Below are 69,153 nucleotides of genomic sequence, written 5' to 3'. Positions count from 1 at the left end.
TGGGTGGGTGCTACACTTCCACAACAATGGAGTTATCAGCCGGAGCCGTACGAGCGCAGTGGAGAGCGGCAGCGATTAGCTAGCCAGTGGGACTCACACACACTTGGACCAAGCCGGCAGGAAAAGCTCCTGGCTGTGAAGCAAATCCCGCACAGTGGCCAATCGGTGGAGTCCAAACGGTGGAATTTTAGTTTCTGGGTCCAATGGGTGTTACCATTGAGTCCAAAAACTACTTTATTCCATAGACTTACATTGATTGGATTTACTTTAAATAATTAGGTAAACATCCTAAACATTGGAAAAAGTACTAATAGCTAAATCTAGAGTTATTTTCCTTCCTTCGTTCTTGTGAATGAGCCCGATAACAAGGTTGGCCCAAGGAGTGGGAGGCAGGTTTGAATATGGTAAATAGGTTGAATATGTCAACAAAAGCACAGAAGCTCAGCCTACATACAACACACACAGAGGGAAAGATACCTCATTCTCTGCGTAAGTAGACGTTACTCCTTTATATCCGAACAAAAACAAAATAGTGGTTTGATGCTATATTGAAGGCATGAATTTCAAATTTCCTGTAAATTACACCAATTACTCCATTTTGATTGGTTTATTTGTTATGAAGCAATCATGTTCTCTTCTCTGATTCTCAGACGAAGTGAAGTTTAAGGATCATAATTCAGTTAACATCAAGCTAAGGGAAATTAATCATGGCCTGCGCTGCGATAAAAGACGAGACAAAATGTGTGATAATATGGGCATCCCATTTATTGAGCAAAAAAAGAAAACTGATGTTCAATCCGCATTGTTAAAATGCCAGCCACTCACACAGTGTGAATCATAGTCTCTGCACTGTGTTAGCATTTGGAGGTGTGTGGGTGTTTTCAGGGAACAGAAGGAAAGGTTAGTCGACAATAAACTGATTGAAATGAGAAAAGTGCAACTCAAATAAACTTGTGCAAAATGAAGTGTTCGGAAAATACAACTGGTTAGTCAAGATAAGGAGGGGAGGAGAAACGATGATGGAGTCCAACTGAAAACATTTCATTCGCCGAACAATTTCTACTTTCAAAAATAAGTTTGTAATTGTCTCACACACTATGAAAACTAAAAACTTTCCCTCAAAGTGCATGTCACGATCAAGTCTGGCTTTGTTGTCCTACATAGCACATAGAACAGCTGTTGATGTTGCGTACCACAGTAGCTGCCTGCTGGGCAGGAAAGGACAAATTAATGTTTATTCACACCATCATAAGGAGAAATAACACACGCGAACAATGTGCATTCATTTAATGTGTGTACATGTGCACTGAATACATACGCACATACAAAAGCACTTGAATGCTGAAGGCATTTTAATTCGGCCCATGCAAACACTAAGACCCATGCACTCCGCAAGAAAGCTAGACGATAACAAGAGTTTGATGGCCACCTCGGGATTTTAAAAGGATCGCTCACACACATGCACACAGAGTTGTACACAAACATTTCCGCCCTGCAGAGTATGTTTACACTGTGTCAGGTGCTGGGAAGAAGTGGCGCACATTTCTAATCTAAACAAGGTTTTATCCCTAATCTGCAGTAGCTGCAGCAGGAATGCAGAATGAGATTGGATAGTGAGTTAACTTTCTTGTCTGCTACGATAATCTTCTTTGGTACCAGTTGGATTAAATGTATTTTGAGTTTTGCTAACTACACAGTGGGAATGTGGATTTGACCCGCCGTCTCTGCTTTATTAAACTATGCATATTGCTTTGGCTCTATGGCACATTGGACATCTGAAGGTTTGAAGAAAGAGCTTTACATTTATAGTACATGACACATTCTGTTCACACTTAAACGAAGCATTAGTTTCATTTAAATGTCGGGATTAATGACGTCTGTGATTGGCCTTGTTCCTCCCACACACCAATTAAAGTGGACTTTCAATGAGTCATAATTCCTTCTTTTCATTCTTCCTTTTACCTGATCAAGTAGGATTACTTTAAGCCTTTGCTTGAAGATGATACTATAATAGGAATACAGTTGTGGTTTTTTCTCTTGTCAATCTTGCACATTGCGGGTCAATAAGTTATCACACTGCTTAAACAAGATCAGTTAGACTTTGTTATAAAAAGCTCTAAAGCTCTTGAAAACAACTCCACAGCTGTGTCAGGGGAGCTCTGACGGGTATGACCAGCTGCTGTAGAAATAGCTAAGACTCTCAATCGAAATATATGCAGCTGGCATCATATGTATAAGGTAAATCCAAACACCTAATATAACACCAGATATTAATTACTCGACAACACTCAATGTTTCCGATGAGAATAGTCACAGTGCGTTCCCTTCCAAACTGTTTGTTTGACAAGGTGTGTGTGTGGGGGGTGTTGTTCATATTTCAAAACAATGCATTCACTTTTCTCATGCAATGATTTACTTCTGTCAGGGGCCAGCATATGTTCAGTAATGTGTTCACTTAAACCAAGGCAAATACAAAACAAGGTAATGACATTTCAGAATAAATAATGCGGCCATTGGAAGCTTGTGCATGAACACGGTTGCAGTGTGTGTGTCTGTGTGTGTGTGTGTGTGTTGGAGAATATTTTGTGTGCATGTACTGTATACCATTAGCAGGGTAGAGAGTGCCCTTCCTAATCTGCTTTCTCCTAATTAAAAGCCTGTGACTAAATGGACCAGCACTGGAGCTGTCTGCCGGGGAAATTAAAAATCGAGAGATGATTAGAGGACAGAGGAAAGAGGGAGGTGGCAGAGCACAGAGGGATGGAGGGACAGAGGACGAAAGGCATTGATGATGGTGCGTAACAATGGGAGGGGAGGGTGAATAAGGTAACGGAGAGAGAGAGAGTGTGTGTGTGAGAGAGAGAGAGAGAGAGAGAGAGAGAGAGAGAGAGAGAGAGAGAGAGAGAAAAAAAAAAGCAGTGATAGGAGACAAAAAGGGCACATAAAGAGGAGGAAACATGGATCGAAGAAGGAGGGAAGAAGAAATCGAGGGAAGGTGTGGCGATGAAAGGATCATGTTAGATGGGTTGTGGAGTTAGGTAACGGAATAAATGAAGAAGAAACCAACATGATTAAAGAGGAAGAAGCGAGTGCTGGTCTCAAGAACAGGTGGAAGAATCGGAAACAGACACACATAAAGGGAAGGAAGTTATTTGAAGTTTAACATAATAATTTAATATTTGCTAGGTAGACAATCTAGGTTTAGCATGTTAGCATGCTGACATCAGCTATTTAGCACTAAAGTCAGAGGTTGATGCTAGAATTGATGGTGCAAATGGTTCGGGTTAGAATAGGCTAGTGGTCAGGAAGTGCATGCACAGACTCGAGCAAGCTTCCATCCGGACTATTGATTCTGCATAAATCAAAGTCAAACTGCAGCTGAAGACCATTAGAATGTCGCTATTGTTTTGCAGTTTTTGGGTTATAGATCATCTGTTGGACAATATCATCATTTGACTTGCTGATGGTTCATGTGGAAAGGTCAAAGGTTCACCAAAGTGAGTATGGAGGAGTTCAGCATGTGCACTGTCACAGAAGTGAACTCACTTTGCAGAGTCATCATTGTCATTGACCACAGCGGTAGCTTAAAGCAGTGGAGATCACATCACTGGTGAATTTGGCTGTCAGCAAAGCTGTGATTCACAATTAGTTAATTCCTCCTCAAAAGCAGAAACAGTTATGATGTGTTAAGTGATGCAAATAAGTGACTGCTTACATATTAACCTTACCTATACTGACATGACTGCTATGTGTTCACTTACTGTGTGTGCTGAAGATACAGGAAAAAAAAAAAAAACAGGGAAAAGTGAATGAACTGCATTGCCGCTGGAGACGCATCTTTAAACTAGACTGAGCAAAGCAATACGAATCAGTAAAGTAACTCAGAATTTACACTTCTTCAGTGGGATTCAACCTCCAGGGGCCCTCAATGATTGTAGAAAAACGTCACAGTAATCCGTGCATTTGTCGTCCAGGTATATCACTCTGAACCAAAAATGGCAATCTGCTGGTGGCGCCAGAGGAAAAGACAGTAGATTTGTTTGAGTCAATCCTCTAGAGACTACGAGCGTGTGTACAAGAGTTCCTGGCAATCTATCCAACAGTTCGTGTATTTCAGCCCTAACCAAAGTGGTGAACAGCCCAACTTCATCTTTTTCCCCGGTGTCGTGGTTTGGAAACCTTTCTTTAAAGAGCAGAAACTCTGTGCATCAGATTGTAAAATGGTCCAGCAGGCTGATTGGTGAGACACAACTCAGCCCAGAGTCCCTGTACGCCAGACAGCCAGAGCGCATAGCCAGCTTCATTTTAAAGGATGACACCCACCCCTTGCACAGGGAGTTTCAGCTTCTCCCCTCCAGACGGAGGTATGTTGTACCACGGTGTAGAACAAAGCGATATAAAACCAGCTTTGTTCCAGCAGCCATCACACAGGTGAACAAATTGTAATTATAACAGCCCTGACCTGGAGCTTTGAGTACTTTTATCATGTTTGTCTGGTTGTCTGTGTTAATGTATGTCAAGATGGATGCCTTGTTGTTCTTCTACTGTTTTTCTACTGTTTGTATTCCTGCAAACCCCAGGGTGAAGTTTACCCTCGGGTACCAATGAAGTAACCAAACCAAACCAAACCAAACTTTGCCGTCTTGTTTGGCTGAAAAGATTATGAATTCATCATCAATCAACAATGAGACAAGTTCTGTTTTAAAAAAGAAAAGACCGCTAGTTAAAATTAAGTCAAAGCTTTCTGTCTTCCATTTTAATATACTTCCATGTCCAAAAAAGTTAGAAAAAAAAAAACAGATGAAAATAAATGATGGAAGTACTTGATTCGGATTGGATGAACACAAAATATGCGCGTAAGGCCTCTGGAGTTGCTGCAGAGAACTTTTTCCCGGCAGCACATGAATTGGAATTCAAGGTTTGCTGTCTTATTGTCTATACTAAGCGTTGCATCCATAAAAAACAGGGATAAAAGGGATTATACAAAGGGCAGAGGGAAAGCTGGAGAAAGACTTGATTGGAAACCGCAAGAGATGAAAAGACAAAAGAGATAAAGACAGAGAATCGGTGCATGCAAGACAAGACAAGACAAGGGTGTTTGAACATCCCAGCTGAATCAGCAGTGTACTTTGGCTGAATGTAGATATACTTGATGCTCATACTCTTGAGTTTGCAACTCATTTGTATGCATCACTCTCTCTCTCCAACACATGCCCATCTTCTCCATTCTGCCTCCTCACAAAGAAAGCTAGCCAGATATGATTACTTATTCCTCTCAGTGGGAACATTTGCAGGAAAAATTATTTACCCCACGGCCTTGACTGTAAGAATAAGAAAATATACTGTAAAATGTTATACGCACTAAGTGAATGTAAGTGGGTGCTTTCATTCAGAGTGCCTGAAGGTGCAGTGAGTGAAATGACAGTAGCAGCCTGACACCAGCATTTGGACTGGCAAGCAATAGATCTCTTTTAGCTGAGTCTGGCTGCTTGCAAGAATGATGTCACAGTCTTTATTTATACTATGCATTTAATGTGTGCCAATCATATTAACAGAGAAGAATGAATAAGTAGATGATACATGATTGGAATATGAACACTATGGCAGTTAGTTTTTCAGTCTTTGGGGTGGGACACAATTCAATAATATCCATATTTTTGGAACATTCAGCAGCAGCCTGGGCATTGGCCAGGGAAACAAAGTTACTCTAAATGTTCAGTTTATGATATGTTTCCTGTTACCAGTCATTCATTTTTGTTTCCTAAATTGTCTTTGTTTACAGAAAGGATTTTGCGTTTGTATTTTCTGTTTTAATGGTGGTGAAAAGCACCTCAGTACTCAGTAAGGATTGCCTGCAACTGCTATAATGAAGAGTATTTCACACCCTGAGAGAAGCTAGAGAACCGTAATCAGAATTTAAAGCCCTTTTTTGTGATGCCATGGTGAATTTTTTTTTTTTTTTATCTATTTGGGTAGCAGTGACCTAAATGGGAGAAAAGAAGGCCTTTGTGAAGAGAATCATTGGTCTGATCCCTTGAATTGGTAAAAAAAAAAAAATGCACAGACAAAAACATGGCCTTTAACCCCCAATTGCCTCCACGGAGCTGCTCAGTGGTCAACAGTAGCTCCCTGCTGTGAATATAGAAAGTTTATGAATGTGAAGTAGGACCCTGCTGGAGAAGACTTTTCCTGGATAAATAAAGTTGTGTGGAACTAAATGCATAATAAGGTCACTGACCTGTTTCCACTGAGTCCCAACAGAGCAATACAGGATTTAAGAATTATTTTTCAGAATAATTAGAGGAGCATGGAGGGATGCAGTGTAGTCACTTTTTATGAGCATACTTTGCTCTAGATTCAGCAATTCAATCACTTGTGTGCCTATAATTAGGCAAAGCTACTCCACATATGTGTTTCATTAGTTGTAAACTGAGGGATTGTATTGTAAAAATATTGTTTCTCACGTAACATTTTCTTTTATAATTTATATAAATAAAGTGATTTTTCTAAGACATGTAGTCTTTTATGCTGGTAAAACCCAATTAATTTAGTTAGCTATTGTTGATAGGTTTTCAATGAATCCCACTAAAGATTGTAATAAAAGAGTTCATAAAGCGTTTGTGGCACATACACAATGTGCCAGCTGTGCCCTCTGGACGGATGCCGCACGTACTGCAGTTGACTGAGACTGCATTCCTTACTGTAAAACTGATTTAAAGGGTGAAGAGAATATGGCAATGCTGGAAGTGGCAGTTGATTAACATTTTTATTAACAGTTCACTCTGTAATAAATGTGATGGATGGCAGCTGGGTGTATATTCTCTTCCGTGAGAATATTTCAAACTCTTTGAGAATTAAATCAAACAAAATACGTTCTGACAGCCAGTGGCACAATTTCATCAAAAGCTACATGGTCACCTGACATTGAATGGATGCCCTTCAGGCTTGGCTGGAATTGGAAATGTAGACATCAGGGGATCAAGCGCTCCACATTACCCTGAGATGCATGTACAGTACACAGAACGTTACACAGCTTTATCGGTAACGAGAGACAGGGATAACAGAGAGATGGGAATGAGTCTGAGTCCGACTGCATGTCCTTGTCTCTGTCTGTGTGTGTATGTGTGTGTCTGTGTGTGCGTTTCAGGCTATCTTGTCACATAACATGACATTTCTCTGCAGACCACCAGTGAAGCACAGGGACTAATGGGCCATCAGCGACTACTTGACATTTGTTATGCCGATTTTTCACTACCAAACTCACCACATGAGAGGTCTGTTAGTCACGCACCGTGATTTTAAAAAAAAAAAGAGCACATGCAAACACACACATTGTACAAAAACACAGAAATACATGAAGACATTCAACATCCAAGCATCCATAAAAAGGGAGGAAGAGGAGCCACTTCATCAACCCAGTATCCTGGACAAGTGGAGCCACTGTTTAGTAGAGGTGGCACAGCATTTTTTTATGTTTTCGGCACCTGTCAGTTTTCAGTGTGCTAAAATAATATTCTCCGTGCCATATCCTTTCGAGTTTGGTTTGCTTGTCTGTTTGTCAGCAGGATAGCAGAGGAACTACTGGCCCGATGTGTTATGAAACTGGGTGGAAAGGTTTAGCATGGGCCACAGAAGAGTGGTTTAACTTAGGAGCTGATCTGAATCAAGGGGAGGATACAGGCGTCATTGTTGGGTTTGGCAAACACTGTGAGATAAGGCATTTGGCCATGACGAAGCCGTAAGCTCTCAGAGTGTCCTTCTAGTTCTGATGTCACTGCTTGACTCGTTTTAACAATGTACAGATGCATTTTGTGTACATACTGTTCATACATTTCCCTCCTCCCCCCTCGCCCCCCCTGAAACTTTCCTCAATTACCTGCACTGTGAGTGCTGCCTGCCACTCGTGCTGCTAATAGCAACATCCAGCGCCCACCTTCTCAAACACCTGATCCCCACAGGTTTTGAGTAATGATCACCAGGCTGTAGGAGCATTTTGCGGAATAATTGCATCACAATTAACCGGCAGTATGCCCAGAGGAAGTCTGCACCAAACATTTCTACCTTTGAATCATCTGTTTCTAACTAACAGAAAATAAGTGTCGGATGCAGGTTGGTCTGCAATTCAGTGGCTGACATTTGTTGGTTACTGTTTGTTTTGATTGACATTCATTCATTTTAAGTACCGTGGCTTGGCCTTTGAATATGGATTTGAATCTGAGTATAATGTTCTTGGGCCATATTGGATCACTTTTATGTTTCCCTCTTGTGTGGCCAGTTCCGTGATGAGTTGTGTTGACCGTGAGTGCTCTAATGGTAAGCCACAAAGGTTTGTGATAAAATATGATACATATTTATTCAAATGTCTGATCTTGTGCAGACAAAATAACAAGTGACGGTTAAAACAGATGATCTTATCACAGTATATGAGATTTTCGCACCATTAAAATTGAAAGGAATAACATTTGAATGCAACACAATTGTTTCTACATTCTGGCGAGCAAACTGTGTCTGTGTTTTATTGTGGTACTTAATGCTTAGGCACTAAATACAGGTTTTTTGTTTTTTTGTTCTACTAATGACCGTGAAGGGTTTAATTTTGCATTTTATGACTCTACTGTGGGCTTGATAATAAGGAGCTAAGGCAATTAGGCAAGTCTTATCAGCTCTGTCGGGGGGCACTGTGGTGTATGCTTAGTATTCTATTCGTTAACAGAAGTGGTGAATCAAAGCATGTTTTGTTCACTACTTTGTGTGTGTGAGAAAGTGTGTGTGTGTGTGTGTGAATGAATGAATGAGACAATGAGAGAATGAGAGGGTGAGTGACCTTGTCCTATCGGATTCATGTATAAACTATAAGTTTGTGTCAGTGCTATAAGTAAGTGTGTGTGTGTGTGTGTGTGTGTGTGTGTGTGTGTGTGTGTGTGTGTTTGTGTCGTTATGCATTGAGTGCATTTTAGTACATTTATTAATGTGTAAAAGGCCTACTTGTAGTCCATTCAACACTGTTGTTGTCTATAATCATGTTGCTCAAGTCTGTGTTTGTTCTGCACATTTGTCTGTTTTGGAATTTGTATCTGTGTATATAGGTACTTCCAAATATTTATGGAATTACTATGAAGGTGTTTTTTCTCTCTAAAGGAACAACATTTTGTTTCACTTTATGACATTAGATTCACCTTATCACACTAGAGAGACTAATATATATATATATATATATATATATATATATATATATATATATATATATATATATATGTATATATATATATATATATATATATATATATATATATATGTATATATGTATATATATACTCCAAAAGCTTTACCTTGTTCAGAAGCTATCCTTCCCATAAGAACACTTTAAGCGTAACATTCCGATATCGTCTTCTCACAAATGTCTGAGTTTTTTTAGTCCACTGGATCAACATTTTTATTTCATTAATAATTTGCCTAATAGTTGCCAATTTGTCAATTGTGAGAACAGTTTCATATATTATACAAACATGACCACTGTCTTTCATCGTAAATTGACTGTAGTATTATAAAGTAATATCATTTAACTGTTCAAATGGTAACAGCGGATTAGTATCCAGATCAAAAGAGAACAAACAAATGGGCAAATAACAAGTTATTGTTGTAATTGGTGAGGTTCATGCCCAATTTCATTCTTACTAGAACAAAAGATTCAAATGCATCACAGCAAATTGCCGAAAATATTTTAAATTAAAAACACACGTCAACCTGAAAATCCTGAAAATTACAAATACAAATGTACATGTTCTGTGTGTACTAACAAGCTCAACAGGGATTTGCATCACCGTTAAAGTCCAATGGTGTAGCAGTGGACTCTACGGTGTAATCTACTTCAAATATTTCCAAAGATATTAAGCGCCAACTATTGAATATCTCAGGAGGTAAAGCAGATGCTATTTATCGGATGGACCGTGGTTCAATCCCTTGTCCCTACAGTTTGCGTGTCAAAACTCCTTAGGAAAGACAGTGAACCCAAATCACTGTGAGAGTGCCTGTGAATGTGTATCACTCTTTAGAGGAGCATGAACTTCATGTAGAATCAAAGGTTTTGATTACAAAGGCAAAACTGCATTTAGTACATTAGTTCATTCATGGTGGAAAAAAAGGTTATCTATAAATATCATATCATACCTTTTATTGCCAAAAATGAAAGCTGATTTGTGTGTGAATGTTATGTGTGTTTAATGTGTGTTCACAGTGAAAATGCGTCACACACTGATGGTCACAGGGTCACATCCCTCTCGACTGCAGGATGTCATAACTCATCTGGGGTTACAGAATCTCTAATTACTGAAACCTGGGAGTGGAACACAGCGCGCACACACACACACACACACACACACACCTAAACATACACACCCACATGCACCGCAGACATGCACTCACCTCTCTTCCTCCTACAGTCACACAATTCAAGCACAGTACATGAAACCAGCCTTACAAGAACTGCACGCCTAATTGCTCATATTGTGACACACATAAATGGGTATGTGCACACACTTGAGTTGTGTGTTCACACACACACACACACACACAGATGTTAAGCTCATTAAGAGATTCCCAGAGGGTAGCCATGACATGTGGGAACCTGGAGGAATCTGACCTGAACAGACACATTCAAGACATACAGGAAATCAAACAATAGATGGAGGCAATGTGTTGCTTTATTTTGGCAACACAAATGTATATAGAATTTAAAATAAATCATGGCTTTCCATAGATCATTGAGACATAGTCTATTGTCTATCTTTCCAATTCCAACAAATCGTATCAAATTGTGTTGTTCTGCTTCTATACATGCCAAAGTGTCAAACGTACATGAAAGTACTCACACAATCTAAAATGTTTGCAGAAAAGGAAGCAATTTGTTTGAGGGTAACCCGGACGACAGCTTATAGTTTATGAATTATTCATGGATTCTGAAAAGAGTCAAAAGCTTTTTCCCTTTCATTATGGTTCTTTCCCATCACTCAAAGGAGGCTATTTGAGGTTTCCTCCATAGATCAGCCTCGGCCAAATATCTTGTAAACAAGCTGAATAATGGGGTTTGATTTCAAATCAAACCCCATTTAATTTTATATTTATTTTCTATATTATCGACCAAAGTCTTCCTCATTGTCAGTGTTTTGGTACATTTTGACATTTTGTAAAAAGAAGGGAAAAAAAACAGTTTGATGAAATCTTAGGTTAAGAGGTGAAAATGAAACATCAAAGCATGGTTTATATTTTGTGATACTTTGCACACACACACACACACACACACACACACACACACACACACACACACACACACACACACACACACACACACACACACACACACACACACACACACACACACACACCAACACTGGTCACATATCCCTCTCCCAAAGATAATCCCCCTTCATCTGACATTCAGCCAAAGGATGGAAGGATGAAGAGGAAAGCAGGGGAAGAGATGAGGAAGACAAAACAAGAAACAGGCAGAGAAATAAAAAAAGAAAAGAGGAGATCTTTGCACTCTTCACCTTTGACTTGTGATGTCCGGGCTATTAGTGGTGAAGCACGTCTGACGTCAAGTGTCTGCCGACAGATGTGGCATTTTAAGGAGAGGAAATCTCTACATTTTAAAAGGCAAGATGTAATTGTTAATTTGAACTTTTACCCTCACAGATGCATTTTAAAAAAAACATTTTCAAAACCCAGTCACAAAGACACTTTTCTACACCTACACTGCATTGGTGAGTCATTTCCGTGCAAAACAAAACTGAGGTTGACGAATTTGTGCAAACGTATACGCAAGCAAAAGCCCACACAGGCATGCATGAATGCAAGTGACTCAAACACAGACACATTAGAAAGTAATACACATGTGGCATCAAAAGCAATACATTATGATGCATTTCTCTCTCTCTCTGAATCAAGTCCGTAAGTTCCATTTCTCTTCCGCCTCTGTCCTCTCTTTCTCCCAAAAGAACAGTCAGCCCTCATTTTGCTATCGCATGCGTTTGATTCCCAAATATACATCTTTCCCCATCTTTCCATCCGTTGTCTGATTATTTATCTCATCCTCCCCTTTTCATCCCTTCACCCTCTTTTTGCCAAAGTCTTCATATCATTGATGGATCAGATACTGGCCTCAAACTCACCACCTGAGGAGGTATATTATTCACACACGCACACGCACGCACGCACACACACACACACACACACACACACACACACACACACACGTTCTGTGTACTGTACATGCATCTCAGGGTAATATGGAGCGCTTGATCCCCTGATGTGTACATTTCTCATTCCAGCCAAGCCTGAAGGGCATCCATTCAATGTGAGGTGACCATGAAGCTTTTGATGAAAATTGAAACAATGAAACATTAAAAAGCCAATTAACCTAAATAACTAAAAGGAAATTGCTATAGTGACATAATGCAAAACATATGTCAAATATAGCTTTGATTTTGATGCAAAACAATTAATTTAAATATTTTATTTAAAGAAATCAACAACAAAGACCTCACTGTAAACAGGTTTAATGAGCCCGAAAGATAAAAAATAATAAGGTTGTCACATACAAATACATTTCAATACTGTGCAGTTGTGTGTTAGCCACATTATAGATGAAGTAAAAAAAAAAAAAAGGTTGTTAAACCTTTTAGAAGAAGCAGCAAAAATCACTTATCAAAAGCGTAAAGCCAGCGGGTCACAATGGATACGTGTGCCCAGATGAGAATGAAAGAAAAGCGTTCTTTCTTACGGTCTTTGTTTACGCCATGTTTGGATCTTGCAAGGCAGCAATGATCCATCGGTATTTCCCTCCCCACTCATCCCAGCACCGGCAATCATATTGGTTTGTTTTATTTTTGGCTAGATGTCAACAATAGATAGTTTGATTTCCCTCTGTGTATGTTTTACTTCAACAACGTCATAGCTTTTCTTCAAAGTGATGTGTCACTACTGCAACACTGCACGTCACACCACAGCTATGTGTAGCTCTTTGTCAAACTACTGTACATTGTATACTGTATATTTTACGTTGGGCTGTCTGTGGGTCACACCAAAATGCCCACTGATCAACATCTCATGTTGTATGAAGCTACAACCAAGCAAAACTTGGATTCAGGCAAATTTTGGACACAAGGGCATTTGGGAAAACTAATCTGTGCAACGTTAAAATTGTAGCCAGTCACAGATCACACACCTACCATTGCTTACCAAAAATATAGGCAACTGCAACCAACAGAGGAATCTGTTACAGCAACAACTCAAGAAACGGGTGACATGTAAACAAGTAGCATGGTTTTAAAGTAAGATTTAAAAAGTCCTTTTGATTGCTTTTTATTAAATCTTGGTTGCAATACTGCTATTTAATACTTGCTAGCATCTTTGCATCAAACAAAGTAATGGGCTGAACTCTGCTCAAGGGAACTTCAGCAATTACAGCAGGTCCATCAGTGATGGGGATTAAATCAGCGCCTTTTAATTTAGTGCTTGACGTGTCAGCCTTGAGGCAAGCCGGCCGCCCCGGCACATGAGACAGGAAGGTTACTCTACAGTCGCCATGTCTATTCACTGTGAAGTCTCTTCAGGGAAGACAAGACTAATGCCAGATCATTCAAGCAGACACATGCTGCGGACACACACACACACACACGCACACGCACGCACGCAAGCACGCAAGCAAGCACACACACACAAAGACAGAAGGAATGGAAAATACAATTAAAGAAATAGTATATTTTCTGCAGAAACTGCACTGTGCTCCACTGAATAATACTGCTAATCTCTAACTTCATACTGAAACATCCTTAAAAGCTGTATTTATAACATTGTGTCATGGCCCGTCGTCCGTGCAATGGGTGGAACATTCAAATGTCTCAGTGTGTGTGTGTGTGTGTGTGTGTGTGTGTGTGTGTGTGTGTGTGTGTGTGTGTGCGGATGAGAAAGTGAGGCGTACGATACATCTTTGCCCACCAGCGATCTTTATGTGTACTTAGAAATTCACTCCCCGGGTGCATTGTGCCTTTGAAGCTCAGCAGGGTGGTCTAATAGCTTTTAATTTTAATTAATTTCCCCTCTCTATTAATAACCTATATCATTCCCTAAGTGGTTCCAAGTTTTAAAGGTGCTGCATTACTCATTAGCCGATTGCTGGATAATGGGAGGGCATTGTGCTGAGTCAGCAAAAACCTTAAGTTGGCAAGTTCATCCCATAAAGTCTAAATAACTCTTAAACTGAGACCTGGTGGTGAATGGGGTGGTAATTGTGAGTAAGGAAGTGGCTGAAAAATAAATGTAGAAGGGGTGATGGATAAACCTTACCTATGATGGTGCAAGTGGAAGTCTTGCGGGCATTGCTTTGTTTTGCTGCAAATACGGCATGTAGCACCTTGACATTTTACAGCGATGGAGGAATCATTCTGAAATGTACTCGCTGATATCACCTGGGCTCCGCCTTTGGCTTGCACGCACAAAGCTGCCTATTGAAAGAGTTCTGGCAATCCATTAGCCGGATTTACCTATTACGCTCCTCAACAAGTGCAATCATGTCATCTGTGTTATGTTAGATGAGTTGTGCAAGCTTATTTCAAACCGATATAGATCTGAAGAGAAGTATACGGCAGAGTGAGGGAACAGATGGACGGATGGCATCATAATTACTTGTTAATATATATATATATATATATATATATATATATATATATATATATATATATATATATATATATATATATATATATACACATATAGAGACAGAGAGAGAGAGAGAGAGAGAGAGAGAGAGAGAGAGAGAGAGAGAGAGAGAGAGAGAGAGGGGGGGGGGGGCTTTTTTTTTTAAATAATTGAGGCATTTTGTTCCATGACAAGCAAATCAAGATAATTCTAAAACAAAGTCTTCCTTCTGTCATCAGATTCCTAGTTAAGTCACATCAGCTGTTTTTTTTTTATAGCTCTAATACTGATATTTAACTCCAGAGACTTCCCTCCTATTGAGCTGATGACCCTCCCTCTCTGAGGGTTTCCTGAAAAAAATGTTTTCCTAAGCACACTTCCTCATCCACTTTGAAGACAAAAGAATGCCACCACTAACATAAAGTATTAGTGCGAGATAGATAGATAGATAAATAGATACAGACAGACAGACAGACAGACAGACAGACAGACAGACAGACAGACAGACAGATGAATAAACTAAAAACTTTCTCCAATAAAGTGTCTTTTAAATAGTTTTCCTCCTCCTCCTCTTTGACCTCCCACACGAGCATCTCGCTCAGTGTCTCACACACACACGCACACACACGCACGCACACACACACACACACACACACACACACACACACGCACACACACACACACACACGCACACACACGCACACACACACAGAGTTTGACGCGCAGACGTCCACAGCACAGGCGCGTCTGATAGAAGCCAGTAAACTATGCGGGCTATGTCTCAGTGACGGGGCATAATTTATTTGCTTCGCGGTGATAAGACGTCCGGCGCCTGTCAGCTCATGTCTGACCGTGAACGAGCTATTTCAACGTTACCCTCCACCTGCACTTAATTGTTTCGGAGTTTTGCTCTCGCCGGCTGCGTGCGCGTAACTTTCAGACGAGGACAAATACTTGGAATTTGGGGCATTTTGGCGCAAGACGGGACATCGTGTGCGCCAGGCGTCAGACGTGGAAGTCAACAAGTGGCGCTCGTATTGTGGGAGAGGACATCTTATAAAAGCTTGTTGAAGTCGCCGATTGGAAAGTTAGTTTGCTCTTTCTTGGTCGCGGGGTATTTCTAGTGAATCACATTGCATTTAAGCCACTGAAAGGGGAACAGGACGAGTTATTGAAAGTTTCAAGGAGTTTCTTATTACTCACCATGAGTCCATCGGTGGTTTTCCAGATGTGGACAGTTTTGTTGTTGGGGACTTTATCGACTGCTGAGATCTCCACCGCCAAAGTACTGAGGGGCAACATCAGGAGAGACGGTAAGTCTTTATTGTAACACTCTTTACTTTCTTTGTGTTGAGTCTTTACTGCTGAAACTAACTGCTAGGATCGGCTATAGTGGCCATCTGGTAAAAGTCTAATTAATTAGCCTGTAATAATGTTCTTTATTTTTCGTTGTTATAGCGCGGGCTTTTTTTTGTCTTTTCTTAAATAAAGTTTCGATCGGGAAGTGGCTTTTTGAAATATGTATATGATCAATATGAATAACGTGTTCTTGCAATGACTGAATGACTTGTGGTGACGTCACATCAGTGTTACTTAAAATAGAGATCAGTTGTTGTTGACTGACTTTGTTGGAGTGAATTATTTGCTGACTTGTTGGGTGAGAAAGGGAGTTTGTAAAGTTAATTAATGTGCAGAGAGGCTGCAAAAGAAGAGGAAAAACAAAGTCTGTTGGCTGACAAGCTGCTTTTAATTGTTAGACTTAAATAAGGAGCGTGCTTATCCCAGACAACAGTGTGTGCTCATCAAGAGTAAATGGCATCACGCATCATTACTGCAGTGCATCCCTCCTGCACTGAAGCTGCAGTCTTCAGATTTCTTTAGCATCTTTCCCATCTAACTTCCTGCAGGTGTGCCATGCTTACTTTTCACTTGGGCCTGAGAATAAAGTCATGGTGCTACAGGGCCTTTGAACACACACACACACACACACACACACACACACACACACACACACACACACACACACACACACACACAGCTGCAGGGTTGCTTTTGGCAGCGAAACATGAAAATACCACTGTATTATATTCTGTCTAACCTGTGCGACTGCCCCTGTGGCCGGTACTGACAAAGAAATAACATGGAGGGGTCGGTCATGACTGCCCAAGTGTCCACATTTGAAAAAAGACTGCCATGCATTTTTGACATAGAGTTTAAACACACTTTGATAAGTCAATCGCTAGCAGATGTGAGATGAGTGATGGATTGCAACCTGTTAGAGAATAGATGCCGGGTCTTTTCGGCATCGTAGACACCGCAACAGAGCGACAGGTGTGCCGCAGCAGTACTGCGAGACAGAGCAGACAGACAGGAGAGAAAAGCAGCGCGAGATGACAAAGAAACAGCGTGTTACCAAATAAAAGTTGATACTGTTGACGTGACAGCTGCACTAACTCTATTTGGTCAAGGTTGAAAATACCAGCAGGATAATAATCCTCTGCTCTCTCACGGAAAAAGTAAGCAGAAAAGATCAGAAGAAAGCAGAGCTCCAACATACTTTCACCCTCCTTTAGAAATGGGAGTTTTTATTACTTGTTCCAACAAGATTTAATCAGATCTGCAACTCAGTTCTACAGAAAAGGTCCTCTGGACTTGATATGATGTCAAGATATTAGGAAAGATAATACATCAAGTGCACACTTTATTATTAGTTGTTCTTATTGACTCTTGTTGTTTCATCTCCTGCAGATTGTTATTGTTAATGTTCTATCATCACATTATAATACAAAGATACATTGCTTCTTCTCTTCCTTTAAAAAGTGCTTCATGTACTTTATTATTTGCTCATGATAATAGTATTCAATTCTATCTTTATAGCAGATGGTTGTTTGATGCTATGTTAATGATCTGAATTTTGGACTTAGTCAGAAAAGTCGAGCACTTTGTTGTTTTGGGCTAGGAGTGCTTCTTAGTATGATTCAAACCCACAATAGGCCATCTATGTTTTGTATTTCATTTCAAATACATACTTAAACTGGATTAACTTGCTGAAATTTAAATTGAAAGAAGAAAAACATATCAATGATGCTCATTTCCCTCTGGTGTCTACACGTTTTCGGGCACTTAGTGAAGGAAAAGATGGCGGTTAACATTTTAGAGCAGTTGTTCTCTTGAAGCAGTGAAAAAAAAAACACTAAGTGTTTAATCATTATATCACAAGAGTGTGACGGATGAGATGGTAGAACTTTTATTTAAAGTTGTCACTCTAAAGATCCTTCTGACGGAGTTGAGACTGAATCTGTCCCTGTGTTTACTTTTGTGTGTGTGTGTGTGTGTGTGTGTGTGTGTGTGTGTGTGTGTGTGTGTGCGCTGTGACAGAATCTCTGAGCTTACTTCGAGGAATTCCCCCTCTAGGTTTTTTCCTCCTGTGTTTGTTCAGTGTTTTGCTCGTTCTTTTCGCCCGTGATTGAAGCGTGTCTGTGTGAGCATTGAAGATCGGGAGATAAAGTGTACTTATAGAAGAGGAAACACACAAAAACACATGTAAACAAACAGAAACATTCTTTGGCCTGACTGGCCTTAACAATTTATCATCTCTGCTGGAGAGACCAGATGACCCAAATATGATAACAAATATTATGCATATATATGTTTCTCTGTGTGTGTGTGTGTGTGTGTGTGTGTGTGTGTGTGTGTGTGTGTGTGAACTCAGACGCGCACTATCATCTCGTTCACAGCTAAAACACACATTATCACATGTTTAACTGTGTTGTTGTCTCTCATAAATATAGGAGTAGTATTTTTTTAATATTAACTGTGTCCCCTGCTCATATTTATTTATTTTTTTTACAAGGAGAAGAGAGTCTTTCTTAATAGTAGTTCTGATAGTATAACATGTTTGCTATTGGCTGGTCGCTTTTATCCTTGCTTTAGTTTCAGAGCGTTGCTGGATTGTAACATTATGTCATTGTCTTCATGATCTCGTGGAAATGTACACATTTTCAGAAAGACACCAGAAATCAACAGCTATATGACTATGATTGTATTTTTTTTAAACTATAATGGTTAAAACATTTTGGGTTTTTCATTCGATGGATTAAACAATTCATTTCTCAGAGACAATTAGGAATGCTTGTACCATCGTTTATTTTAAGGTCGACTTCACAAAATGCTGTATCCATAGTCACATACTCACAAATTTTAATATTCTATTCGGACTCCCTTTTTATCCATGTAGTATATTCACATCTTTCCTTTCAATCTTTAATGCCATGGCACACATGGGCCACAGATTCACTGATGTTTTGAGCTACATCAGTTCATTGTTGCGCAACTTTGTGAGTTCAAGGGAATGTGTGAAAAACTCTGGAGATTGAAGTGCACTGTTATCATTTTTTGTATTATTATCCTGTTGACTTTAAGATAAACTGAAGTCATGCAACACTATTTACTTACAGGCACTTTACCCATGTGTGAAAGTACAAGCACCACTCACAGCTTCACTTTAAAGTATGAAATAATGCAGATGTTGCTTGTGGAGAATGAGCATGCTTTCAGTCAGTCGCATGATTAACTTTCTGAAGAAACACGCCCCACAAACATATGCTGTCTGTATCATGCAGTCATTATGGCCACTAACCAGAGAACATAACTCCTACTCAGGGACACAACCACATCATATTGTATAAAGGCTCCTGGCATCTTTCTGATTCCTCTTATTCTTCCCTCCAATAGGTCTCCTCTTATCTGTTACCTTCCTCTCTCAGTGCTGCCTTATCAGCCTCAGCCTCGCTACATATCACTCCATCTCTCCATCTCTCCAGACCCTCCTCTTTCAATCTCCCTCTTTCTCATGTCTCTCTTTATCTTTACATCTTTCCCCATCTGTTTCAGCCCTTTTTAATCAAAAGCTTTTTCACCCTGTTGGCTCTATGGGCAAATATAATGCGGCAAACACTGTCACAGACACGCACGCCAGCACGCTGCCACAACACAAAGCTACCTGCACAAGGATAATACTTTTATTCAACCTTTGTAAACCAACAGACATTTGAGCATCCATTGAGGATACACATAAAAGATTGCTATTCACGCTGTAAAAAATGAGGTAGACACAGATTTAAAAGAGCAACAGGTTATATAGTAATTTGCACAAATGCAATTGCAGACAAATAACATACAGTATGAGTGGCTGTGCTCATAAAAGCATGTTTGTTTTAAGCTGAGCGGAGCGAGGCGTGGGTGATATTAGTGAGTGTGATGTCATGATCCTTAACTGTGTCTGAGAACTAGAGGTGGCCTTGCCTGTGATAACACACAAACTCCATAGTCATGCACTAATGTTTCACAAAGACAAAAGTACACATCATCAAAACATGCTTGAGTAATGAATGTGTATCCAAAGAGACAAATGTCTGTTTACATGCTGAAGTTTTAAGGCGGTTTTAGAAGCAGAGAAGTATACTTGACAGGCAATCTCGCTCCACTACTTGCATGCAACTTGTGTGTTGCCTTCGAGGAATGCTGTGCCATAAAACACAGAGGGAAATCTGTATGAACTGAAATACTTGTTCAGAACAATAGTATTGTGCAGCAGTTCATAGGCAGTGAGTTTAAGTGCCTTGTTGGCATCCAACATATACATTTGACTGCTGTATAATAAAGTCAAGATATATTCATAGAACAACCTCTTGAAGTGATAGAGTCGGGGCATGATGTCATCGGCCTGCAGAAGTGTAAGTGTATTTACGGTACCAGTATTGTTCTGCCTCTCAAACCTGATTCTAAAATACATTTTTCCCCTCAATTTCACTTCCTTTAAACCGATTGTCCTCTTTGAGATGGTATGATCCTACTTTTCGGTTAAGCTTCTACATCTAAATAGTTTTATAGAAATAAATACCTCTTGAGAAATTCATACCACGTGCATGTTTTTATTGTCAAGTCATGTGGTGCAAAATAATGACACCCATCTTCCTTTACACTCACATCATGCTGTCTATTCCACACAAAAAAGCCCAAAAACTAAGCCAATATGTATCATTTTAAGAACTCTAGAGTCTAAAACTGTATTCTTACTCTGCGCTTTGAGTTGCAGAAATATATAGATTTACCCGTAATATGAGTGGAGGGCCAGCAACCTGGTCTCTGCCTCCTGCAGCATCTTAATTGATTTAAGACAGGAGGCAAAAGGGTTCATAATCTGCTTCACGAGGGCGGAGTGTCACTGAGGTTATTGGAATTCATGAGTCACTCTGAAGACAACAGACATGGAAGCATTCCCCACCCGCCCACCCAGACCGACACATTAACACAATTACAGGATCTCCCTTTCAAGGGAATCCCCCCCAATAAACACTTGTCATTGCATCGCACACACACACACACACGCACGCACACTTTTCATGTGAGAAATTGCGTGAGCTAAAGTTGTTCCAGCCCTAAACATTTGGCAGACAGTCTTTTCCTCCCCTGCAGGGAGGAGGAGAGGAAATAGGGTGGTGTCCACTTGGACTGAGAAGCAAAGACTGAAACGATGCCTTGGAAATGGAGTGGAGCTAGGTGTGCATGCTCTGTAATGGAAACTGTGGTGTTGAAGGTTTATGTGCCTTATGCCTTATGCAGAGAGAATGTGATATTTCCTGCTTATGTGGGAGCACCTGGTACGTGCATGTGTTTTATGGCACAGGGATGCTTTTATGGTGTTCTTTGTACGACAACTGGAAAGGCGATGGGAGTTGTTAGGAAGGATGCTATGCGTGCATGCATGCACATTTTAAAGATCTGTAAGAATTAGCAGACAGGTGTTATGTTTGTCCACTTTGTTGCCTCACTCTCATCACTCTGTACAGCCAATGGTTTTAAGTTGCCATGACGTTTTAGGAGGAGAGGGCAGCAGGAAAGACATGGAAGTTTAGAAGGGAGCTTAGAAGAGTTAGAGGGCACCGAATAGGAGGAGGAGAGGGAAAAGGTGTGTTGAGAGAGATATGCCAAGTTGAAAGACCTGTCCCTCCACTTTTCTGCCTCGTCAGCTTCAAAGGAGAGATAGTAAGACCAACGGCAAGCCAAATGGACAGAGTATAAAGGAGGAAATGGAAGAAAGCAGGACTGATAGAGGAGTGGAAGGGGGCAGGGGTAGATAAGGTATTTCTAGAGAGCGAGAGCGGACAGAGTACAGTGCCAAACATCAGCAGATTATCTGATCTCTCTATCTGATCAAAACTTAAATCATGAAGGAGGGAAAAAAAAGAAGGCACGGCCAGCTGTAGCAACATGCAGTGCCTTCGCTCCAGATGACGGCCACAGACGTGCCTCGCTCCCCAGATTGGGAGGCTCACTGACGTTAAAACATAATTAAGCTTTTTCACCTCATGACACAAATGTGATTGTTTAAAAGAACAATTTCTTCCTCAAGATTAACCAAATGCACACACTATCATAATACAGAAACACACAATTTTTTTACGCCGATGATTTGAGTTAATGTAACAGCCATTATCATGTGTTATCCCCTTAGATTAGAATTATGACAATTATAATGGGGAGGTGGGGATAAAAATACCTGACATGTTGACTGTGAAAAAGGACGATGCTCAGAAAGGGTGTGCTTCAGCTGAATGTCATAATTTATAAGCAAAACTACCACAACATCCTGGAGATGTAACACAATATGGTGTAGTAGTTAGGCTAGATCTGTATCAAAGTATTATAGTATATCAGGGTATGAAGTTTTTTTTCCGATATGGTAAGAAATAGGGTGCTTAACTTTCTGTTAAACGTGGGCAGAGACGTTGTTGAATAACTTTATTATCAGTGTATTGCAAACCTGCCGAGTGTGCTCTGTCTAATGCACTTTTTTTGCAGCTTTTTAAGTTTTGCTCTGTATTTTATTTATGTATTTACCAATTGCTGTCATATACCAGATAACCCTGGTGAAATTTCAGGAAGGTATGAAATAAAAGATACTGCCCAAGCCTACACTGAATCTAGTGTTTGAATTATGGAGGCCCAGTGGGGCTTGAACTCCTTAAAAGACACAAAAGATGAAGCAGTAGTTTCACATCTACACTTATTTGTGCTAAGATGTATGAGAATATAGAAAGCCCCCTTCAAAATGAGGCAAGAGTAAATCATCTCATCTAACTCTTGGCATTGAAGCAAATGTCCCGAAAGGTCAAACTATTGCTTGTAAGATAGATATCACTGATGTAACTGAGAGGGCTTGCTTATTTTGGGATTACTGTGTATCTACTCAATCTGTTAATACATACTTCTCTGCAAAATTATTTACCTCCACTGATGTGTCTAATCTACTTTATGTTACTCTAACTCAATTTACGAGCCAATAAAGCTTTTCTGAAATTGAGCCGAGTTGGGGACACGGTTGAGGGGAATTAGAGAGCAGGAGAAAGAGAGAGGGAGACAGATGTTTAGTCATTGGAGAGAGTAGTCAGACTTGTAGCTGAGCCAACTAGTGAATAACAGAAGAGCAGGAAAATGAGACAGAGAGAAAGAAGGTCGAGAGTGCATGAAAAGAGACACAGGATAAGAGAGATTCAGGAAGCAATTAGGAGAGAAAGTTGATCAAACCAGTGGATGATAAAGAAGAGAAGATGAAATGAAGAAGATGAAGAGAAGACAGTTGGCAAAGATGGAAATGAGGAAGAGAGAGGAAGTTCATGAACATAACTGAAAAAAGTGAGAGAATACACATGTGGAAGATTTGAATTGAGTGGGGATGAGCGGTTGAGCTGGGTAAAACGCCGAGCTAGAGACTAAGCGCTAGAAAGGAAGAGCTCGAAAGGAAGCGCTAGAACCGAAGGCGGCGAAGAGAGAGATGGCGGAGGCTGACAATGTAGAAAAACAGCTGACAAGCAGGTGAAAGAAAGAGGCAGGGAGGGGGAATGGAAAGAGGAATAAAATGAGGCAAAGTGAGTGAGTGTGATGGATATGAAAAGAGACAGTATAGAGGTGTGAAAAGAGTGACAGAGAACAATGGAGAAAGAAGAGTGTGAGCTTATTCAGCTCTCTCTCTCTCGCACTCTTCGTTCTCCATTGTTCCAAGCAGTGAACGTGAAAAATTCGCTGAGGGAGAGGAAAGTTGGGGAAAAGAGAGAGAGTTTGTGAACACACAGGGAGGCGGGGGGCAAAAGGGGAGTGGAAAAGAGTGGGCAGATTTTAAGAGAATGTAGATTAGATGGATAGTGAGCTTCTCCCTGAGCTTCTTCCCTTCCCTTATCACGTAACGTAAGGAAAGTTGAAAGACAAGACGGTGGTGGAGGATTAGGGAAAACAAAAGCGCTTATTAGGCAATATTTCAAGGTTTTAAAATGCTGAGTGAAGTTCCCTCTCGCGAGCAATGATGCATGTCTCGTATCGAGAGCTTCTTCTCTGGCTGTAGTGAAGCTGTAATGCTCCATCGTTGACAATGTGGGAGCTATAAATAGTTTACCATCTTGGTTCAGGCCACAGACTAGGTTATTATTTCATTAGCTTCACAAGTAGGCTATAGGTGGAATATGTAAAGATCTAATGTGAAAGAGGAGAGTAAAGCATCTCACTCATGTGAAAACATTTCAATATGTCTGGTGTAATTGTCACACTGTTGTTATCACAAGTTTATTAACCGGTGGGAACATTTCCTCACGGTGGCACCCCAGGGATGGATGGTGCTGTGCAGCAGATGTCTGTGTTAACACAAATACTCTCCACCTGGCACTTTACTGAAGTTTAAACAGGATATTGAGCAAAGTAATATTAAAATGACTTCAAATATTACATGTAAAACATATTTCAAGAACTAATCAGCTGTGTAAGAGACTTTGTGTCCAACTGTCGGGGATAGTGTATAAAGACATAACACATATCCCTTGCGAATGGGGTCCTATATGATAGTGACTTCTATATCATATCAAAAACATGCATTCGATGACAAATTAAAGGCAATAGCTACATGAAGTGTCAATAAAGTGTTGGGCCAATACAAGCTGTCAGAATCACTTCTACTAAAATACTTAATATTTACAGGGGTAACTCTGCTGTGCAACAATGCCCCTGTATGCAGCTGCCGGGTTAATTACATTGATATCCCCTCGGGCAAGGTGTTGCATGGAAACAGGCTCTCTGAGGGGATTGTGAGGGAAATTAACTAGATCTCTAGTGCAGCTATTTGGCACTTATTTGGATTTTCAGTTGGATAATACCAGAAAGCCAGCTGATCTTTTATCAAGCTACAGACAGAGCTTGTACATCAAATAAAGGCATTGATGTATCATGCGGCATCAAAAGGCAAATTATTCACTTCCTGATTTGTAAACATCAGAATGGCAGGCAGTGTAATGTAGCCATTTTCCAACCAATACAGACTACATGCTTGTTTTGTTTGAGCCGCTGTGAGAACTTGAGAAGAATTATCACTTTGTTCATTAATCAAGAAAATATAAAGATGAATAGACAGATAAACAGATGATGGAAATAATCAGAACCGTGGGTGTTATTTAACAATTGCGGACAACCTAGTGAATGTTGTGAAGCAGAAATACACTTGGTAAGTATATAAAACACCATCATTAAGTCAAGTTTAGGAAATAAAACACCATGGTTTGGGCTTAAACTATTCTGTTCCTCCACTGAAAATGAAACACAACACAGATAGGGCCACAATCAGCTGTTCTTCAAGTGAACATAAACTGTGTGAGCACAACACACAACACCTGCCTCTAGGATACAAATAGCTGTCGTTAACACGTTTTGGACATGATGGCGTCTCCTGGTTAAAAGTCCCGTGTTTGTTTGATGCACCCGCTTCCCATACCTGCCTCATGCCACGTGTGGGGTTATTCTTCTGTCTTTATACTCCGTCATCATCACACTGCCGAAGCGTTTTCTCTGAGTCATCCAATAATGACTCAGATGGGCATATAAAGTATATACAGTGAAACAGAAGGACATACAGTGTAATAGTATAGGTATTCAATGAACTAACTGAACGACCGAACCGGGAACAGAAGTGGTGGTGGTTAAGTATAGCCTCTCTTTGAAACAGCATATGAGGTGCATTGTACAGTTTAGGATGTTTTCTCAAGAAGAACACACCTATCAAGTGCTTCAAGTGGAACTTTTTAAAATACAAGATACAGATCCTGAAAAATATGGCGTGTCACCAGTGGGTTTCTGCCACCGGGGGCTAAGTGAGGGTGAGAACATGACAAATGTCAGACAAGACACTGCAGGAAGAAGAGAGCAGGAACCACTCTCACCCCAAAGAGAAGTGCCACTGCTGAAGGAAAGAGATAAACACTGTGTATTCATGTTGTGTGTTTTGTACACATATATTTGTGTGTGTGTGTGTGAGAGAGAGAAAGAGAAATCCTCTGGTGCACTGTGAGAGCTATGTCTTTGTTACTCTGACAATGGGGCTCTGACACAAATGAAATTTTTTTTTTTTCCTCTCCTCTGTCAAACACTTTTATCTTTCTCTCTCCAACTGTCAGCGTTTCTCCCCATATTTCCCTCACTCTCTCTGATTCTCCATTTGTGTATCTCAGCATTTCACCCGCTGTCTTTCTCCCTCTCCTCCTGTCTCTTCTTGTCTTCATTAGCTTCCCGTCTCCTGTTCCCATTTCATCATTTTTAACTCTCTGAATTTGGTATCTGAGCGGCAGAATGTGAGGAAGAGCAGAGAGAGGAGTAGAGAATACAAACACTGCAGGAGAGAGGGGGGAAATGGGGATAAGGGACACGGATAGGAGCGCAGACAAAAAAGAAAGAAGGCATTGTTAGAGGCGTATAAGAGGGGAAAGAATGCGAGAGAGGCTGACGGAAAAGTTAACAGGCAGGAAAAGGATCAGAAGAAAGGAAGAATCCAAAAAGGAGAAGGGAAAAGAAATGGCAGCGGGGTGGTGCTGTGTGCTACTGTGGAGCCTGGAGCAGGATAAGTGATCCCAGTGGTGGATAGAAGGTCAGATACACACTGACAGTCAGACCACTGATTAACCTTGCGCTCTGACCACACACACACACACACACACACACACACACACACACACACACACACAGACAGACACACAAACGGACTGCGAGCAGGACGGCTGTCAAAACATCAGCATCTGCTCAGCATCACACACAACTTCAGAGCAAACACACACAAACGTACATCTTGCAAACAGCGTCCAAGCAGCCCTCAGAGGAATCAAGGCTGATATTTAATAAATTTGTGCTACCCCAGTTGGGGCTTTGCTAACACACACACACACACACACACACACACAGACATGAACGTACACACAAGCCCAGCAACAGCCAATTTCACCCATTGTTTCATAAAGTTATGTGTTATAATAATATGAAGAAAACACAATGTCTGTGTAGTTATTAAATTCGTTGTGTATTATATTGGGACTGTTTTTTTTATTGTATATGGCCTATGATGTGTTTTCTTCTGTGAACATATTAAGTGGATATCGATGTGTGTGTGTGTGCGTGCGTGTGTGTATGGAGAGCTAATTGATTGGCCTCGTCAGCCCTGCTGTTCAGACTGCAGTATCTGTCAGCAGGAGCCAACTGCTACTCTAACAAGCCCTTTAAACACACACACACACACACACACACACACACACGCAGCCCCTTCATGTAGAAACAGACGCACATACTTAAATGTACGTGTATCAGCTCAACAATTATAAAATCCATGCGGCGTCTGAGATGCTATTCTTGACATTTAATAGTGAATGACTGATGTCAGAAATATTGGTAGAATCCCCTGGCATTTCTTGATAAGTCCAACAAAGGGCCAGTCATTAAGCCAACCAAAAGCCAGATTTATATCATATTAACAGGAAAAGTGCTCAAAATTCAGAAATGTCCGCCAAGTCGCATTCTTTTTAGTACATGTACAGCATCGGACAAAGAGGTAACGTGGAAGATACTGCCACACAACACTCTGCATCAAGCCACACAAACTGTACAGGCACAGACACAGAGGGAGGATATTGCTGATGAAGTGTGGGTAAATACACTCCATCACAGTTTAGGAGGTTACAAAGAGACGAGTCACTCTCATCCCTCATCCTCTGCTTCTCTCTGTACGGACCCTCCCTCAAACCCTCCTCACAATCTGTCGTTACAACTTGAGCCGGCTTCCTACACCCACCTGCTCTCTAACTATCCCTCTTTCTTGCAGTTATGGATTTCTGTCTTATCTATCACTCCTTCCCCCCTTCCTTTCTCTTTCTCTATTTCATCTTGTCCTCCTCCCTTCACCACCCCCCTCATTTAGCAAGATGGAGCTTTCTGTCAGACATGGTTTTTTGACGCCTCCTTCACCACTGTTGTTTGTGCAACGCTGCCGCAGTTTATCTGTGTGGCACATACGCGTGTGTGCCTGTAGGCATGGTGTGCACGTTATACATTAGTTAGAGTTTGTATATGTGGCTGAGCCTTTTGTGTGTGTTATCCTCGTGAACAGGGCTGGCACATGTGGCCAAAATATTCCACGATGAGTTAATTTCTTATCTTAACAATATGTATCATGATACTGCATGCTTTCTGCTCGATATGGAATAATCACATGGTGAAGCCATTTTTTTTTTCTCATTCGAATAAGAACATTTAAATTATAGAAGAAAAAAAATCAAACAATTACAGCTATATACTGATTATGAACACATGCATGCACTCAAATACAGAGTAATCTGATGATTTCATAAAGCTTAGTTTGATCATAAATGTATGCTTGTAGTATGTTTTTGTTCATATCAATTATCATTTGATTTCCTCACAATCTGATTATATTTAAATACAACACATTTTTAACTACACATTTTGTAATGCATTTGGAACCAGCGTAGATGTTAACAGGTACAAATATTAAGCAAGGAAATCCGCTGTAGTTTTGTATTAATAAAACAAAAAACAAACTTGACTTGCACTTGAGACAGTTATAACAAAATAATAGGTGTGAAGTGACTGATATGAAGTAGGGTCCATTGTACATACGGTAATCGGTGTGCCATAATGCATTATAAAAGCAAATGTGCCGACTATGAAACACGCTTTAATCTGCATCGATAATGCATTTCATCCCTCAATGCCATTTTTGCACAGATAGGCTTCTCATTACCTCAAAGTGCCTTAGGCTCTCTCTCTCTCTCTCTCTCTCTCTCTCTCTCTCTCTCTCTCTCTCTCTCTCTCTCCTCTCCTCTCTCTCTCTCTCTCTCTCTCTCTCTCTCTCTCTCTCTCTCTCTCCCTCTCTCTCCCTCTCTCTCTCTCTCTCTCTCTCTCTCTCTCTCTCTCTCTCCTCTCCTCTCTCTCTCTCTCTCTCTGCGTCACCACGCATATGACCATGAATATGTATAATGTTGCGTCCCATTACTCATGCATCTTTGTGTGCACCGCCTTTGTATTTGTGTGTTTCTGCTGTTTGAGCCATTCAGCAACAGCGTCTCCACTGACCTGTCCTCAGTGCCGACTCAGCTGTTGGTCCCCTCTGCATTATTCAGCGAGCTAAGCCAAAGTGTTAAACAAGAGCACATCACAGCAGAGGACAGAGGCATGCTAAGTGGACTGGCACAAGACATGGAGAATGTAGAGATGTTAGCTTAGTCCGATACAGAGATTAGCTTGTAGAAACAAGACAAAAGCCGTGTCCCGTTTCTATTCATACAGATTTCAACTTTGCTTTGAGGACACGCCAACAAAGACGTCGGTTTGAATACCAAATGTGCTTGATGTTTGAGTATTGGATGTCTGGAGGACCACTATCACTCTACAATGTAACACATAAGAAATTTAGAAGATTGTCACAGTTAAAAAAATATGAATTAAAGATGCTGCAGGTACGTCACAGAATATAAAAGTACCACTTTGGAAAACACGGCAAATGCACTAGTATAGTCTTCCAATTCAGATTAGAAAAGTGTGACAATCGTTGGTGTGTGTTTGGAGAAAGGGGCATGTAATCTCGGAGGTCCAGCAAAATAACATCATGTCCCCGGAATATAAACAAAATGAAAGTAATTGGACATATCCTCAAGTTGTTTACATCACGAAACATCCTTCAGTTTTAAACATGACTTAAAAATGGACGTTATCCTATCAACCTTTCAAACTAGTAGATGTTCTGCCCTAGTTGGCAGAGTGTAGTTCATCCCTCTTCTTTATACCCATTAGGCTAATTTGTCCCCAAAACAGGTGTTGAGTCATAGATGCCTGAGAGGCACTCACAAAAGCTAAGTGGATGCTAATGCTAATCTAAGGCCCAAAAGGACCATTGAGACTTGCTGGTGAAGATGTGAGGACCTGCGGAGAAGCCCCAGTGCCAAAGGAAATGTTAAGAGAGTCACAGCTTCCCAACGCTGCCTCTTCTTAGTTTTTTCCTCTTTAAAATAGACAATAAAAGCTAAATAATTGTGTTTTTGCCCAAATTGGCCCACATGACAGCAAAGCAAGTGACACAAAACACGCACATATCCACACAAATAAGTTATTATCTTTGCTTATTTATGAGTGGAACTCAGCCATGCTCTTTGGCGTATCCCATGCAGTGTTTGATGTGTTTCGGTATCTCGGGGCTTTGTGGACTTCCCTTGTTCTTTTCACAGTACAGTAGCCGCAGCAGTGTCCCCCTCTCTGTCTTTTCACTGCCAGTACTCCCTCTTTTTTTACTTGCCAGCATTTATTTTCACTCCCTGTTTCCCTTTAAGTCCCTTATTCTCTGTTCTCTGTCCTTCTCTAGCCCGCTCAATCACCTCCCCCTGTTTCTCTCTCACCCAGCTCACTGCCCTTCATCTATGTTTTGTCCATTTACCATTCAATATGCTCTATTAGCATAAATGCAACATTGATTCTGAACCTTTTTTCATCTTGCTTTTGGCCTTCTTCGCATTTTTGTCTCTGTTTGTCTTTCTGCTCCCCCTCTTCCTGAGTTGTGTGGTCAGTCTGAGAGACTAAGGTAAGCTTAGAAAGTTTTGTTTTGGTCATGTCTCTGGCTGTTTGTCTAACCTCTTCCATCCGTGTCACAGAACATGCCTTTGTGTCGGCTTCAAAGGAAACGCACACTCTCACACACAAATGCACTTACACAAAATCTTCTAAATCCTCAAATAGAGGTACATGCTCACCCAAATACCCACAAAGCACACACACTCTCTCATGCACATTGTCACATGCTGACTCTCACACTGAAAATAAGAATTGAATTGTAGGCAAGAGATCTAAAAGAGAGAGAGACAGAGAGAGAGAGAGCGAGAGAGAGAGAGAGAGAGAGAGAGAGAGAGAGAGAGAGAGAGAGAGAGAGAGAGAGACAGAGAGAGAGAGAGAGAGAGAGAGAGAGAGAGAGAGAGAGAGAGAGAGAGAGAGAGAGCAATAGGGAGAAATGGTTGGCTAACTAATATGTACTGACGATTATGATGATGACGATCATACTTTGTCAGAAATGTGTCTCGCATCACACCAGCTTTATTTGCAACATAAACAAAGACAACAAATTGAGAGAAGAAACAACAATACATACATTTATCATATCGTTACGACCACAGAAGACAATAAGAACAAGTCCCTTCAACATAAATTTGATCTGCAATTAAGCCCCATATTTGATGTTCAGATTGCACAGAATATTGCCTCAGTCCGAGCCTTTGAAAATAGTGGAAGCCTGTAATTTTTTATTCATTGTTCAAAACATGGTTTGGTTTTTTAACAGCCTTCCTTTGCTATTACTGTCGGTTGAATCCTAGAGTTTCTCAAGAAGGTAGGTCTACAACCTCTGAGCAGACTGTCATTTGTTGGAGCAGATTTTTTGTTAAAGTGGTGGGAAAACGTGTACTATGAAGTATGAAATCACTGTAAAACACTCATAATCACCTAAAAACAAAAAGTATCTGTCTACTCCGAAGGCGTTGGAGAAAAGAGGTTCTGTGTTTTGTCCTTCAGCAGACAGATTCAATGTTCTTTATACCTTTTATGTATTTCATATAAAAAATCTTTTGAAAAACATAGGACCTATTCAAGAGCCAGATGGTGAACTAAAATCACATAATAGAAATATAAAAATAGTTTTATATGCTAATGTGGCCGGGAAACCAATATATTGCTAAGCAGACATTTCAAGCCAAGCTTTAACATAAAACATACAAGTCCCATAAATGGAAGTGGATAGAAAAGGTTATGAATAAATACATATAAAAAAAAAACGTCCTCACTTTTTATGTAAGGAAATCTAGATGATGATGATACTGCCTCTATTGTGCATATTTGTTTTTCCATTTCATTCATATTTTCCCATATTAGTGGAAACATCTTCTGAGATCCAGGCCTCTGGGTTGACAGTTAAAGGCATTGCTGGAAGACGTGCCATAAACTTCTGTGCTGTGCAACCGACTGGAGCACATCGCTTCCCTGTACAATGGATGTCCAACCCGTTCTTACTCCCAAGGCGTTGAGTAATGCAGTTCGGTCAGCGCTTCTCGGCCTCTGACTGCACTGCTCATTTAGTGTCTACGTGTAGCACCCACCCGCAAAATAATGGCCAGCGCGGCTCAGGTAGTTTAAGCAAGTCCACACAGGGGGGAGGCGGATGTGGAGGGGTCAAAACAACTAAGGCCTTTTGTCCAGAAGGCCGACATCCGTTTCCCGCATTAAAACTGAAACTAAATGTTTACATTGTGTCACGTCAGTCGTGAGGGTCATCAGTCACGTGACGCACACGCGGAGGTCACACATGCAGTCACGTTGACGTCTTCCACGCTCTTTTTGTAGACTTACGGATTGGTGTGAGACTGTGTTGGAAGATTTGTGGTTCGATATCTAATTAATAACCTTTGTTTAAGTAAAGGGCCGTCCGTAAGTTATCCGTTGATACACTGAGTGGTTACATCGTTCTGGAAGTCTCATCTCGTTCTGAGTGTGTGTGTGTCTGTGAGTGTGCGTGTCTGTGAGTGTGCGTGTCTGTGAGTGAGTGACGTTCAAACAAATCCTGTTGAGTTTTTTTAATTTGTATTTCTTCATTTTTTAATGAATTCTTAATTGTTAAGATTTGTTGCACTGTGAATTTGTCAGTTATGTTTTTGTAATAAAAAGTTGCATATTAATGGTTAAAAAAGCTTATTTTTCAATCCGATTAATCAATGAATTAAAAAAAAATCAACCAATTAATTATTATTAAAATAATCGTTAGTTGCAGCCCTAATTGGAAACATTTATTTTTGCCTTTTTTCAAAGAACACAACTCTTAAATTAAAGTGATATTAGGGACAGTTATTTGTGCCCGCTCACACAGATACTGCACATATAAAATTACTGGTGCAGACATGAAACCAAAACTTCCCATCCACTAGTTAGAGGATGCTATCCGAGGAGAAACATAAATAAAACATGTATTTTTCTTGGTAAGTACAATTTTAAGTCAAAGCAAACACCATAGAAATAATCTAGTTTTTTTATCCAGCAAAAAATTACTCTTCAGTTCCCCTTTTAAACCGTTTTCCACTGTTTGACACACATGTACTATTTTCAAGGAAGGACCTAAATGGTTTGTGTTTTGAACAAATTTCCCACATAATTGAAATTCAATCCATATTCATATGATCCACTAGTCCAGAGGCTGGGCAAAGTACTTTGCGCACATAACATAATTTCCACAGCTCTAACCTCAGACCCACGGAGTGGATAGGGATAGGAAGTTCAGTCATGGTTTCACATTTATAAAATTATACCAAAGAACTGCATGCTGGGAAGCCCTGTCAAACTCCGTCGAGGAGAGTACATAAATTAGTTCAGACTATTGGTCTGGCCCTCCACAATATTTTCTGTACCTCATGCGGCCCCCTGGGAAAAACAATTGCCCACACCTGCACTAGTCTGACCACAACTCTATGGCCATCAATTTACTGCAGCACACACACACACACACACACATATATATATATATATATATATATATATATATATATATATATATATATATATATATATATATATATATATATATATATATTTCTGCTGTTCTCTATAATTCATGAATATGTACACTTCAGCTGCCTCTGCATGTATGTAACACACATGAGTGCCTAAGTGGCCTGCCTAATGCAACGCAGACATCCTTTCTTTAAACATTCTCCTTCTTGATCATAATTTCAGTTAGTTAGATTTCAGTTAGTTTCAGTCTAACCCTTCTATATTCTGCTTTCCTCTCGATGCCATCGCTCCACTTCAGAATCCCAATTACCCACACGTTTACACTGACTGCAAAAAAAACATGCAGCCTCTGTGCATAAAAGAAAGTGATGGAAGTTAATTGGTTTTAGCAGCAAAGGTGGGGCTGCACCAAAATGATAATCTGAAAGAAAAGAGTAATATATTAGACAGAGGAGGAGGAAGAGAGATACAGTAGTTACACACTATGTTTTTAGAACCATTTTCAATTTATTTTCAGTCAAATCGATGGTCACGCCTCAGGGAGTTGGAGGGTTTGACTTGGTCCCTGAGGTGTGAAATACTTAAAAATGGGAGAATGTACATCTGGTGTCCATTTTTTTTTTTTTTTTTGGGGGGAGGGGCTAGGGGGGAGATTACATTAGAGTCTCAGTGTTTCTGGCATGGTCAAAAGGAGAGGGAAGGAGAGGTAGAGAAGATGGTGCAGGATGGAGAGAACAGGGGAAGTGAAGAAGAGAGAGGAGGAGAAATGTGAGGAGAGAGCCGATGCTGACCAAAGCTGACACCCCTCGGCATGCAGTGTTCACCTCCAGGGTGTGTGTGTGTGTGTGTGTGTGTGTGTGTGTGTGTGTGTGTGTGTGTGTGTGTGTGTGTGTGTGTGTGTGTGTGTGTGTGTGTGTGTGTGTGTGTCCTTTTCATGCCTCTGTGCTTGTGTGGGGGCGTGACTGAGCAACAAGGGAGAATATTTAAAGCTAATTTGTCATGAGAGAGTGGCAAAACAGTAGAGGCAGCACAGACTTTGATAAGCAGCATAGTGATGTGTGCGCACATACGCACATGCACACACACATTCACATACAATAATGTGCACGCAGGCTGTGAGCTAACATTTAGCCAAATGGAAAAGGCTTTGGTTATTTCTCATGGGTGGGAATGCTCGAAGGGTGCAAGGACAGCCTCCCGCATCAACAACCAATACACGCACAGACACACACAAACACAAACACAGACATATACAATTGGGACAAAAAGATGGGCACACGCAAACTCTACAGGCGCGCACAAGGGCGCAGTTTTGCTACTAATGGACAATGTTTTACATTCTGTTGGCACACACAGATGAATCAACAATTCAACTGATAACAAGGTGGGACAGTAAATGGGCCTGCAATACTACTGATAATAATGATAGATAATCATAGCAATAGCAATAGAGAAGGAGAGTTGTTTAAGTGATGGTTTCTTTTTTCAAGTGAAATATTTTTGTAGATTATTGGGTTAATCTTTGCTAGAGCCAAGTTGGCAAGTATCATCCTCACAGAAATGCAATCCCTATTTGCTTGACCCAGCGGTTGACTCAGATCCCGTCTCAAAATACAAATGAAGTATGCTGCATACTAACTACTATGCAGCATGTCGACTGTTTATCAAACAGCCTTTTCCTTAATATTTCAGACTTTTTCCAACATAATGAAGCATTCTGCAAAACATATTTGCTTTCAGTTTCCAGGCAACCATCTGAGATGCCAGACAGTTACTGCGACCAGCCAAGAAATAGTCTGGCATATGGCCACTTGTCAAAATGTATTTTGTCATTTTCATTCTTTGTTTTTTTTTGTTTTTTTTAGTAAAGACACAAAGAAATTACAGATATAGCATGTTAATACACAGTTGGTGGATTGGCAGATTGTCTTATCTTTGGACTGAGCCAGGCTGTTTCTTCCTGTTTCAAGATGCTAAGCTAAACTAAGCTAACTAGCTGCTAGGCAGTATTACATTGAATGGACAGATATGAGAGTGGTGTCTAATCCATCTTTCCGCAACAAAGCAAATAAGCATATTTCCCAAAATGTCCAACTTTGCGAGACAAGGTATGATTTTTAGAGGATTTCATGAAACTGGTGTAATTACTTATTAATATACTCAAAGAACAGCAAACCCCTTCCCTTGAAAGTTTAAAACACCTATTTTTTTTGACAGAAACTGGGAATGCCACCAAGAACAAGAACAGCAACATTTCATGTCTCAGGGGAGTTCTTCACAGCTGAGCGCGAGTGTGTTATGTGTGTCCCTTTAGTTTGTGTCGTGGCTTAGGAGATTTCATTTTGAGTAGATGAAAGTCGGGATATGTTAGACGGGATGACAGATGTAGGAAATGGGGTTGCCTTGTTATAGGTAATGTCCTGTGGGAGTGAGAATGTATCATAAGAAAACTGTCACTCAAGAAAACTATAGTTTGGTCGACACACAATAGAGACTCGGATTAAAACGGGATGAAGTGCAATACTGTTTGCACATGTGTGGCACTTTTAATTGGGACAGAAATATGAACTGCAATATCCTATCTACATTATCCGTTCTTTTCTTGTGACTTCAGTACTTTCTCCACTGAGATGTGTTTTGGTCTCTGATGCACATCGGTTGCCGGGTGATTAGAGTGTGACTGGCACTTGGATCCAAAATAGATCTCAGAGCAATGAAGAACATCACACCCTGGCACTGGAGGTGGGAGAGCCAAGTTTAATTTGTGAGAATATACCCACATACATCCTGGCAGACGTGCGCTGATGCAAATGCACGTACAATCAAGACTTTTTCGTGCAACCTCACACCCGAAAATACACTTTAACAGATGCAACACACAAATACACACACACACACAATCATGCAGTATTGTCACAAGTGTGAGATCAGGGAACTGAAAGCTTAATTGCTAGTGTCAGAAAGTTTATGTGAGTGGTGTTTAAATCTCAAGGTGGGAGTCAGACTGTCAGTGATATTATCGGCCCTTCTGACATCATCTGCCTTCCTCAGATTGCAGAGCATTAACTTTCTGTCAAGTCCAGAAGAGATTTGGTTTTGAACAAAAGTCCGGTAAAATACATCATTTAATGTGACTGGTTCTGAAGTTGTTGCTGCTTTGCTGGAAAGCATTAGATTGCTGTGATGTTAAGTTGCAAAGACTTGTAAAAGAGAGCTACGGATACGGCCACAGATAGACCGATGAAAGGTGAAGACGAAAATGTGTTGCAGTACGTTCAGAAACAGTGGTATTTATCCAAGATTAAATACACTGTTGATTTAATCGTTCGCTCCCTCTCCCGCAGGATTGCAGACTATTACAACTCGCTCAAGCAGATGAGCTTTATCACTCCTGTGAAAATGTGAAAAACAGCATTATGTCATTATGGTGGCCACTGTTTAACAAGAGGAGGAATTACAAAATAAAACACAGAATGTTAACTTTTTTTTCCCGTGCATTTCTCATGCCACATCAGGCATCAGAGCAGCAGTGATGGTCTTTGTTGAGTAAAACAACGGCAATTCAATGAAATGATAATAACCTTGTGTGTGTGTTAATGAAACTGACCAGAGTGGTCTTAAAGAGAAATGAAACGAGATAGAAGAAGAGAGTGAGGGAGACCAATTAAACTTTTGGTTACATATTTGGAGGTGATTTACTGGAAGAACATGTCTTTTCATGCATGGTTAGGCTCAATAATAACAGCCCTCATAATTTCATACATTTCATTCATCCCGTGCCCTCCCTGCAATGTTTGGACAGTGACACATTAGTTTTTTTGCCTGAACTCAGCAAATTGGATCTGACTACAAGAAAGGCTGTGAGGTTGAATAGCTGACTTGATGGTGTTCACGCCTACATGAAAGTGTATGTAGCATTTAAAGCTTTATTACACAAAGTTGCCTGATTTTAGGGGAATATAATACATTGGACACATTCAAACAAATGTGATAATGTAAATAATAAACACCATAACAAACACCGTTGAATTTGTAGAATTTGTTATTGTGCAAAAAATGGTGGACTATGTCAATAAAGTCTATTCCTGCATGATTTACCTGATTAGGATGTGAAACCCCTCAAACACTATGCTAGCTTATAGTCAGGATAGTCTGTTTTATTCCATGCCCAATGTGGTGTCGTACAGAGCTAAACAAAAATGTACCCACATACATCCTGGCAGACGTGCGTTGATGCAAATGCACGTACAATCAAGACTTTTTCTTGCAACCTCACACCCGAAAATACACTTTAACAGATGCAACACACAAATACACACACACACACAATCATGCAGTATTGTCACAAGTCTGGAATCAGGGAACTGAAAGCTTGTCTTTCAGAATGTGTCTCTTTCATAGATGGATAAATTAAGTTGTCAGTGTCCGAGACAAAAGAACAAAATTGGCAAAAACATGGACAAACATACAGGGATCCAACTAAATTAAATATGTTGAGCCTCCTGATTACGGTTCACTGAAAGATCTCGAGTCCCAGACACAACAAACCCACGTCAGCCAACTTGCATGTACATTCTACGCCTGAGTGAGAGGAAAACTACTAATCAGCATTAATCTGTGTTAATAATTTAAAAAAGGAAGACCTAGGACTACTGATATATTAGCCGTTGATAGTGTACACATGTAAAACAAAGCAGCGTTTGCCTCACACCACCCTCTGTGAGTACCCTCTTGACCTTAATCTTTTGGTTGCTTACCTCACTTCAGTTTCTCTTCTTCCACTGATATAATTCATCTGACCATTTGACCATTTTCAACCTTAACCCTACCTATCCAAGTTAGGCATATGGTGTGAAAAACACCTGCAGTTGTTACTGGTGTTATCTGTGTCACTGGTGCTGAGCTGTCAAATCTGTTGTTCTCCAGAAGAACTATATGTGCTATGCTCCAAACTCTTCCTACGTCTCTAGCACTGGAAATGGCTACCCAAAAATACAGAGGATGTTAGGGAGAAGTAATGTTATTGTATTTTACAGTGGTTTGATTGACTAGGATATTGAGCCGAAGAGGCCGCTTGAGACGGCGGCTGCAGCTGGGAGGACGGAGCTGACGGGGACCCTGCCGAACATGAGCTGTCAGAAGCAAACCCAAACTGGTGGAGCATTTGCTCAAATTGCTTTCAGATGCCAACAGACACTGATTCATTCTGCTGTAATGACTGTCAGCGTGGGCTGTTTTTGTTGGAAGCTGTAGTCGATGATAACAGAGAGAGAGAGAGAGAGCCGTGTGTGCGTTACTAGGCATTAAAGTTTTAGTCCTCACTGGTAAAGAGGTGTGCTAGGGATCTTTTTTCGGGATCCCAAAGATAAATTGGAAAAGACACCTGGGCGACTGTGGCTCAGTGGTAAGTAGGGATCGTCTTTCCGGGATATATACACATCTAACTTATAAGATATCATTTAATCTGACAAAATTAAAGTTCACGATTGTTGTAAATTGTAAAACCTGACCAAGACGTGTTTGGTGAGTTTTATTTTTTGTTTCTGTCCAGTTTGAAAGAAGAATGTTTTGGATGAGTTAACAAAGCAATCAAGCCTCGTAGTTCAGAGTACGAGAAAAGCTTGAATTTAGAAGTATTTTATTGTATTTTTTGGCTTCAGTGTAATAATATTTCCTTCACTGACGTTTTGCGAGTTTACCTTGTATATTTGTCAAAAGTAGTGAAATTGCAGTATCCTGGTACATGTTGGCACAGCCGGCATGACTCGGCAGCAGGCGAGACCAGCTTCAGTCCATATATCTGAGGAATTGATTTCTTTAGTGGACTACATTTACCATCAACACTGATTGTACATTAACATAAAAGTTGAAATTGCCCCCTTTATAGGGGCAGTGTGTAGAATGTAAAGGTATTTATTGGCATAAATGGAATATATAATTGATAACTAAGTTGGTTTAATTAAGAATTGTTGTGCTTCATTACCTCACGCCATTCATATCTAGATAGGCAGCTCTTCACTGAGTCCGCCGTGTTGCACTGCCATGTTGTTACAGTAGTCCAGCACAGACAAACCAAACACTGGCTCTACCGAGGGCCTTTCACATTTTTACGCTACCTGAAAACCACATTTAAAAACCACTTCCAACACGCTTGGAAATGGAGAAAGAGCAAGCTCAAATTTTGGCAACTAGCTGTGGCACCTCCTGTTGCAAGCTCAGCAGTTACAACTGTTTGTAGAAGCCGACACAACTTGTTACGGCAGTGGCCAATGTTTGGGAGGAGTGCAGCTGGGCTTGTAGCAGGAAGTGCCACAACTAGCTAACACTGCCACAATTTGAGCCCGCTCCGACTGTGGATAGGGAGGGTTGAGCAGAGGGGTATTAAGTTGTTTGCAATCTGCAAACTCACCTCTATATGCCACTAAATCTTAAACACTGTCTGAACAGCCGTGTGCAAGGCCCTTTAGTCCAGCGTCTCTGTCCACTGGTAAACACAATACTTACAGAGCTACCAACTCTCACAGTTTTGCCTTGTGACACACACTTTTTCCATGTTTTCACACGCTCACACGCCACACAACCACACGGCAAAAAATTCAGACATCCTATTTACCCCAAACAGACACAGTCACGGGAGAGACTCAGGAGGAGCAGAGAGACGGAGGTATCGGGGCTCTCAAGTGTCGCGCATTGAGCGTGACTGTCGCTCATGTCGGTCTTAAGTCACGCCCTCCCGCCACACAGCTGTTCGGCGGCGCGTATTTGTTGTCTTTGTCGCCCCCCTCCCAGCCCCACGTCGACAAAATCTCACACCAAGGTTTTTTTTTAAAAATTGGCAGCTCTGTACTTAAAACAAATGTACGATCAAGCAAAACAAACATAATTCTGTTACTGTTGTTCCTCTGCTGCAGTTACACTTCTCATTGTGGAAGTGCAGAGAGCAGAGAGGAACGCTAGTAACAGAAAGTTAGTTCACCTCTCGTGTTTTCCTCCATTGATCAATAGTCCATTTGAATCTATATCAAAACAATGTCCCAAGTCAGAAGATATCATATGACCTTTTAGTGGACAGAAAGAAATTAAATATCTCACGTAATTAACCTCTCCAACCAGTTGAACTTCCATATTGTGGAGAAGAGCACCAGAGCTAAACAAAGCTGAATCAATAGTTGTCCGACACCTTGCCCAAATTCACAATAGAAGTAAAATGTAAATGGGGCAAATGGTGAGTTTCTCTGTTGTTGTTTTTTTGTTCACATTTTGAACTGATTCATCCGGGCACCACTGATTGGTGTTGTTGTTTACTTGACTGCTAGGATCTTTGCATTGCTGAGGAAAACTAGGCAGAAGTTCATGCTATTCCCCAGGGAACAACACTGCCAACGACTACTGCTTGTAGTTTTTGATGTGCTACCAAGCAAATTAGAGGCTTGGGAAATTGTTGTAGCTGTACTATGGGCTGGTTTACAAAGTCAGAATGTATTAATATGAGATGGGATTTCAGTGACTGCCTGTGGGCATTATTTTTCACTAGGCGTGTACAAAAAAAAAAAAAGTAACGAATTGTAAAAACATGACGACGGAAACCTCAGATCCAACAGTATGGAGTTTCATAGTTGACCTCAGGTCTAAGATCTATGTCTCTATAAATGTGCATCTGTTCCATGAGACAAATTAATAAACACAAGTAAATGAACAGTGTGTACAATTTAGGGGGATTTATGGCAGATATTGAACATAACGTTCATAACTATTTTAATTAGTGTATGATTACAAGAAACCAAGATTTGTTATGTTTTGCTTAGTTCCGAAAAAGTAATTCATTGAGACGTAGGGGAACGGATAGTCTTCCACGGAGTCCGCCAACGGGTCCAGTACTAAATAATTAAAGATCGTAGTATCACTGATAAGCCCCGACGTTACTGGTGCTTTTCATTAGTACTTTTTAATGTTTTGACGTAATTTATTATCACACTGCAGAGCACATCTGCTCTCTCTGTCGGGCTGAACTCCTCCAACCACAAAGATACACACACACATGCACACACACACACACACACACACACACACACGCACACACACACACACACACACACATACATACACAAACCAGGTGAAGTGAAGGATAATTGAGTTGACGGCAACTATACTTGTTATTCTAAATGCAATAAAATATGAGTTGTAAAAAAAAAATCATACTTCATCAATACATCTGTGCAACAAGAACGACTAAAACCTTATTCGAGCGAAAAATATAACTGTTAGTGGACCACACACATGCAATGTTAGCTTGATACCGCTGATCTTCACTATAAAATACTCACTCCATGAGCGAGGATAATGGAAACATACACATGAACACAACTCTCTTCCTGAATATATGCAAATACTGTAGGACACTCGATTGTGTCAAACACCTACAGACACACACACACACACACACACACACACACAAACACACACATGGAGAGTTTTAACTGCTCGAGCCAGAATTAGTAGAGGGTGTGAGTTTCAAAGTATGACTGATGACACAGAATTACTGACTAAAGCAAAGAAGAAGAAGAAGAAGAAGAAGAAGAAGAAGAAGAAGAAGAAGAAGAAGAAGAAGAAGAGAGACGGAGAGAGGCAAATATGGCATAGAATAGGAGGAGGAATTAAGGGAAGTTTGCAGTGAAGAGGTGGAGGAAAGGGCCAAAGCTTCATCATCATCATCTCCCAGGGGGGCAGGCTGTGGTGGCTTGATTATGCATTCAGCTCTCTCTCTCTCTCTCAAAAACCACCCATAGCTCAGAAAATACAGCCCTGTCAGCCCACTTCAGCATACAGCCTGACCTTAGACTGTGTGAGTTTCACATTTTCAGAAAGTCAGCAATGCAATGATTAATTAATAAAACAGTATATTGTGGAATATCAAAGTTTGATTAATGATCTCGTTGATTAGTGGGACTAATGATGACTTTGATGCTCATCTGTATTTGTCTATCTGTTGTTCTCAAGGGCTGCAATAAAGCAGGATGTGATTCTTGTTCCTAATTTCCCTTTGAATAAGCATGTTGGCCCATAATCAGTTTTTCTCTTCAATTTGCGGTTGATATTTATGACCGTCAGAAATGCGTCTCAATATTTTTAGTTGAAGCCTTGACCTTATCTTTAGAACGACCATCAGACCAGATATTCCTCTTGCTCAAAAGCGATACTGCAATGTAATTGGTGTTATAAGGTCAGACCTACACTTTGAAACAAGGACAGATGCATAATACACAGATGTCAATAAACATCCTCAAAAACACAATGGCCAGCAGATTCACAATCAAGCCTTCTTTAAAATTCTTAGAATCTAGAAAGCACACAGTTCAAGGAACAGTTCACTTTGAAAAGAAGCATATTCACTTACTTGCCAAGAGTTACTTCGATAGAAGGATAAAACCTTACATATGTCTGTAAATATGAAGCTTGCATTCATGCATCTTTAATTAGCATGAAGACTGTAAAAACAGCTCAGCTCTGTCTGAAGGCTGAAAGATCTGCCTACCACCTATAAAGCTCGCTAATTAACACATTACATTGTGTTTGTCTAATCCGTCAAACTGCACTTTCAGGTGGATTATTACACCTTCAGAGGGAGACAGGTTAGCCATCTTCAGTCTCCGAGCTAATATCACCGGCTGCTCATATTGAGTTCATATTGAAGGGACAGATATGTGTGTTATATCATCCACTATTTAAATACTTGGCAAGAAAGTGCATCAGTGTGTTTCCAGAAACTATTCCATTAAGTTATGTCTTTATACATTAAGCTAAAAGCTTTATAAGTGCTAGAATTAAAGTACCTTTGCTGAGGTCATGGTATCATTACACTGACGTCACTTTTGTATTTGCATTTTTTTTGTCCATGTATGTGTGTGCTTTCGTTTCTCTATTCCATCAAAGTCATTTTTATTTTGCATGTATTTGTCTGGGATCAGTCTGCTTTGCTTGTGATTATTTACAACTGGGCTAATCACCTGATTAGTTGTAACCACTAACAGACAGCACTCGCCTCACCACAGACCTTTACCGCAAAGAGGAAAACATCACAGTGACGGCAGTGGGCGGAGCCATCCACAGCCCACGCTTCCCCAACGCTTACCCGCGCAATCTGCTGTTGTCATGGAAACTGCTGTCGCCACCAGGGAGCCGCATACACCTGGAGTTTGACGGACACTTTGGCCTGGAAGAGGCCGAGAATGGAGCGTGCAGGTAAAACACCGGAAAGAAAGGAAAAAACAGATGGGGAGGAAGTGATGGAGTTCGGAAGGGATCGTTAGAGCAGAGTAGAGAAACAGATACGAGGAAAGGAGGATAGAGGTAAAGGAGCAGAAAGAGGAAGAAGTATTGAGGAACGACAGGAAAAGTCAGATGAAAGTAACAGTGATTAAATAAACCAGAGGGTGAGTGAAGAAATGATGAAGAGAGGACCATGTTCAGCAACAGAGAGGAGAGTTTCAACGCTTATGGAGCAGAAGGACATTATCTTAATATGGTGCGTTGATGTATGCACAATAGGACAGCAACAATAAGCTTTACTTGAAAGGATGGGAGAGACATATATTTAAGAAGGTTAGAGGAATAAATGACTATGACAGAGACGGGTAGTTGAAGTTTGCTTCCAGGGCAAAAAGTAGAAGAAGTTTGTCCTTGGTTGAGAAAATACACGTTTTAATCGCGGTATGCAACTCAGACGTGTTTGAAAGCACTTTGATGAAAAGACAATGGGGAGCAGCAGGGGGAGGAGGGATGTGGAAAGGTAGGAAAAGGCTGAAAGCAGCTTTTTCAAATTGTGTTTGTCACATTGACTGTATGTGTGCATTCCTGTGTGTGTTTGATTGATGGACTCACTCATTTACTGGGACATTGACAAGAAAGTCAAGCCTGAGAATCAATCATAACATCAATCGTAAGTTTGTCTCGGCACAGTTTTGATCACTAAAATAAAGTAAAGCTAAATGTACATGGTGACTGAAAGGGAACTTAGGTCATCACAAATTGCTAGTTTATTGTTTCTGATAATACTACTGTACTCACCAAAGTGGTTGCTGAGATATAAAAAACGTGTTTAAGGTGTATTAGCTTTCTTATTTATTGTGTAATCTGTACAATATGAAGTTGGAACTTGCAGCTTGTTAACATACCATATAATTAAAAGAAATGTCAGCGATCACAGCGAGTGCAATATATATATTTTTTTACCAAACGGAAAATGAAAACTACAAACATCCCATTAAATTGTATTAGCCATGTTTTCTCTCACTGCAAAGTCGGACATTTAGCATGTTATCCTTCATCCTTCCCTCTTCCCTCCCACACGCTCATCTACCTGTCCATCTCAATGTCTCTCGCTCTAGGTATGACTTTGTTGAAGTGGAGGACCAATCAGAGACCAGCACTATAATTTGGGGTCGCTGGTGTGGGCAGAAGGCACCGCCTAGTCTCAACTCCAAAAGCAACATGCTCAGAGTCACCTTCAAGTCTGACGATTACTTTGTTGCAAAGCCAGGATTCAAAGTCTACTACTCACTGATGGTGAGACGTGCACTTTCTCTCTCTCTCTCACACACACACACACACACCTACACACACCTGGTGGTGATGAATCATGAGCTGTTATTTAGGAAACGGCTTTAAGTTTTGATTTTTTTTTGTGTGACATCAGCTTCAGTCCGAGTACCACTGCACTGCTCCAGGTTAAATGCTTCTTTCATTCCTTTACCTCCACAATAAAAAAGAGATGTGGGTATGATAGGAGGAGATATAAAGTTGGGAGAGAGGGAGGATCGAGTGACACCGTTGGTAAAATGCCAAAATGCATTAGCCAACAGTTCTTTTATCACACGTCCACTTGACAGTTGAGAAGAGGTGGAGGGAGATGGGAGAGAGGGGCAGGAGGGAGGGCGAGGATGAGAAAGTGTTCTCTTAAAGGCTGTCAAACGAACGGATAAGAAGATTAGCTTTGTCATTCTGTCAGGGAGAAGGGGAAGAAGAAAGAGAGGGACTCTGATTTGAAGATGTTCTCCCACCCTCTAATCAGAAGGAGAAGGGGAAGAGAGAGAGAACAGCTGTTGTAACGTTCCCTGGCTTCCGCTTTTATGACTGCAGAGGAGAGCGAGGGGACAAGACACAGCGTCACAGGCAGGGGTGAACCGGTGGCATCGCTTATTATGCAAGAAAAAAAAGTATATCAGCACAGATGGAGTAAAGGGCAAGTCAGAGAGAGAGAGAGAGACATCGTATTTACAGACCACCCAGTCATTGTGACATTAAAGCGGCTGTGAAAACACCACGGCGCTCATCACAGTTTGTGTTCAGAGCTCTACACATCCCCAGCAAAAGATATTTGTGTCACTCAAAAAACATTGAAGGAAAAGGCTGTCATTATTCTATGTGTTTCTTAGTATCAACAAATCCTATGAGAACTACTAATAACGTTTGGATCAGTACTTTTTTTTTCATTTTTATTTGTTTATAAAAGGTGCCAGGCAATTCCTCAAACAACTGGGCACTTTAGTTTTTAGAAAATACAATTCAACTACAGTAAATCGAACATTTGTTGGAGACAATTTTTAGCTTTGGATTAATACACTTTTGGTTTGTTGGTTAATATTACAGCATGGTATGCAAATAGTGCATATGTTTATTGTAATAGAAAAGCTCACTGACTGGACTCATGTGATTGGTGTGTTTTAAGTAACAATAATAGTTTTAAGCAACAATATCACATAGCAAAGGCCTATTGCATATCAGGCTTTAGCTAGTCTTGCATAGCCAACCCCATCTCCACAACACTCTAGCTTGTTTGTTTATTCTTTAAACCAAATCACAGTCGTCTTGGGCAGAACAAAACCAAGGATGCAGAGACGTGTCCGTGCAAAATAGATGAAGAGGGAAGAGACTTCATGTTGAAAAAGGCGGCCAGTGACAGGCCTGTACCCACAATCTACATCTGATGAGTCAAACTGGGCACTAGCCACATCGGAAATACTTGTTAAGTCTTAAGAAGAAGTAACACAATCACAATGCTCAATTACAAGTACAATCTTAAATGTAACTTAAGGTGCAGAAGTATTATCAACACACGTTTAAGTACTCATAATGCAGAGTGTCAGAGGATATATACTATATTGCATTGTTGGATTATTATTATTATTGATGCATTAATCTGTACGGTATAGCTGTTTTTTTATGTAGGTGCATGTGATTTACTGTGCAAAGTCCCACAAAATCTCAACTAAGAGTCAAAAATAACCGTAGCTCATCGTAACTGATATATTAAATGGTAATAAAATCAAGACTATACCATGAATGCAGATGACATCAAAGCCCCAGACAGCAACCAGCTAACAAGGCACGGAGTGTGAGTCAAACACAGTCATAGACTTCATGTTTGAGCCAGATGAGCCCTTAACGACCTCAACAAAAAATACAAGAGAGAAACTTCACTGCGTTCGACCAACATGGTGGCAACAAAGTTAAAGTACCACAAAATACAACTCTAATCTCAAACGATGACTGCTTCTCTCTGTCTTCCCTCCCTACTCGCCCATTGTTATTCCTCATTCCCCATCTTTCAAATATCCCCTGTGTGTTTGAGTGTGTTTATATCTCTCCATCTTTCACACACTCACAGATTCCCTTCAGCCAGACTGGCGCTGTGTGTGTGGCTTAATTTAGCAGGTCTAATTTGTTCTCTCAAGACCTGTCGAACAGATAAGAGGAAGGAGGAGAGCAGGCAGCGAGAGGAAAGGAGGAAGAGGGAGAATGAGGAGAAGCAGCATTGCAAGGAGGGAACAGGTGTCTGAGATGGTATCGACATGTCAGCTAATAGCTAAAACAACCTGAACTGAGAGAGGCAGAGGGAAAGAGAGGCATTTGTAAAGTAGTGAGCTATGGAGTAGACTGAGGTTGACTCGATAAAGGAAAAGCCATGAGGGGAAGCAAATCAGATGACATCATCCAGGCAAAAGAGATTGAATAAAGACCAATTCATTATTTTACCACTAATGTTGTATGTACCATGTTTCAAATCTGTCTGGCTCATGTTCAATCCAATACCCGAGCGGACTCACCATCAACTTTGGTCACGTGTGTCCTAATAATCACCAGAGGAAAATATGTGTGTTCAAGTGAAACAGAGTGTGAACCAGGACATGCAGTTGAAATGACAGTATGACCTTTCATGGCTGCTTGTTAATTAGAGGAGCACTGTGCCACTTCAGTGATGGCGTTCTCTGTCTTTAGGCTTTGCTACATGTGTCTTGGAGAGCTATTTTGGTCTCTCTAAAAAGCAACACACTTAGTGGGCATAAGGAGCTTGCAGTGGCATTTATCTGACACCTGATGAGATGTACAGGTGAGGCTGCGGTGTCAGTGAGAGCCTCGAGGACATTGAAAAAAAGAATTCTCGCTCGTAGTCCGTGTGAGAGTTATTTACGCTTTTGCTCTGTACAATTGTCACAGTAGATAGCTGCTGAACTCTGCTGTTTTACGCATTTTTTAGCAATTGCCGAACTGCGTTGCTGTGCTGGAATAAGGCTTACGCGAGTTTAAATGTCACCTGGAGAGATTGCAATCAAATTTGGCAAATGAAGACAAATACACTACATCATGTGCCTAAGTGTATGTAAGTGTATTAAAACGCATGTGTATTTGATATGAGACACTTGAAATGACTTGAGTAAATGGGGTCTAATAAGGTCGCCCAAAGTCAGATCAGGTCTTATTATCCTCGGGTCCATTTTGGATCCTCCTCTCTTTAAAAAGAAAAAGTATTGAGAGATTGGGAGCTACATTGACCTGTATGTCTGATATAGGAATGCAACAGCCCTCTGCAACACTCAACGCTCACACAGGCCTCACTCATTATTCATGTCACTGTTTGCCCCCTAAATCATTATTCTTTGATCCTCTTCAAATCTTGTTTTCAGCAGCTGCGACTTCTTCATCTGCACTGTAGGCTCACATGAAGTAATAAGTGATTTTGATTGCACAAGACAAAACTCTTTGGGAGGAGCTGTTTCATTTTGTTTTTGGAAAGGCTCAAAGAATCACTCTGATAGTGCACAAATCAGGATATGTATAGTGAACAGAAGCACAGCGGACTTCAGAACTTGATAGATTTTTCTTTGTGTTTGTTTCTGATATTGATTTCGCTGTCTGAGATCACACAAGTAACGGTATTGTATTTTGGATTTGTATTCCTGGGAAAAGCTGCTAAGCCATGTGCAGCGGGAAAAGACTATTGATCAGGAAATATGATCCAAGTCAGTTCCCAGAATCCCATTCTGAGTCATGTGACACGTGTTTCCTATACAGACTGATATTACACTGAAAATGACAACAGCTTCATGTGTGTGTAAGATAATGCTTACTAATAAAAAGCACCAATGAAACATCATGCTAAATAATAATTTGCTAAATCTTTCATTATTTGATGTTCTTATCAAGTCTATTTTAGATGCTCTTGGTGGCACTAACTTCTTTGAGGAGCAATCTCTTAAGTCCACCTAAGTACTCAGCTGTGGTAGTTGCAAACACCAAGCAAGCCGTAAATTTCTACTAATTTATCGACCCTGATACATAAACATAAATGTACTGCAGATTAAGACCGAGCGCATCACACGAAACCACATGAAAAAGAGTATTTTCCTGGCTTCAACTTGGAAATTAGCTTCGACTCAAACCGAGATGAGACGGCATAAATGTGGCCGGTGTGATTTATCTGCTAACTTGAATGTCCTCTGGCTGTAAGCGAGATAACCGGTCATGCGGAGTAAAAGTCGATAGGGAAAAGCTCTTGCCTTCATCCCCATCTACCACACACTTAATCCTCAGACACTCTAGTGTCCAACTGTACAAAATGGAGGTTGAAAAGGGTAGCTCCCTGGTGCCCCCTCCACTAGACTGCAACTGTCAATAAGAAGTTGTTCCCACACCACCAGTGAATATGGCGATATTGCCTGAAATACTACTTTTAGCTTCTAGAACAAATATTGCTTCATACATAGTTCTGAAAAAAAAGAATATGAGACACAGCTCTTGATGTATTTGCTATAAGTCAGTATGAACATCGAACACATCCCAACTCAAAATATGTCTCTTTGTCCTGAATTGGTAAACCAAACTACAATTGTGAAAGCAACCTCAATTCATTGGTTTAAAACATACAAAACCTTTCTACTGAGTTTCAACAGGTAGGTGGCTGTGATTTTTCTCTTGGTTCCGTAGTTATCAGGTGACGACAGCCTGTATACTCAGAGGCTATCAGTCCATTCTCTACTTCCTTGTCTCTTAAACTTTTTTCGAACCCTATTAAGTGCCCCAGATGTGCTTGATGAGGCATTCAACCTTAAAAGGAAATAAGTCCCGAAATCTGTAAACATGCATTTCCTCGCACGCTCACGCTCACACACTTACAGGAAAGCGTCTGAACTCAGTCCTGGCTGGTTTGGTAGTGTGTGTATGTGTATGAGCACATTTAGCCAAACACATGCGAGAGTATGTTCAACAGGAACGCTTACATACTGACCGGCTTTGATCTCAACTTATTACATTAGCAGACACACACTCGCACGCTCACACATACACTGAACCAAAGTGAGGGCACAGTGTCTTTGAAGTGTGGTGGAGACAGATTTATTGTTCCATATTGGCTGGAGATGGTACTTAAGACTCTTCAAGGAGAGGGATTTGATTACCAGTGAGATCTTATATGTCTGTGTGTGTGTGTACGTGTGCGTGTGTGTGTGTGTGAGAGAGAGAGAGAGAGAGAGAGAGAGAGAGAGAGAGAGAGAGAGAAAAGGGTGATGCCAGAGACAGTGTGTGCATGTGAGAGAAATAGAGCGAAAGATACAGACAAAGAATGTGTGCATGTGTGCCAAATATGTCATTCTGATGACTTTTTATCATCTAAATGTGCTTTGACCAGAATCTCAAGACTTCCACAGACGCACAGAAAGGCATGCTGTGACCAGCTCCTCTGGCAAATGTTTTTGGATTTCCCTGACACACTGACAGTCCTACAGTTAGACAGGCACACACCTGCATATCTTGAATAACCTTTTACGTGAAGCTCCACTCTAACAAGCTGTGTTTGAAGTAAACTATTCAAAAAGTAGAGTGTTAAATGTAATCCATTTGCCTTTGGCTACACGCTTCCCCTTTTTTACATGGGGTTTTACGACAGTTGCCTCACCTCAACAGCAAGTGTAAGAATATATACAATATGGGTGCCATGTTTGAGAAAATGAGAAACTCCCTGACACAAGATCATGATTCTTTCGGCCTTCCCCAAATCACATGTTCAGTTGCTTTGGGAAGTGTTTGCATCAGTTATATTTTACCTCAAGGCCTCAGTCAGTCAGAATCCACCTACCACTAACTGAAAAGCACCTTGAGCCTTTCAAAGCATTAAAACAACCTAATAGGCAACACCAAATATCCTTTTTATTAATTTGCTAATCATCTTTTCTTTTCTTTTCTTCTCGTCGGTATGGTTCTCGCCCACAATTGATCAACTGATGATTGGTAATGTCTGCTGGTCATCCCTGCAGTACGACTCCCCTTCGCCTGCGTCCAACACCAACTGGGAGGCTGTCACTATGCTGATGTCGGTAAGTCATATAAAAATTGAACCGTCACGCTTGACATCAATTAAGACATGTTTTTTTGGCAGAAACAAAGTTCACACATTTGCCAATAAATAGAACACAAAAAAGAATTAATAAATCAATATTGAATAGTTTGGCACAACAGTAAAAGTTATAACATTACCATCACTATGATTATTAAATTGTAAAAAAAAAAAAAAAAAATCACTTCCTTTGTTCTAAATGAATATGTTGATAACTTTCATGAATATACTGTTTATAGACAATGTGGTATTTCAACAGTTACAACCTACCTGCCAAGGCAACGTTGTCACCCCACAAATACGTCTTCTTAAACACAACTGGGAACAATGGCTAGATTAATAAATATGATATATGGCCCTGTTCCATAGGCACATATGTGTAATTTATGTGCGACAGTGTGAACGCGCAGTGGGGTTCAGTGACTCATGTGACCATGATTATTAGTGTGCGTTGGGCTGCATGGCAGTTTTTCTGCATGGATGATAATGGTTACATTCGTGTGGGTGTTTTTTTTGTGCTATGTATGGATATGTCACTGCCAGTGCAGATGTGATGTACATGTTGGTCTCTTCCACTTCATATTCAAATCGCCATTTTTGTTGGCAACGGTTCCACATCACTGAAAAAAATACAACGTGTAATTATTTCATTATAATGCTGATATTTGTTTAGCTCTCAGCCTCTTATTGGTTTTAAAGCTAACATTTAAATAATTTACAATAAATAGTGAAAGTAACAAATTGCATCAGATGACAATATATTGTTATTTGAAATGTAATCTCATGGAGCTTTTGCATTACATGAGATATATGTTTTAGAGCATGCTGTGATACTAAAATGATCATTCATAAGTTACACTGAAGTCCCCGTGTTGAAGCTCTTACAATAAATGTTCACACATGTTAAGTCTCAGAGGTTTGCTTCTGTGAGCTTTAATGAATCCAAGTCCCATGAACCCTTGTGCCCTCTGATCTGCTCTTTGTCGGTACTGACTATGGCAGGTAATGTCACAGGTGAAATATTCACAAGCATTTGATTGCAATTGCCTCCGAGATGGATGAATAACCGGCGGCACGGAGCAAAGGTCCCCTAGGAATTATCTGTGCAATATGCCTTTACTTTTGTAAATGTTTATCGCGGTGAAAAAGTAACAACATAAAAATGAAAAAAACACATTCAGAAGCAAATGCACTACATCTTTTTTCTTTCAATAAGAAATTCTGAGTTTAACATTATGTTTATCTTTATTGTGTCTTTACAATGTGTCACTGTTTCTAAACTGCCTCTCAGACTACACAATGACATTTACTCATAAGGTGAAGGAAATGGTTACCCATGCAGGACGACTTCATTACAGGTTCAGAAAATAAGTTCAGATTGTGTTCGGCAAAGTAAAACTCTTTTTTTCAAAAGCATGTTCAAGTTTGAGTCAAACTTAATCTCACTCCCAGGTTCGCTTACAGACTGCTATCACTGCACTGCCCATATGTGGCAAAACTGTAAACAGTATTTCCATCACAGTGTTCTTTACTCCAGGCTAGTTTCTTAACTTAGTCAAAATCAGCCTTCTCTAATATGTACATGTTGTATGAGAGCCTGGAGAACTTTTTATAATCACAGCAAATGAACCGTTTTCAAGTGTTTTGATCACATTCCACAATACAGAGATGCGACAGTAGATTACTTTCATGTGAATGCACGACAGATGTTGAGTGAAAGAGCTCCACTGTGGAGGAAGACACTGATGGACCTGGACATCAGGTCAAGGCAGCTCTTCAACATATGTTTTCCTTTCACTAAAAGCTCTGTGTGACATGTTTAGTTAGGACCACACGTGTTAAGAGGAGTCAGTATGACCACAAGTGAGGTTATCTTTTGGTACTTCCAAATCTTCCAATGACTCCTTGGATACCTTTTCAGTGCATGCAAAGAAAGCCAATGATTCTTTAGCTGCAGAAGAAGGGTTATGGTTCCCAATCTCATTAAAATAAATGTAAAAGTCTGCATAGCCACCCACGTTCCTACCACACAATGCAGAACATCACAGTGCCTTTTCCTTTGGCTCTCTAGTAACCATTTCAAAGGACATGCATTAAAGATATGCACAAGATAATAGTTGGTGAAGGAAATAATAGACGTACTCACACATTTCCGAGAAGGTTTTGGCACATGGCTACCCATGGTTTTCCTAAAGTAATGTAGATAATACTGTTTTAATGTACAGTTGCCAAAGATATACTAGTCTGAAATTAGTAATATCATTCCTAATTGTGTCTTTATCATTTGCTCTTTGCAGGACAGTGGAGCAGGGCAGATGCCAGCAGCTGTCACAGAGGTTCCTTTCTCATTGGAGGATTTGGACCGGACCATAGCTGCCTTTGAAACTGTAGAACAACTGCTCAAAACACTGAGTCCAGAAACCTGGAAACAGGACCTGGACAGCATCTATACTCAAACACACATACATTATAGATCCAGGGCCTATCATCTGGCAAGCAGACATAATAAAGGTAAGATGTAATTTAAAACATAGGCCATACATGTCATCATCTTAAACAAACGCAGTTGTACAGACAACTAAACCAAAAAGTACATGTCCCTGCATGTGCTCTTAATAAGCTGTAATAACCTTTATTTGGCCCTTATATAACCTCTGCAAGTGGAATGTGTTCATACATTACAATACGGAACTGTAACATACGACTATGAGTATATATGATCAATATAAGAAACATTATTTGCTGTTTATTGAATGCTATCAAACTATATATATATATATATATATATATATATATATATATATACATATATATATATATATATATATATATATATATATATATATATATATATATATATATATATATATATATATATATATATATAAATGGAAGCGCCAATTTTGCAGCATTAAAATAGACACAAATGTACAAAGTAGCCCTACAATTTGGTGTCAAACCAGCAAGACATGCATATAAACTACCAAAACTAGGCTATATGAATGGGTAAACAATTTGTTTTGCTGCAGAGTACTCATGAATGAGTTTCTTTGAAAACATGAATATAGAAAGAATTCTCGTGGAGATCCCAGATATCCTGATATACATGTAGGATAGCAGGTTTAATTACAGAGAGAAAAGTGTGTAGCCATAAAAAAAAATCTTTGTTTTTATCATTTCACTGTAGGATCATATGAATCAAACAGATACTTGCATAGCTTTTGGATAGACGTGTATAAAGAGATATTTAACAGAAACATTAACTATTAGCATGTATCAAAACGTGAGATTGGCAAAAGATCTTAGATGTATGTTGAAGTACAGCTTCTCGTGTAGTGAGACTGGATTGGAGGTGACATGTTAAGTCACAGTTGTAAAGTTGATGGAGGAAGATGAGAATGGTGATGTTCTCAACTCGTTTTATTGCGCTGCAGATGGTGACCCTCAACACTCTGCTGCATTCACACTATTTCGCTGCAGACTGGTGCAGTCGTTGCTAGTCGGCGTCGTAGAGGGGAGGGGAGAGCATGCCGCCTTTTGCTGACCAAGAAAGACCTCCCTTAGCTTGGAGGCCCATTCTCACATATTGCGCCATACATAAAACTCAGTGGTACAGCATTACGGCTGACAGTACACGGCTCTGTAATTTAGGGGCTGTAATGACTGCAATGGAGTCACACAATGAAATGTAGCTCAGGTGACAGCCAATGAAAATGTGTGAATGAAGTGTTTGGTTGAGCGTCTCACGTACGGCAACTCATTTGGTATGGAGGAAGGATTATATAACGGTCGAGGAAACATCTGTGTGTTTTACTTTCCTGAGCTGAAAATTAAAATTTAAAAAAAAAAGCTTTCTGGTGAATTTGGGTGTGAAAGTACGTCTTGTACTTGAAAGAGATTTATTTAAGTTTTCTGGAAGTATAACAGATCATCATATTATGATGCAACGACACACTGTAGCCTGACTAAGCTGTTGCATCATCAAATGAGCATTTTGCCCTTGAGTGGGCCTAAAAGGGAGTCAGTGAAAGATTTACGGTGACACAGGACCAGCGTTCAAGGCAATTCTTTACCATTAAGTCAGTGCCAAGGACCTGGGGTCACTGAGGCAATAGATTGTGTCCTTTAAATGCAGCGATAGCAGATGTATTGGCATGAATATGCTTATTACGCACACGTCACGCAATCGTGGGAGCCTGTTTTGTATCTACAGAGTCGAAGTATTCAAGCAAACAGATCCGAGTGCTTTCGACCCCGTCTCTCTCACCTGTGCCTCGGTATCTCTGTGTCTTTCTACCCCAGGGCTCTGCTGCTCCTTAGTAAACAGTTGTGCTTGACAGCAAATCCATCTCTATTTATTAGCACGTGTGTGTGTGTTGGGGTGGCATTAGAAGGCTCCATGTATAGAGGTGTGTGTGTGTGCGTGTGTGTGTGTGTGTGTTTTGCGGCACTACAGGAAGGTGCATAGGTGCTGCAGGTCTTTGATACGCTGCACATGTGTATCTCTTTCTAATTGGAAATTCAACCGGTGCAGCCGAGCAGAAATATGCCACGGTCAGCAGCTTAGCTTTGTTTTCATTAAGACACACACACACACACACACACACTTAGAAGCTCACACCCACCTTTGTTCCCATGAGTTCCCAAGCAGCTAACACGTAAAATAAGTTCACAGAAACATTATGATAGATTTTTAGGGCGGAACATATCCGATCATTTTTATAAACACACCCAAATGCGACACATTTTTCATGTTGGTGTCTCTGGGAGTGACAGTCATTCTCACAGTTTTGCTCGCTCTCTGTCTTTCCGTCTCCGTCCCCCCAGCAGGGTTCCACGCCACTGCTTCCCTGAGATTACACTCATTCCCTTAAACACTGGACCCTGCAAGCATATACAGTGCATTCGCCTACACACTCCCACATGACCTTTGCCTCCATCTTCACTTGTATGGTATCATTTGTACAGTATCACTTGTACGGTAGCACTGAGACATTAATAGGTGCAATGTGCTTTTGCACCAGCACCTTGTGAAACAAATATTACAAATATTAAGACACCTGTCACGATGCTTGATGTCCTAGTAATTCTGCTATTAACTGTGAAACCATCATTTGTTGAAAATCTGCTTTTCAGTAAAATCACAAAAGAAGATGTCATGGGTTCTCCGCCACCTGTACCTTTCACAACACAAGTAAAAGTATATTTAGTGTATATTTAGCAGAATGGGCTGTGCTCCGAGATGATGAGATACTTTTTTACTCCATGTTACATCATACATCATACGTTAGGGAAGGCAGTTGTTATTGTGGTCAAAAGAAACATGATATTTCTTCAGTTCCAAACCATGTGTTCGACAGCAGAGTTTCAGAATACAGCAAATGATCATTATTAATTTGCAAATTAGCACGCTGGTGTCAACCCACTTGTTGTCTCCACTTATCTCCAAAATACACACCAATACATTACCCAGATTTTGTTTGAATGTGACACAAGCACACCATTTGAATCAGTTGTCTACATTTAACCTTTTAATACTCACACAAATGCAGACATAATCCAACTTTAATTTTGCCGTCTCTATAGCAGATGTGCACACAGCAACTTGGCTCTTAAGCAGAATGCTGGGATTTTCAGAGGAGTGCAAACACTAACACAACACCTCTGATGCATAAGCATAGACATACAGTACAAATTCCTTTCTATATGGCTATTGAATCTTTTTTTTTTTTTGCCATGCAAGTGAAAAAGGCCCCAAATAAAATGCATGCTGTAAACATGATTGTTGTTCATTGGGCTTCCCACATGTTTTCTGTCTGAATGGAGAACCCTAAAGCAAAAATATATGGGTGTGTACAATTGCTTATGGATTATCAATGTCCTTATGGTTCCCTTGACCCCAGTGTTTTCACTCATTCACTCACACTAAGCACATTTTTTATCGTTACACCAATAAGAAGGACATGCTATTTTTAGGCAGTTTATTTTGTATAACTGACCTCTGTTTTTGCATTGTTGCAGCAACGCCCAAACACAATCTCCCTAAATAAATCATAAAAAGTGTTTATTCTTGTATTAGGTCATAAAAGCCCATTGCATTTTAATGAAGTGAAAGAATAAAGTAATGGCTGAATAACCTTTAATTAATCTTTCCTGCAAATAGACTGGTTCAAGAATATTGCATTTGTTTTAAGCCTCTATTTGGCCTCTTTGTGCTTCATAGGTTAAAAAAAAGAATTTAAAAAAACAACCCCACTCTGGACTGACCGTAGAAACGTTCCTCATATCCAAAACCATGCTTCTTTTTTTCTTTCAGTCTGATAATTGTGGGAGGTCTCTCCACCGCTTGCTCTGCCATCGTCTCCTGTGGGAGCAGAGCAAGCAGCAGAGGGTGTACAGAACTGTGGTACGGTCAGCGTACAAGTCATACGCTGCCTCTGACAGCTTCCGAATGGAGAACGCTGCCATAATTGCAGAACAAAAGCAATTGGTGGTGCTGCCACTTTAACCGTAGTTTTGTGGGGGACCCAGTGCAAAAGGCAGATGGCACTGAATGGCTACAGACTGGTGAATAGTATCCAGCATTAAAAGGCTCAGTCCACCATCACTGCCTAACGTGCAACCCCTGTGCATTACTCTGCTTTGTCAGTTCAGAGCTGTTGGCCTCTTTCTGTTGGACAGAGGACAGTCACATTCCACTATCAAGCTCAACACATCAGCAATTTCTTCTTGTAATGTTGCTTCTGCAGAGAGGTTGCTCAGTCACCCTCCCTGAGAGGAGTTTCTTCAGGTAGTCAAGCGTCAGACTGTGTCCGTGTTGAACATGGGAGTTGGCGCCTCCCACGGTGTTCAGAACAGTCACTTCTGAACCTTAGGGGCCCATTAACCCTCTGAAAGCAGTTTCGAGGCGCTATGCTCCTGTCATATTGTGTTCACTGTGGCCGGGGTTTTTTCACTGCACCTCAGAGAAAAAAAGCATCAAAGTAGAGAGAAGAAACATATCGAGTTCAGGCAAGTTTGTTCTGTGATACTTGGATTCGATTGCTGAATACATTTTTTTCCAACAGGTAATAATTAACTGTATCAGAAAATCTTATTAAGTAACCCTACCAACCCGGAAGAGAATTATTAAGATTCCACCACAAAATACACATCCTTGGTCTCCTTTAATCATTAAAAAAAAAAATGTTTGAGATGATTGTTCTGGCTCCCTCTTTAAGCACATTACAAATAAATCAACATACTGTATATCTCCTGCTCCAGTTGCCTCCACCTTGTGCAAAGCAACAATTCACACTTCTGTCATTCAATTTGTGGTCTTTAATGAGAATCCTTGTAAAACATACAGAAATACAGACAGATTTGAATCAAGTCTATGGTTATGGAGTTCCTAGTTTTGCACCTTTAATTCCCCCCACCATCAGTTTGTCCCATATTACCTTTCGTTCTCTTGAAATTAGTTTTGAACCATTGCAGGAGGCCAATGAACAACGGTCCTGTGTGAGAGGTGAATTTCTCCAAAGTGATGACATGAAGAAAGAGTGCGGTCTGTTTCTCCAGTCAAGTCTTGTTGAATTGTACTCATATCAAATAGTCCCTCTCTGCCTCCAACCATTCAATCAGTATTGAGCATATTTTTAGTGTGACTAACAGCTCCTTTGCTTCGCCCCCGTTTCATTCTTCCGTCATTGTCACCGACATGACTCACATTTCTATTCATGGTGATACGAAGCAATACACACAATGAGAAATCAGAACTGTTCCTCGCTCTCCCTCTCTGGTCCAAAGCCACCACAGCATAGAGGAAACAAAAACCCAACACATTTTTAATAAATCCAATCTTTTTTTCACTCACTTTCCAGTTGATCTGAACCGTCTCTACGATGACGTCAAGCGGTACAGCTGTACGCCTCGCAACTACTCGGTGAACCTGCGCGAGGAGCTGAAGGCCACCAACGCCGTCTTCTTCCCTCGATGTCTGCTCGTGAAAAAGTGCGGAGGCAACTGTGGCTGCGGAACCGAGAACTGGAACAACGGCTGCACCTGCGAGGCCTCCAAGAAGACACTCAAACTACACGAGGTAGGTCGGATGAAATGAAGACCCACCGGGGCAGAGCTATCAAAGCATCACTTAAATTACAACTCAGAGGATATGACTGAGAGAATGTTATTAGTGCTTTGAAGAAAAAAAATAGAGGACCTCCAACTATGCAGCTCATTCCTATTTGCTGACAGTCAGTATGTAAATCATTTGTAGGTCAACATACATGGAGATAGACGGATGGATATTGTGTTTTTAGTCTCATCTTTGTTTTTCCCTTGTCCTGCACCATCAACATTAATCTTTTTCTGGATAAATCTGACATGAAAAGAATCTCAGTATATTTAGTTGTATACTTATTTTATTTCCATGTGTATAAGAGTGATAAATAAAACGACAAACGTTACTGCTTTTAAGAAGATGAGCAAAATGATGTGCATACAATACCTCTGCATGCTTGTGCATGCGGGGCCCTTCCAGTTAACTTTGACAGCCTTCAATTTAGGCTTGGCTTTATTTAAACATGAGACTGACATGTCCAATTTCCAGGACATTTTAGGTGCTTGGCTGAAAGGGGTGTGAGTAAATGAGTGAGTGTGAAGGGATATTGAGCTCTGCAGAGGCCGGCGCTGCATCCACAATGAAGCAGCAATGCAATGCATCATCAGCCTCACAATTTCTCCCCGTTCCTCTCCTCCATCCGTTGCCTTGGTCTGTCTCTCTCTAATCTCTCCATATCTGTCTCGATGCATTGTTTGGATTCCATCACTCTCTCTGGGCTTCCATCATCCTTTCATTCTCCCCCAATTCCCATTTTCAATCTATCCCTTTGCAATGCACCATTCTTGTTCTTTAAGCCTGCCATTCATTCTTTTCTCTCTCTTCCCTCCATCGCTTTGTGTCTTTGTTCTTGTACAGTTTCATTATTGAAACATGGTCCGTCGGGCTCTCTCTCTGTCTCTCTCTCTCTCTCTCGGCTTTCAAAAGTCATACAATGGAAATTGTGACAAAAGTAGGATTTGGGTTGTAATTGTGCCATGTGTATGTGTAAGCATGAAATAGGCGTGTTTGTGTCTTTATATACAGAGTATAAGGTTTTTGTATTTCTGAGAGCTTTCCATCCTCCTCTCAAGCAGTCCGGGACCGTGGAACTGCCTTAACTTTGTCAGAAACACATTATTACTCACACTATTGTTTCAGCGCCTGAAAGTCTTGACATAAATCATGGGCAGCCTGGCTTTCACTGAGTTTTGGAGAACAAATTGACTGCAACAGTTGTGGAAACAATGTGTACTCCCACTCCATTTTGACATTTGTGATATCACCTGCGAAACAATTGGCCAACTGCAACAATGTCAGTTATAGTGAAACACGGACTAATTCTATAAAATACATGTTATTCCACTTTTAAAGACTCAGTGGAAAAGTGGGCCTTGCAATCTCTTCTTTGCTTCCACATAAATAACAGTCTAACTTTTGTTTAAAACCACAATATGCTCACTTCAGATCAATGTATATCAATATATATATGTATATGTGTAGACTGTACTGATTTTTGGGACAGTATGTTATCTAAGATTTTGTGTCCAGTTAGTTGTTGTTTTTTGCACAGTCCGCTGTGAATAAATTGGCAACGTGTCCTGGATGTTTCACTACTGGGAAGAGCTCCAGTTATCATGAAAACAAATAAGAGTAAATTAAGATTTTAAAAAAATAGAGGAATTACAGTGTGGTCGGCTTTAATTGGCGAGATAAACAGCAGACCTGTGATTGTTGTCTCAGGAGCCCGCGTTGTACAGTACATCATTGCATTCTTAGGAACTCTGATTTCTATCTAATGTATATTTACATCAGCGTCTCATTATTTTCTCAGCACTTCTCATGTCTGTCAAATTGGATTTATTGGAAGCCTTCAACTACAATGAGTTGATGAAGTATTTGCAACACCATTAATACCAACGACCCATAATGCGGGCCTTTTCTCACCATCTCTCTCCTCCCTTGCTGACTCCTCTAGGTGCTGAAGTACACCCCAGATGTCAGTCTGTATCAGCGCCATCAGAGGCCGCGGGTGCGCTGGGTCATAGATGAGATCTTCCTCACACACCATGAAAAGTGCGAGTGTGCGTGTCCCTCCCAGCCCCCTCGTTGACACATCCAAACTGGCACATGCATCTGGAATTGTTGGACAATTTCTGGTTTTATCTATTTTGCAACTGACTTCATATAATTACAGCAACGCAGACACATGCAGAAATTGGACTGTAAAAAACGCTGCTTGCCCTACACACATATGACATTTGTTCTTGCAAGTAAACCTTCGTCTGTACACAGGCCAAACTTGTAAATGCATACATATTTCCAGCCGGCTGTTTCAAGCGAGATTTCCTCCTCAAATTACGAAAAATGGAAGATATTATAGACAGAAAAATGAATAAAAAATACCATATCGCACATGGAAATACTTACATCAATATCGTATCAAACAATTATTTTTTCAGGATTTATGTGGAACTTGATTGAATTCAAATTGAATTGACTCCAACCCCTGCTTCATTTTATTCCTATCTCATGTGTACGTAGTTGCTTTCCTTTATATTATAAAAAAAAACAGTGTTTGTAGGAACTTACGACACTTATTGTGCCAGGAGCATGCTGAGATGAGTGAGCGTGAGACAGAAGGCGGGAGGAAGAGGGGTTGGACGAAGTGTAAACCAAAATAACACTTTATCTTGATGCGAAATGAAGTTAACCACAACCCTACACACCTGAGTTGCACACAGAAATAATATTATATACTCACGCTTCCGTCTGTCCTTCCATCCATACACTTCCTACTCTTCCGACCCTCTCTTTCTAAAGCATGCACGCATGCACACACACACACACACACACACACACACACACAGGAGATGTCAGGTTGTGAAGCTGTGCTCGGCCCAGTTTTTTAAGCATACTTGGCCTTCCAACTGCGAGCTGGAATTCTGCTAACACGTATACAACTGTGAGCCTCAGACCCTTAACACATGCCATTAGAGGAGAGAGTGATTTTAAAGGAGAGGCGGGCGACAAAAAAGGGACAATCAAGCCGTCTATTCGTAGATTACCGGCACTTCCGGATGAGAGATGAGATGGGAGCCACTTTCAAAATACAACATAAAAGACTGAAGCCTCTTCAGCGGTTTCAATCAGCATGTTCATATATTCAGCTCGCCTGATATATTTTGTCCAGCTGTTTTTTCTTCCCCTCACAGAGATGCTCAAATGTATCACAATCTGACCCACAGCTTTGCAAATCTACAGTGGTGCCACAGTGGGAAAAAAATAAAAAATCCACGGGAATTAGGGTAATGTTCTAGGTCTCTGCTGAAAATACAACTGATAAGTGTGTGTGTGTGTGTGTGTGTGTGTGTGTGTGTGTGTGTGTGTGTGTGTGTGTGTGTGTGTGTGTGTGTGTATGTGCCAGTAACAGCTCAGGAAGTGGTCCTTTTGTTTAAGGGGTGGAGGGTTACCAACAGTCTGTGAGAGCTGGCAGCGGCTACAAGCATGGGAATAGTCGGCATGTGACTGTGTGTGTGCGTGTGTGTGTGTGTGTGTGTGTGTGTGTGTGTGTGTGTGCCTAGGTAGCAAGAGTATCAAAGCAATAGAGCAAAAATTCAAAGTGACTGCTTATCTTAACCAAATACAGGACCCAATTTTGAGAAATACAAGCAAAATCAGTCATCTCTCCATCATCACCTCCCATGTGTCACATGATCAGGCTTACGGGCCCGATTTAAATGGGATTCAACACACTACCTTTGTTCAAAAGAATAAAACAATAATAAGCGGACACTGAAACCATTCCTGGGTTACAGTGAAACATGATCAGCCGTGTGCAGACAGCGCTCTTATGTCACATGTGCTATTTGGCAGGTGGTGGATACAAAAACACTGTGTGAGGTTGTGTGGCGTTCACATTCCAAGTGGTTTACTCCAGACACACACAACTACACACAGTTGTTGTTGTTAGCTGTAGCTCATCTTAGACACACACACTTTGCTGTAAAACTTTTGTCTTCTGGTCTCTTGAGAAAGCTGCTATTAATTCAAGTAATTCAAGTGTGCAGCAATTTGAAACACAAAGGTAAACTCAAAGCTACAGCTTGATTGGCTTGTTCAAATTTCACACAAGACAGTTGGCAGGTAAATTACCCCGTTATAATTTCAGTAGTCAACGAGCCAGATGACGTGTCATTTTGTAAAAAGTATAGTTTCTCCAGCAAGAGCTTGTATGAAATGTGCTCCATAGTCATTTTACATGTTTAGTGTGTGTGTGTGTGTGTGTGTGTGTGTGTGTGTGTGTGTGTGTGTGTATGTGTGTGTGTGTGTGTGTGTGTGTGTCTGTGTGTGCATCCTGTGTCTGCCAGTTTTCTGGCGTTATCAGCACATTCCATTGTTGCGTGCTCCAAAGTGACATTCCTGATTTTGCTCATAACTGGTTTGTTTTCTCTTCCCGTTCTTGACATCAAAGCCACATGTATTTCAAGTTCAGACATTTAAGCCTGGTGGTGAAATAGATTCGATTTTGGTTTTGGTTTATTTACACAAACGAAGAGTGTCAAAACCACACATTGGTCACATTTCAGATCTTTATGCAATTTGATTTGTTCCAGAGTTTCAGCTTCTATTCTGAGGATTGTGGGGACTCAAAGAAAGGTTTGCTTTGCTGTATTCAGAAAAATATTCATGATAAAACTGTATGCTTTACTTAAATAATTTATTGTGTGTTTCTCTATTGTTTGAATAAAATATCAGCCGGTTGGTCATGATATATAAAGTGTTTCTAGCATTACTGCTTCAGTGGTTTGACTTATTTCAACACCAAAAACTGCTTTGTTCAAATGGTTTATAATATGGGACAATTGCTTTGTTTTTTCATGTGTATAGAATACAAGGAAATGTGTCAGATTTCGGTGGCTATTTCACACTGGAAAGAGAGGTGGAGGGAGGAAGTGGGACAGAAGTAACTGGGTATGAACACAAGCACAGAAAGCAAGAAGAAGAAAGAGTTTGAACAACAAGGTCGATGCGTTGCTTTGCTGTCGGTGGTATGGTGAATGAGAGGACATACAAGTGTGCCAGTCAAATGTCTCCCAAATACTCAGATTCTTTGAGTCATCCAACAACATGTGAAAGGTTAAGTTACCCAACCATCAGCCAAATTGTCACTTTTTATTGTTGAAAAATCAGACAGAGATTTGGTTAGTGATTCATCTGCTTTATGTTGCACTCACGTCATATTAGAGATTATGGAGATTAGAAACGACTTGAAAGCATCAACATGACACCTGAACATGGTTGTATGATTCAGAATGTATTGTGCGACAGTGAAGAAGACTAAAACCGTCGAGTTATGCTGTGGGAGGCTCGACTCCCACACAGCTAACCGTTAACGTCAGCAGGCTAATACACTTACAATGTTAAGGATCAGTATCTTAGCTTATCATGCTACATGTAGCACTAAATACAATGCCCAACTGTAGGAATTTGCTCAAAAACCAAAGTAAAAGGTCAAAGTTTCTATTTGACCTTTTACTTTGGTTTTTGATGATGGTTCTAAATTCAACATTCAACATCTAACAGGCAACATGGATATCTTGAGAAAATGGCAATGGCTACCCACCCAATAGTTCTCCAGACGTTTCATTAAAATAAAACAGAAATATCCACCAAATAGTTAGAAGTAAAGTCAGGAGACCACCAACATCAGGAAGCTTTACCATTTGTTTTCATATTATTAAGCGCCAAGTTGGATATATCAAGACAGTTTGAGTTCTCCCATCCTCCCATGATGGCTCTATAAACTACTCAGTCTGGGTAAACCACAGAAAGGCTGAGTGCACTGCAACATTATGGAAGAGAATAACATAATGCATGCATTATACGCTTAGTCAACTGTCAACAATGATCAAAATGTATGAAATAAAGAGTCACTTCCTTAAATGAAAATATACCCATTACTTTTCATTCAAGTCTTTTTTTTTGTATCTCTCAAGGTTGTGTCCCTTCCTTTGCTGTTGTAACATAGCTCTCTCTTGTCCATCCCTCCATCTTTCTGTCCATCCATTCAAACATACATGTACATCCACCCATCTGTCCATCACACTTAAAGTCCCCATGGAGATGAAAAAGACGGCATGAGAAACATCCAGCGAGATAAACAAGAGTGAGCAGAATTATAAGATTTAGGGTTGAAAAGTAAGTTAAATATGAATAGAGAGAGAGAGAGAGAGAGAGAGAGAGAGAGAGAGAGAGAGAGAGAGAGACTATAATGAAAGATCAAACATAAAAGAGAGAGAGAAGGTCATAAGGGGGGGCATGCCATTTGTTTGAACCCACTATTCCTACAAGGCTGGCTTTGTGTCTGTCAGCAGCTTCTTATCTTTTCCTTGCGGGCAAACACACACACACACACACACAAACACACACACAAACAGTCTACGTGCTTTGTTTGACGGATAAGTCGGTTCTCATGTTGGGTTTCTATTTTCTGTTTAACATGCATTCCTTTAAATCAGCGGCCCCCAAACCCCGGGCTGCAACCCGGTACCGGTCCGTTGGTCGGTTGGTACGGGGCTGCACAGAAAGAATTAATACATTTTTTGAAGTTTTATTTTGAAGAAGAAAATAAAGTCTGGTATAAAATCAAGGCAGAATATCCTGAGATCGCCATAAAAGCTCTGCTTCCATTTCCAACATCCTGTCTTTGTGAAGCGGGATTTAAGAGAAGCAGTGGACCGGACATGAAGGTTTAAGGTAAGCGGTAGACTGGAACATAGGTCTGAGTTACGGAGTAGACCGGACATGAAGGTCTGAGTTACGGAGTAGACCGGACATAAAGTACACACGTCGAGTGTCTCCCATCACCCTGATTCGGCTCCTTGCAGAGAAACCATGGCTCCCACTAATTTGTTGAATGTGTTAGGAAGACCAGGACCACGGGGAGGTTGGACCCAAAAGCAGACACGAGAGACCAGGTTGTTCGTTGCGAAAACCAGAGTCTTTACTCTAAACGTTTGTACCATCAAATGATACACTGGCACAAGACAGAGGGTAGACACAGACTAAATACACAGGGGAACGAGACACAGGTGGAAACAATGAGGGCGGGGCTTGCAATCACACATGAGGCTGGCACACGAGGGGGGAGGAGTCTGAAACGAGAGACAGAGTGAGTGACAGCCAACACAACAAACATTGAACACAAACTACCCAGGTCTGGGCGTAACAGAATGGTGAGTTGTAGCACTTAATTATTGTCGTTACGCTGGATGTATCATTTTATAACATCATATGTATTACGTCACATTTATTGCCGACACCGTGAAGGCCGGTCCGTGAAAATATTGTCTGACACAAAACCGGTCCGTGGCGCAAAAAAAATTTGTGAACCGCTGATCTAAATTAATGAACACACACACACACACGCACACTTGTTTTCTGCTTGAACCTGTAATAGATGTTGATGATTTATATTATTGATTTCTGATCATTATTATGAAGTAAATCAACTAATATTTTATGGAGCAGATTGTGATTATTTTGTGCATATGTGTTGTGGTAACAGCTGTTTTGGCTTGGATTTGAATGTCACTCTATAATGTGGAATTTATAAGTGAAGACACAATATAGTTCTCATGTTTCCCCTCGATCCTGTTATATTTTTATGTCCCATTTGTCACTTCCCATTTTCCTCTTAATCTTATTGTGTTACTTTAAGTGCATATCTGGGAGCACTGTTAAAGGGACTGTAGATTTTCAATCTTACCATCATGTATTAGTCATGGCGGTGGGCACTATTACACATAATACCTGCAAGAGCTCGCTGCTATTCTCCAACCACATTCATATTGCTGACTTTGGTCAGTGGTTGAGGGTATAAAGACACGACAAATTCCTCCGAGGGGAACAGCTGCAAATCAGGGACGCTTGTGCTACAGCAGATGCTGTTTTTGAATCATTATTTTTGAAGACTATCTTGTTGAAGACCAACTTGTTAGGCTACCACCTTTCACAAATTCCTATTTGTATGTAAAGAAAGGATAAAATAACGGGATGTACTGAGAAAGGTCTCACTTGTTGTGATTAACCCACAGATACATAATGATCATAAGGCACTGCCGCCCTCCTCACCTCTACAGACCTTTATGGCATCTTTTAGCTCATTATTTTGGTTTCCAAGCCACAACTTGGTTGTTTAAAGACACATCAGGGAACCGTGTTCAGCAAAATGCACCGATAAACCCACTGTGGGAGACTCCACCTGCATCAAACAGACAGAGTCAGCGACTAGCTGCTAAACATGATGAGCTTCTACCCCAAGTAGCCACAAAGTCGATGAATTCAAGTTGATGTATTACGAAGAAAATCCATGGAGTTAGTGAACTCACAAGGGGCGGATTTTAAAAAGGATCATGACAAAAATGACAAAATCATAGAAGCAGACACTGATGTATCCTGATTTTAGTCAGTAAGTCAAGCTCCACAAATCCTGGATTCTAAAATATAGCCATAATAAAATAAAATAATATTTAACTAAATGTGCAAATGCTTTTTTTTAGTGACCCGACCCTTTAAATAAAGCTCAGCTTACCAATACTTCAATTTAGATAAAACTTTAAAAAAAGAGACCTTTCAGAGGAATCTTAAAGGATTCCTTTATTATCATCATGCAACACAACTAAGTTCATTTGTAACCTTTTTGACACACAAAACATTTGAATGTAAACAGCAACAACAGCTGGAGCCGAGATGAAAGATGGTCCCATATATATGAACATGATAATATATTATGATAAAGATGAATTTATTCATATTTTCCTGCTTTTCAAGCCATCCACGCTGATATAATGTGATTTATCATCATGCATTTTTATTATTCAAATGCTACCAATATGAGTTGTAGTTGAATTTGCCCACACTCGCATGTTACTTTTGAAGGAGAAAAAAAAAGGTACAAAGCATGATCTAATTTAAGGGTGGAGGCTCATCACAGTTAATCCAGCTGGACATGGGATGGATGAATTAACTTAAGACAACAAACAGTCAGAGGGAGAAGAAGGTTACACTTGACAGATGAAGACAGGGCCAGACAGGAAGAGTTGGGGGAGAAGAACTGATGGAGAGAAGTAGACACAATTAGAAAAAAAGACAGAAAAAGGTTTACAGACAGACACACAGACAGACAGACAGACAGACACACAGACACACAGACATGGAAAAAGCGACACAGACAGATGATGAGGAGGTGGAGTAGAACTGATGAAGTCATTGAGGCGTGTATGAAAGAATGGTGAGAATATGATCCATAACCGAGACACGATGTAGCGAGACAGCGCCGCCTAACATCGCAGACACACACACTGAGCTGACATAAACGAATGGGAGGAGCGCTGTCAATCTGTCCGTTTTATTTTTTTTCTCTATTCAAAGTCAAAGACAAGAGGAAAAAGAAAGACCAGGCACCACCATGACAGCATCTAATTTCACCGTCCACATAGTCATTTTAACATGATTACTCTTTTTTTTTGTGTGTGCTGTTGTGTTGGAAAACACCACAGATTGCCTCGTCTCCAAGGATGCGCGGTGTGTGGAGTTTGTTTGGAAACGTGTGGGTGAAGATTTGACTTCACCACTTCAACCCAGCTTCTCTCTTTTTTTCCCTTCCATTTGGCTGATCCTGCCCCTGTTTGTGCAGTGTTTTCTTCTAATTTGCAAATACACTCAAACACATCCAGAGATGAGCGAGTCAGTCTCTCTCTCTCTCTCTCTCTCTCTCTCTCTCTCTCTCTCTCTCTTC

The 69,153-nt window shown here is 40.5% G+C and overlaps 1 protein-coding gene across 1 annotated transcript; it reads left to right on the top strand.

Moving 5' to 3' along the window:
- Positions 1 to 15,479: 15,479 nt before the first annotated feature.
- On the top strand, positions 15,480 to 63,993 carry pdgfd (platelet derived growth factor d). Its single transcript, XM_068585141.1, has 7 exons — positions 15,480 to 16,007; positions 43,656 to 43,845; positions 44,991 to 45,168; positions 51,192 to 51,251; positions 53,569 to 53,782; positions 59,134 to 59,351; positions 61,330 to 63,993. The coding sequence occupies exons 1-7, from the start codon at positions 15,899 to 15,901 to the stop codon at positions 61,462 to 61,464; spliced, it is 1,104 nt and encodes a 367-aa protein (XP_068441242.1). The 5' UTR covers positions 15,480 to 15,898; the 3' UTR covers positions 61,465 to 63,993.
- The last annotated feature ends 5,160 nt before the right edge of the window (positions 63,994 to 69,153 follow it).

Source organism: Clinocottus analis, unplaced genomic scaffold (genome assembly GCF_023055335.1).
Source record: "Clinocottus analis isolate CAN_PGR_092001 unplaced genomic scaffold, fCliAna1.0.p SCAF_2, whole genome shotgun sequence".
Lineage (NCBI taxonomy): Eukaryota > Metazoa > Chordata > Actinopteri > Perciformes > Cottidae > Clinocottus > Clinocottus analis.
The sequence above is the reverse complement of the archived record's forward strand: the minus strand, read 5'-3'. Positions and strand labels throughout refer to the sequence as shown.

What these genes read in the sequence shown, in the direction of transcription:
- pdgfd (XM_068585141.1), top strand. Translation starts at nt 15,899, where the DNA reads ATGAGTCCATCGGTGGTTTTCCAGATGTGGACAGTTTTGTTGTTGGGG. An exon ending in CTGTCACTATGCTGATGTCG is followed by an intron (nt 51,252 to 53,568) that starts GTAAGTCATATA and finishes TGCTCTTTGCAG; the next exon opens with GACAGTGGAGCAGGGCAGAT. An exon ending in AGACACTCAAACTACACGAG is followed by an intron (nt 59,352 to 61,329) that starts GTAGGTCGGATG and finishes TGACTCCTCTAG; the next exon opens with GTGCTGAAGTACACCCCAGA.